This window comes from Emydura macquarii, unplaced genomic scaffold, assembly GCF_026122565.2.
Source record: "Emydura macquarii macquarii isolate MOO-44397 ecotype Brisbane River unplaced genomic scaffold, CSIRO-AGI_Emac_v2 contig_2205, whole genome shotgun sequence".
Lineage (NCBI taxonomy): Eukaryota > Metazoa > Chordata > Testudines > Chelidae > Emydura > Emydura macquarii.
Window position 1 is genome coordinate 19,259,869 of NW_027132342.1, and position 62,661 is coordinate 19,322,529.

At 46.8% G+C, this 62,661-nt stretch overlaps 2 protein-coding genes across 4 annotated transcripts; both read left to right on the forward strand.

Moving 5' to 3' along the window:
* Positions 1-12,482: 12,482 nt before the first annotated feature.
* Positions 12,483-19,869, forward strand: SMIM45 (small integral membrane protein 45). Of its 2 annotated transcripts, none has more exons than XM_067559045.1 (3): positions 12,483-12,748; positions 17,804-17,879; positions 18,423-19,869. In XM_067559045.1, the coding sequence occupies exon 3, from the start codon at positions 18,428-18,430 to the stop codon at positions 18,632-18,634; it is 207 nt and encodes a 68-aa protein (XP_067415146.1). In that variant the 5' UTR covers positions 12,483-12,748; positions 17,804-17,879; positions 18,423-18,427; the 3' UTR covers positions 18,635-19,869. The 2 variants fall into 2 exon arrangements, with proteins under 2 accessions (XP_067415146.1, XP_067415144.1); XM_067559043.1 differs by having other exon boundaries at positions 18,426-19,869.
* A 12,306-nt stretch (positions 19,870-32,175) lies between these two features.
* SEPTIN3 (septin 3) lies at positions 32,176-57,417 on the forward strand. Of its 2 annotated transcripts, none has more exons than XM_067559046.1 (10): positions 32,176-32,228; positions 46,075-46,266; positions 46,600-46,728; positions 47,184-47,265; positions 48,665-48,802; positions 49,315-49,432; positions 50,566-50,661; positions 54,664-54,763; positions 55,180-55,231; positions 57,048-57,417. In XM_067559046.1, exons 1-10 carry the CDS (start codon positions 32,219-32,221, stop codon positions 57,181-57,183), a joined length of 1,053 nt encoding a protein of 350 aa, XP_067415147.1. In that variant the 5' UTR covers positions 32,176-32,218; the 3' UTR covers positions 57,184-57,417. The 2 variants fall into 2 exon arrangements, with proteins under 2 accessions (XP_067415147.1, XP_067415148.1); XM_067559047.1 differs by having other exon boundaries at positions 54,667-54,763.
* Positions 57,418-62,661: the final 5,244 nt, after the last annotated feature.

The window sequence follows — 62,661 nt, forward strand, 5'->3', positions numbered from 1 at the left end:
CAGGTGTAAATGATGGCATGAGAGGCAATGCAATGGAGAATCAGTTCTGCTAGAAATACTGGCTCACTAAGAAGAGGAAAGCTGGTCAAGGAGAAGTATTGATTTGTGCAGAATAGTCCAGGTTTCTCTAATTAGTTTTCTTGTTTAAAACTAAGAGCTTCCAAAGGCAGATCACACCCCTTAACATTTGATTTCATAGAAACATAGAAGATGAGGGTTGGAAGGGACCTCAGGAGGTCATCTAGTCCAACCCCCTGCTCAAAGCAGGACCAACCCCAACTAAATCATCCCAGCTGGGGCTCTGTCAAGCCAGGCCTTAAAAACATCTAAGGATGGAGATTCCACCACCTCTCTAAGTAACCCATTCCAGTGCTTCACCACCCTCCTAGTGAAAAACTTTTTCCTAATATCCAACCTAGACCTCCCCCATTGCAACTTGAGACCATTGCTCTTTGTTCTGTCATCTACAACCACTGAAAACAGCCTAGCTCCATCCTCCCTGGAACCCCCTTTCAGGTAGTTAAAGGCTGCTATCAAAACCCCCCACATTCTTCTCTTCTGCAGACTAAACAAGCTCAGTTCCTTCAGCCTCTCCTCATAATCATGTGCTTCAGCCACCTAATCATTTTTGTTGCCCTCTGCTGGACTCTTTCCAATTTGTCCACATCCTTTCTCTAGTGCAGCACCCAAAACTGGACACAGTACTCCAAATGAGGCCTCACCAGTGCCAAATAGAGGGAAATAATCACCTCCCTCAATCTGCTGGCAATGCTCCTGCTAATGCAGCCCAATATGCCGTTAGCCTTCTTGGAAATAAGGGCACACTGTTGATTTGTATACAGCTTCTTCTCCACTGTAACCCCTAGCTCCTTTTCTGCAGAACTGCTGCCTAGCCAGTCAGTCCCCAGTCTGCAGCAGTGCATGGGATTCTTCCGTCTTAAGTGTAGGACTCTGCACTTGTCCTTGTTGAACCTCATCAGATTTCTTTTGGTCCAATCCTCTAATTTGTCTAGGTCACTCTGTATCCTATCCCTACCCTCCAGGGTATCTACCACTCCCCCCAGCTTAGTATCATCTGCAAACTTGCTGGGGGTGCAATCCACCCCATCCTCCAGGTCATTAATTAAGATGTTGAACAAAACTGGCCCCAGCACCAACCCCTGGGGCAGTCAGTTTGTTACTGGCTGCCAACTAGACATCGAACAATTGATCACTACCCATTGAGCCCAATGATCTAGCCAGCTTTCTATCCATCTTATAGTCCATTCATCCAACCCATACTTCTTTAACTTGCTGATAAGAATACTGTGGGAGACTGTATCAAAAGCTTTGCTAAAGTCAAGCTATTTGTGATAAGTTAATATACATCCAGAGGGTTAGCCAGTCCATGGGGAAATCAATTATGCTGATACTATGGGTATTTAAGGTCAAGTATTTTTGTGACTCCATCTTGGTTGTAAACTTGAGGCACATCTAATTTTGCAACCTTTCCCCCCTGCTAATTGTGCTAACAAATCCTGGGCTTGAGAAACTGGATATTCGTTCTTATGGCTTGTTACCTTATAAGCTCCACAAATGCAGACAGTATCATCCTGTTCTCTCTTCGAGAGTTGCTCATATGCATTCCAATATAGGTGAGTGCGCGCCCCGTGCACGAGCCTCCGGAAGCTTTTCTGCCCCTAGCAACCCCCTGCGGGTCGGCTCCTGCGCCCCCTGGAGTGCCACGCTCATGTCGCGGTATATAGGGACCCTGCCGACCCCGTGGCCCCCAGTTCCTTCTTTCCGCCTGTGACGGTCTTTTGGAACGCTGCCCCTTGCTCTTCGCAAGTAGCAATCTCCTTTACCTTACCTGTTTTCCTTCTTATAGTTAGTGGTTAGTTAGTTTTGTTGTTAAACGTTAATAGTTTAAAAAAAAAAAAAAAGTTGTTGTAGTTTAGCGTTGTTAGTTAGCCCTTACGGGCTCCGGGCGCCATGCCGGGCACCTCGGGATTCAAAGCCTGCGCCGAGTGCTCGAAGGCTTTCCCGGTCAGCGACCCGCATGATCGCTGTCTCCGCTGCCTGGGTGAACTTCATAGGAAGGACAAATGCCGCATTTGCAAGTCCTTCAAACCCAGGACTCAAAAGGAGCGCGATGCCCGCCTCAGGACCATCTTAATGGAGTCGGCGCTTCGCCCAGTCTCCGAGCCCTCGGGGTCACCGTCGGCACTGAGTATTTCATCGGCGCACAGCGCTCCCCCGGCACCGGCAGCGGCACCGGTGCACATGGTGCCGAAGAAAAGGAAGCTGCAGGAGGCCGTGTCTATGGACTCCCCCCTGCGACCGGTACAGCAGGGGGTACAGCAAGAGCTGACACCGGCATCTCCACGCAGGGAGCCTTCCCCGACCCCGGGGGGTGGGGGACCTCTCCTGCAAGGGCCGTCAACGCCGGAGGCGTTTGTAGCGGCACGGGCTCTCATGGCCATGCCCACGCCTCCATCCCCCCTCGGCCGAGGGAGTCAGGGTTGGCGTCTCGGGGTAGATCCGCGCTGGGTTACCCTGGTGGGCAGCGGAGACATGAACCATCGTCTCCCCCCAGACGGTCGAGGACGGGGGAAGCGGGAACTCCCCCTCCTCGCTCCGACCTTAGGTCGTCGAGCACCTCGGTACCGCAGCACCGGGAGCAGTCTAGAGGTTCCGAGAGTAGCCGCTCTACATTGGGCAACAGATCCTCGGTGTCCCGCCACGTCCGGACAGCCAGCCGGCACCGAGGGAGGCTGACTATCCTTGCACTTCGGTGCGCAGCTCTCGGCACCGGTCTGCCTCAAAGGACTCCCGGCACCACTCTCCTTCTCGGCACCGATCTGGCTCGCCTGCGGAGCCGAGACACTTGGAGCACGCATGCGAGCGCCGCTCTCGATCTTCGGTGCGCAGCTCCCGGCACCGAACACCGTCGCCTAGGGATGGCCGACACCGATCCCATTCTCGGCACCGATCCCAGTCAAAGCCCCGCCACCGGTCTAGATCCCCGGTCCGGGCCCGTGCAGATTCCCGGGACAGACATTGTTCCCGATCCGCGGGTAGCCGTCGGGGTCCAGCTGATTCAGAGCCTTACCATCACCGCTCACCGTCAGCAAGGACCTCCAAACACAGCCGGCGCGGCCCTCGGCACCGCAGGTTTCGGCACCGAGGGATTCTCCGGGGCATCGGAGAAGACATAGCCACGGGCGGGACCGCTCCAGGTCGCCGGCAGCTGACCGCCGCAGAGCCAGGGGGTCCCGGGGGAACTCATCCAGCCCCAGCTGTTCCCCCCCCCCCCCCGGCCGTCATCATAGACACCGCCGCAGCCGCTCCCGGTCCTCCCGGAGCAGATCATTGCCTGATCGTGACAAGGATAAAGGGAAGCGCCCTAAATCGCGCAGCCCGGCACCTTGCGGGCCTGCAACAGCTACGGCACCGGGACCGGTACCGACGTGGGTGCAGGGGCCCTGGCAATGGCCCTATTGGGGGCCATGGCCTCAACAACCCACCCAGGGCACAGCGTCGGCGCCCTCAGTGGCTGTCCAACCCCCGCCCCCACCTCCCAGTCAGGACAGACCGGACACCTCTGACGAGGAGTCTGACCCTCTGGAGGGTCCTTCCACGGGTCCCCTTCGCCAGTCCTCCTCCTCTTCCCCTCCGGACACTACATCTAGGGACCAAAGAACCCCCCTTCCTGATTTTAAGACCCATCAGGAACTACTAAAGAGGTTAGCTGATAACCTACAGCTCGATCTAAAAGAGCTTTCAGAGGAGGAGGATCCTCTTTTCGGGGTCTCAGGCTCAGCGGGCCCCTCCCGGGTCGCGCTGCCAGTCCATGACAGGGTGTTGAAGGTGGTCAAGCCCCTGTGGGAGACTCCGGCATCAGTGTCTGCCACCTCTAAAACGGCTGAGCGCAAGTATTACGTTCCCTCCCAAGGTTTTGAATACCCAGGGTCGCTGGTTGTAGATGCCGTTAATCAACGGGACAGACAAGGGGCCCAGTCGAGTACTCCCAAAAATAAAGAAAACAAAAAATTTGATTTGTTTGGGAGGAAGATTTATTCGACTGCAGCGTTACAACGACGGATCGCAAACCACCAAGCGCTCCTTGGCAGGTACAATTTAAACCTGTGGACTTCCCTCCAGAGGTTCCTCCGCGCACTACCATCAGACATGGCGGAGGACTATAATACCATCTTGCAGGAGGGAGTGACGGTCGCTGGAGCGGCTCTCCAATCCGCGAGCGATGCCACCGACGCGGCGGGGAGAGCCATGGCATCGGGAATCGTGATGCGCCGGTCGGCGTGGCTGCAATCCTCCGGCCTGTCGTTGGAAGTGCAGCAGGCCATCCAAGATCTGCCCTTTGATGGCGTAGGCCTGTTTTCGGACAGAACAGACACTAAGTTACACGCCCTCAAGGATTCTAGGGCTACCCTTAAATCGTTAGGCCTCTATGTGCCACAGGCCACAAGGCGCCAGGGCAGACAGCGACCCCAACGGCAGCAGCAACAACAGCCTGCCTCTAGACTGCCTCCTCGACCCCCTTCACCTAGGCGAGGTCGAGACCGTTTTAGGCAGTCGAACCGCCGAGACCGCCAAGGCCCTGCAGGGGGCTCCCAGCAAGGCCAGCAGAAGAACAATAAGCGGTCCTTTTGACGGGACGCTCGAGGGCAGCTCTCTGACATTCTCCATCCCACTGGATTCCACCCTACCCTTTACGGACAGACTGCATCCCTTCCTCCGAGAGTGGCAGGGGATAACCTCAGACCGCTGGGTGCTCAGCGTAGTGAAACGAGGCTATGCTCTTCAACTCTCGGCGTTCCCACCGGACTCTCCCCCTACCCCATCCCTCTTCAGGGACCCATCTCACGAGCTACTCCTCGTCCAAGAGGTTCACTCTCTTCTCCGCCTAGGGGCGGTAGAGGAAGTTCCTCCTTCGGAGAGGGGCAGGGGTTCTATTCCCAGTATTTCCTTATCCCCAAGGCAAGGGAGGCCTGCGGCCTATTCTAGACCTTCGCCGCCTGAACAGGTTTATCAGACGCCTCAAATTCCGTATGCTCTCCCTAGCCTCTATTATTCCCGCTCTGGATCCAGGGGATTGGTATGCTGCCCTCGATTTAAAGGACGCCTACTTCCATATTTCTATCCTCCCTGGGCACAGACGTTTTCTTCGTTTTATGGTAGCGGGTGCCCACTACCAGTTTTCGGCCCTACCTTTTGGCCTCTCCTCAGCACCCAGGGTTTTCACAAAATGCATGGCGGTGGTAGCTGCCCACCTCCGGCGCAAAGGCGTCCAGATCTTCCCCTACCTCGACGATTGGTTAATACGGGGAAGGTCCAGGGTTCATGTACAGAACAGTCTAGCCCTAGCCTGCGCAACTTGCACCAGACTGGGCCTGCTCATCAACGAGCAGAAGTCCACACTCACCCCGGTGCAGCGCATAGTCTTTATCGGGGCCATCCTAGATGCAGTCCAAGCCAGGGCCTTCCTCCCTCTGGCCCGATTCCAGACCATGACCGCCATCATTCGGGAGTTATTCAGGTTCCCCACGACGACAGCCAGGCGCTGCCTTCAGCTGTTGGGACACATGGCGGCATGTAGATATGTGGTGAGATTAGCTCGCCTCAAACTCAGGCCTCTCCAAGGTTGGCTGACTTCGGTGTACACCCCATCCAGACATTCACTCTCCAAGGTGGTCACCATCCCAGCCCAGGTCCTAACGTCCCTCAACTGGTGGACAGACCCGAGGGAGGTACTTCGGGGGTTCCCTTTGCAGAATTAAACCCCATCTGTGACGCTGATAACGGACGCTTCCGACGTGGGCTGGGGAGCCCACATGAGCCGAGACCTCAGCACGCAGGGTCTATGGTCGCCTCACGAGCTACACCTTCACATCAATGTCAGAGAGCTACAAGCAGTCCGTCTCGCCTGCAAGGTCTTCCTCAGGTTCCTAACGGGCAGAGTAGTGCATGTCCTCACGGACAATACAGCAGCCATGTTTTATATCAACAGGCGGGGGGGACACGCTCCTCCACTCTGTGCCAGGAAGCCATGCAGCTATGGGACCTTGCGGTGAGGCACGATTTTCACCTCTCTACCTCTCACCTCCCAGGGGTCAGGAACGACGAGGCAGACCGCCTCAGCAGGTCGTTCTTACCCCGCCACGATTAGTCACTCCACAAGGAGGTGGCGTCTTTTCTCTTCCACAAGTGGGGGACTCCCCAACTAGACCTGTTCGCCTCTGCGTGGAACAAGAAGTGCCCGAGGTTCTGCTCACTCTGGGGACGCGAGCAGGGCTCCCTCTCGGACGCCTTTCTAATAGACTGGACAGGGCCCCTAATGTATGCGTTTCCCCCCGTCCCATTACTCCCCAGAGTGCTCTTGAAAGTCAAGAGAGACAAAGCGAATGTTATTCTCATTACACCAGCCTGGCCCCGGCAACACTGGTTCAGTATGCTCCTGGACATGTCCATTGCCGAGCCAATACCGCTTCCGAGGCGTTACGACCTCCTCTCCCAGGACCGGGGCCGTCTTCTACACCCGGACCTGGACTCCCTCCACCTGACTGCATGGAGGCTATGTGGTTAACAGAGGGAGAGAGAGCCTGCTCAACACAAGTACAGCAGGTTCTACTAGGGAGCAGGAAGCCTTCCACTCAGGTGCTGTATAAGGCTAAATGGAAGCGCTTTACCTTTTGGGCGGAGTCCCGGGGGATCTTACCTAGCTCATCGCCCATACAGGCAATCCTAGAGTACCTCCTACACTTAAAGATGCAGGGCCTCGCACTAGCCTCCCTGAGGGTACACCTGGCGGCCATCTCGGCCTTCCACCGGCCGATGGAAGGGAGGTCTATCTTCTCTCATCCTATGTCCTGTAGGTTCCTGAAGGGGATAGAGAGATTATATCCGCAGGTTCGTGACCCGGTACCTCTCTGGGACCTGAACTTGGTTCTCTCCATGTTAACGGGACACCCATTTGAGCCCATGGCTACATGCCCTTTGCTAGTCCTGTCCTGGAAGGTGGCCTTCCTAGTAGCCATTACTTCGGCCAGACGGGTCTCCGAGTTGAGAGCTTTGACCTCGGAGCCCCCTTATACTGTCTTCTATAAAGACAAAGTGAGGCTGAGACCCCACCCAGCATTCTTACCTAAGGTGGTGTCTCAGTTTCACTGTAACCAAGACATTTTCCTCCCCATGTTCTTTCCCAAACCACACGGATCGGAGGCAGAGCAGAGATGGCACTCCCTAGACGTCAGGAGGGCCCTGGCCTTTTACATCGATCGTACAAGGCCATTCAGAAGGTCAACCCAACTGTTCGTCGCGGTTGCTGAGAGAATGAAAGGCTTACCTGTCTCTTCTCAACGCATCTCTGCATGGATTACCGCCTGTATACGTACCTGTTACGATCAGGCAAAGGTGCCGCTTCCCGGAACAGTGACGGCACACTCGACCAGAGCCCACGCCTCATCAGCGGCCTTCCTGGAGCGGGTGCCCCTGATGGACATTTGCAGGGCAGCGACCTGGTCGTCTGTCCATACCTTCTCATCTCATTACGCCATCGTACAACAGGCAAGAGAGGACGCGGTTGTAGGCAGAGCCATCCTAAGAAGGGCTACTCGACAGTGACTCCTACCCGCCTCCATGGTATGGCTACGTAATCACCTATATTGGAATGCATATGAGCAACTCTCGAAGAGAGAAAACAAGGTTACTTACCAGTAACTGTTGTTCTTCGAGATGTGTTGCTCATATCCATTCCAAACCCACCCTCCGTCCCCGCTGTCGGAGTCGGCAGAAAGAAGGGACTGGGGGCCACGGGGTCGGCAGGGTCCCTATATACCGCGACATGAGCGCGGCACTCCAGGGGGCGCAGGAGCCGACCCGCAGGGGGTTGCTAGGGGCAGAAAAGCTTCCGGAGGCTCGTGCACGGGGCGCGCACTCACCTATATTGGAATGGATATGAGCAACACATCTCGAAGAACAACAGTTACTGGTAAGTAACCTTGTTTTTCTGAAGTCACACTATAGATGCTACTCATTCTGAAAACTGCACAGGTTATAGGACATCTTTGTTAACCACATTCTCTTCATGTTTATCAACTTAGGACCTAGGTACCATTTTAGCATGGTTTTAGTTCTTTACTGACCCTGGCCTATGGGCAAACACGTCAGCATATTTTTCACATACCCCTCTTCAGGACACTGGCTGTTTTATTTACCTTAGAACAATTTGAGGCATAGGGGCTTTATCCAACTACATCCCAGTAATGACAGAACTGACTCCTTTGATAAAACCAGAAGTAAAAATTATAGGGCCAGATTCTTGGTGGCACAAAGGGATTGGAAACCGGCTTTGAATCCCCCAGTATGGCTCCAATGCCTCTGTCCCCAGAACCCACAGCATGATAAACTCCAGCAATCCTCAGTTGTCCCTTGAGAGTCCCTTGGGAACCATAGTCAGCTAGTGCAGGTTAGAGAAATTCCCAGTGTGAAGCCTGGCTCGGCAGAAAATCAGGAAGCTCTAACTAGTTCCCTGACAGCCCCACTTCTGCTGTGCTCAGCAGAGGTTGGATATAGTGGAGAATCTGACCTGTACGGTTTACCTTTATGAATGAGTAGCCTACTTTTACTTTGATGTAACCAACCCCAAACCTCATCTTTCTTTTCTGTGTTTTAAATGCACGCTGTGGCCTACTGTGTGACCTTGAGCTTTCACCTCTCTGAGCCTTGGATTCCCCATCGTAAATTTCTTGGTGGCACAAAGAGACTTCCTATGTTAATTGGTATTATAGTCCCGCCTGAGTTCCAAGGCACTATATTGAATGCCTTATTAATATACAGGGCCTGATTCACTGTGGCCTCACTCTGGTTTTACAGTGAAATCAAAGGACTTACATTCATGTAAAACTGGAGTTACACAATGGTGAATCAGGCCCATGGATTTTCTGGAATCAAAGAAACTGCAGCCCTAGTATCCTTTTTTGTTTCCTGGTCATTCATCAGTATTTTAGAATTTAATAATGAATTAAAGCATTTCTGTGCTATTGATGTCTAGAGCTGTCTTATCCATAGTAGTTCTCATAACAAGCTAGATGGTATTCTCTACAGACTCTCATCAATGTGTCCTCATGATCTGCAGTTCCAATAGTCTAGTCTTTTGAAGAAGCATACAGTATTTTTCTGCTTAAAAACAAAAAATCTTCTGGAAATGTTTTCATTTGTTTTCTATTATTATAGTTGGTTTGTTTAACAATAAATAGGTTTTGAACTGCTTCCTTCCAAAGAGATGTGCACTTTGTTTGGTCACATCAAAATTTATCCTGTCTCTACATCCAAGGTTAATGTGAAATCTTTTGTATGGGTTACTTGGAAAAAGCACTCTGTTAGTTTAGGGCCACCAAGAAATGATAAAATAACTGCCATGCAGTGCTTCACCTAGAAATAGCTCAAAGTAATACATTCCTGCCACTTTCTTTACATTTGTCAGGGACTCAGAGAAAGTTTCCCCTTCTAGCTGTTTTTTCACAAGTACCTTGTAATGCACTACATTAAAATTTGCTCTGGGAACATAATATGCCTTCAAAATATCAGTCCAATTTTTGTTTCATCTAGCTTTTGTGGTGCCCTTCAGTCAGTCCATACTCCATTTTTCTTCCTAATATGGTCAAAAATATGCCCTTTCAATTTATTTCTTCTATAATTCAATTAGTGAGGAAATAATGATCCAAATGATCAGCCTTGAGATTAAAGCTCCCCTCAATTATGTCAAAGTTAAGGACCTCAGCTGAATCAAATGCAGCTGTTCCAACAGTTTTTTTTTTTTTTTTTTTTTCTGGAAACATACTATATTCTCTTATGCAGATAATCTTCTTTGAACAAATAGGAAAGTCTTTAATCCTAACTGGATTTGGTCCTCATCATTGTCTGCTACACAACATGGAACAAACACCAACTTAGAATTTCTAAATTAATGTTAACTTTAACTTTTACTAAACATAGAAAAATTCAACAAGGTGTGAAAGAAATCAAACAGCATCCTAACAGCTCTCAGCACAACTCTGTCACCAGCTCAATTAGATACAGATGCAGGCTAAAATATTAGCTGCTACAGTGTACCTTTCATCATTCTTAGCTGTAGCAAACAGGAGCACAGCCACTCACATGGACTCTATTGCAGGTCATATATATGCATTCTGAACCTATTAACTCCTTAGTTGCTGAATTACAGTATTGTAGAAAGCTCATATCTAAACATTGCTCTCCTACTATTAGGGATCTGGAGCGTTCTTGGGCCAAATAAATTCAGCTTATTTGGAATGTGCCCGAGGGAGGCAGGGCAATCAAGAGAGGCAGAGACAATTTAGAGGCCAAATTATGTTTTATCTCAATCAGTTGGGGGTAAAGTAGAAATCAATTAGTGGGGACTAATCACAGGCAAATCAATGAGTTGTTTTAGCAGGAATTACTACTTAGGCTTACACCAGAAGTAAACTATTACTGTTATCTACTGTATATTAACTACTATCTTAAACTCATTTTATAGGTAATTTACATTTATGAAATAACAGAATTTTGAATGAGAATATACAGTGCCCTGGAACATAAACCCCACCTCTATATGGTCTCTTTTCAGTTTCTTGGTTTTCTCTGTAAGCCTGAGTTTGGAGGAAAAGTTTGTCTTGAACAATCCGCTTGTGCAATCTTTGCTCACTGTTTTGAGTTCTAACATAAATAAAGGCATGTATTCCTTGACGCAATGTTTTGGCTACTTGATTAAACAATTATCCCTTCACTCCTTTCTGGTCTACAGTCTTTTGGTCTCTGACAGTTTCTGTATTCCTGTCACTTCACCTTATATACCTTAAGGTGCTGTTTGGATGCCTTTTTTTTTTTTTTTTTTTTTAACAATTCTTTTTCTTATTTTCCATACAGCTCACTTCCTCTTTAGTCTTAAACAGTAATTAAAGAGAAAAACGTATTTTCTTCATTAACTTGCTTTACTTTTCTCACCGTTTTCTAATGTTTTTCTAATAATTTCTTATATGAGTTAGAGACTCTTCAGTTATTTTTCTTCTTGTTTAACTGTACTGTTCTTCCTTTAACTTTTCCTCTTAAACCACCATCTTTCCTCTTTGTAGGTGTAGTCCCCGTTATGGCTATCCCTACTGTTCCTACTATCTCTTGTCTTTTCTGTCCCTCCGGAACAGTCTCCCTTTCAGCTCTGTTCCTGGTGCCCCTTTGATGCTACAACTCAATCACTGACTCTCCACTTAACAGCATCCCTTCTTTTCTGGTGCCACTGGCTGCTGGCTTTTCTCTCTCCCAGTGCTGGGCAGCCTATTTCCAGACTCCACCAGATGTTCCCCCCACTGCTTCTTTGGCCTTTTTGCAGTAGTACTCTGGGAAGGAACCTGCTGTCTACTCTCCCCTACTGCTTAAGGCTCTTTTGTCCCAAAAGCCTCCAATACAGGTGGGGTATTACACATGCAATTCTACTGTCTTCATTGGAGTTGCAGCCATTTACACATTTGACTCCCAGACCTCACTGAGACCTAAGCCAAATAGGTTAAAGGTGGGGCCTCCCACAGTAGACCTTTATGGGTAGGTGGTATCAGTGAGTTTGTAGATCCTAAACTGGTTTGTTGGGTAGGCTGGGAAACTCCTGGGTTAGAACTGGTTGAAATTTTTTGGCAAAACATTTTTATGTAAAGTAGCTTCTTTTTGAGCAAAATAATTTTTTATGGAAATTTTTCATTTTAGCGTTTCCCCTCTTTTTTCCCCTGAAATATTGGAAACTAAAACACAGTTATGGACAAAGAAAAATCAGTTTGAGTGTTTTTGACAATAAATAAATAAATTAAAAAAAAAAAACCAGCATTTTTACAAAAACCGATTTTTTAAAACAAAAAGGTGCTTTTAAAAACCAGCATCACATTTTCAGTTTTCTGGTTAGGGTGGTTTTTATTTTTTTTATTTTTATTTTATTTATTTATTTTTTGCGTAAAATAAATAAACTCCATGGCAACTACTTGCGCTTCTCTACCTAGCCCTGCTTTGAATAGTGAAGGGGAAGGGGTGGAGTGGGGGCTACCCACCCAAACTCAGTCCCAGCTATCAAAAACCTCCCTAAATCCCCCTCCTCCCAGCCTAATCTTCGCAGCAGCTACGAACCCTCCTATGCCCCCTTCCAGCCCAGCAGCCAGACCTTCCCCCCACGTTCTTCGGCCCACCCGTGCAGCCCACACCCCAGGCTCGCACTCAGACACGTCACAAACAAGCCGATCGCCCCAGCCCAGAAGCAGCCCGAGCCCGTCGCCCTGGTCAGACGCTTCCCTCCTGGTCATCGGCCGCGAGACAGTCCCAGGCACCAGCTCATCCTGAGCTCGCTCTGTACCACGTGCGCTGAAGCGCTCCCAGCTTTGTTGCCACGGCAACAGCCGATAAAGGCCTGCTCTGCGTTTCGATTGGTCGGGGAAGGCCAGGCCCTGACCGCGCGTGCGAAGAAGGGGCGGGGGAGCCAGGGCCGTCAGGCAGCCGTCTCCCTGCAGGTTGATGGAGGAGGGGGAGCCGGGTGGGGGTTTGGCGCGCGTCGCTCACGCGCCCCGCTCTAGCCTCCTCCCGCCCCGCCCTCCCCAGGGCCCTGACACGCGCAGCAGCGTCACGCGCGGGGGACGCGCCGGGGCTCTCGAGGGCCAGACGATTGTCCGCGCGCTGCCCAAAGCCCCCGCGCGAGCCACGCACGTGGAGCCCGGTAGGTGGCGCGTCCCGGACCCTGGAGGGGGGCGGGCGAGCTGCGCCCCTCCGGCCCGGCCGCCCGAGTGCCAGGCTGGCTGGAGGCTGAAACCCCCCCCTGGGTCCGGCCGACCCTCGCAGTCCCAGCGGGGTGCGCTGCGGCGGGGAGGATTCGGGTTTCTGTCTGGGAGCCACAGCTCGGCATCTTCCCCTCCCGGTCCCACACCTAGCAGGGGAAGAATCCCGTGCCCCGGCTTCTGTTGCTCCCAGGGCCCCGGTGATCCAGCCCTCCCGCCTCTCGCTAGCCCTCCTGCGCTTGGCCAGTGGCGGGCGGAGGCTCACAGTCACTGGCAGGTGTCTAGGGTCCCGTGCGAGCTCCCGCCGCCTCTCTGCTCCCCGCCTCCTGCCCACCCAAGTGGATTTTGCCCGGTCACTTGGGACTGGTGCTCAAATTCCTGGAAGGCCCGATGTGCCATCGTAACTATTCCCACAACACCTCCCTCCAGCCTGGTGACCAGCACCAATGATCAGTTGGAAGAGGGGCTGCTGCCGGGGGTTAGGTGTGGTGTGCATCAGGGGTTTTTAAAAGGACGCGGGATCCCCTGGAACTTAGTTAACTGAAATCTTAGCTCAAACGTAGATGACTCTTTTCTTCACCTTTAAAAAGGGTGTGAGCCTAGCAGTGAAAAAAACCCACTAGAAATATTAGCACAGTGGGGGTTAAAGCATGCTTAGGGTTGGCAGATCCACAGTGTAAAAGTGACACCTTAGGGTACTTCCAGTCAAATCTGCTCTTTTCTCTGACAAAAACAAGAGCTGACTGCAGAGCCAGTGTATCGCTGTGGGAGTGGGAGCTGGATTCTAATTTGCCTCCTGTATCTGCAACAATATGTCCAGCCAAGAGATCTGACTGCAAAATCCTTCATTCCGGATGTCAAGGGCAGAGGGAGTAGAGGGACTGTCAAAGCTGAGGTGAAGTTTGAGTGGGAAGCAGGTAGAAAAATCATCTTTTGACTGGTGAGCTGAGGCTATATGGTATATGCAGGTCACATGGGGAGTATAAATAGGGAACCCATGATGTCATTTTTACTGTGTCACTTTTGGACTTATAACTTCACTTTCAGATTTTGAAAGTGGATGGCATGCGGGAGGGAAATTAATCATGCAATCACCCTTCCCACCCACCTTGGGAGCTTAACAATAGTTACCTGTTCATTTCCCCTTCCTCCCGCTTCATTCCCTCTGCCCATTTGTGTCACTTCTCAGGCATCCATTACATTAACCATGGTTTTATATCATTTCCTCTGACACCTTCGGAAGTTGATCCTGGCAGCTTTGGCCTCCATTCGGATAGAGCAGTAAGTGCTGAGGTGCAGAGTGCAGGGTCATTTGTTGTGCCTGGGTAATATGGGAATTTCACGTGACTGGCATAATCAGCCTTTGAAGAAGTAGGTGCTACTGGTAGAGAGTGGATAAACAGGCATCTAGATTAAAGGATCTTCTGCCATACATATTTAAAGTCCCAGCCTGATCTGTGTTTCCTGACATGGGGGACTGGTTCCTTCTCCCACCACTTATCTTTCCGTCACCCTTCCTTACTAGATTGGGAGTGAACAGCACTCCATTTTTAGATGTAAATTTCCTCCCTTCCCACACAGAACTATTGTTATCCTAATGTGGGATCTTTTAAGTTATTTATATAAGACATCCAGAAATGAAGCTGACGGTAGGACTGTAGAGACAGCCTGTTTAATTCCAGTGTATGAAGAGGAAGTCATGCCTCATGTCATTGAAAGGTTTCCCCTCTAGCTGATTAAAGGTGATGATGGGAGGTTCACAAGGGGCTTCTGTCCACTCATTCTCATAGTCAAGAAGATAGTGGACTTGGATTGTCAAGGATTTGACAAGGAGATGGGGATGCCAGCAAGGTTGCAGAAGAGTTTACTCAGAGGAACGTGACAGAAGAAGACACGCAGAACTGAAATCCACCAATACATCCTTCAGCATGTGGGATAAACCCACCTGATCCCTCCCCCTCAAGGCTCTAGAAAAAGGATAAACTTCCAAGATCCCTGCCAATTAAGATTGGGGAAGGGAGATTCCTTCCCAGCCTCAGATCTGTCAATTTGTTGTTTATCCCTGTGCATGTGAGTGAGACACACTGTGGGTTTCATATCTAGTCCTGTGACTCTGAAGTGATAGAAAATGTTATTAAGAGGGTTGAAATGAACATCATGTTCACTCTTACACTTCCTGCTGACTTGCTCTGCACTAGTGGGAGGGGAGGGGAATCTTGATAGCTGGCGGAAATCAGCTGACAGGTTGGGTAAGGGAAAAATAGTCCCACACACCCACTCTTAAGCAAATTTGATTTGGTTGATTGCTCCAGTATAATAAAATCAACAAGAACTATATGAAATCAGTCAGTATGGTACCAAATTAGCTAACACTTAACATGTCATAGAAATCAGAGATGGAAGCAATCTGTCAGCTCACATCCTGTCCAGTCCTTCTCTGTGGCTGATGCAGAATTGTTCAGTACAGCACATTTCCCAGAGCATTGTCCAGTCCAGTTTAGAATAATAACTGAGTGATAGAGTTTTCACCACCTCACTTGGGAAACGATGCCATAGTCAAATACCGCAGAGCTCCCTGTTACAAAAAGGTGTATTAATCTCCATCTTAAATTTCCCCTTTGCTCAGATACATCCTGTTGCTCGTGCCATATTCCTGGATCATCCCTAATAATTTCTCTTCCTTTTTACTGTTTACGCCCTTCATATTTCATTTTCATGCAGTCTCCCCATCCTTAAGAAGGCATTTGCTTTGTTTAGCTTTATGCTATATAATATTTTTAATTAGGTATATTCCTGGGTAACTGGAAATCAGATCCAGCTGAGCCAGCAATTTTGGGATATCCTTAAGGGATTTACAGAAACTCTTTGATGCGGATCCCAGTAGCAATGATACACCAACTGTTTTTAAATCTACTGAAAGATCACCGAATACATCTAGAGAGTGATTTAAAGGGAGATGGTGGAACAGCACAAGAGAAGGAGTGATTCCCACCCACTTATCAGCTAGGGAGGATGGTGGGAAGGTTTGGTTGCTAACTTCCTGGATTTGGTACACAGGGCAAGATAAGTGTATCATGTGACATCTATACAATCATGCTGTAACACATCTGTTTTGCCCTTGGGACAGACATATGAAGATAGAGATCACCCAGGAGGTAGGGGTGGGACAGAGATAGATGGGCAGCAGTAGCAGCAGAAGTTAATGTGACAAATCTCCCTCCTCCCTACCGTTGACCAACCCTGGAAAGGCTTGAGGAGGGGGGCAGAGATAAGCAGTTAATAGTGTAGTGGTTAAATCCATAGAATAATCAGACTCTCTGAAGGCTTTGATGTGTCTGTCACAGTTTCTGGGTAACTGCACCTGTATTCTCTCCTCTGTGATCTACTCCAGGAGTGCCCAATCAGGTGTTCAGCCATCAACTGTCTCTGGCAGGGATCCTATCTGACTGGGGGATTTAAGGCTGCGCAGCTTCCTGCCTGACACTGTGATATCCTCAGCAAGCCAGTCTGCCTGACAGCCAGCGTCTGTGCATTGCTCTCAGTCTCTGAGGGTTATGACCAGTGTGTAGCCAGCAGTTACAAGTTACCACTCAGTTACCTCTAAGCAAGCACAATTATTCTTAAAAGTATTACAGAGAAAACATAAGAAAACAATAAATGGATTTCAACACACACTAAACGTATCAGGAGTCACCCATCAGTCTTATGGGGCCCCAGTAGGCCAAAGTCTTTCCAACCCTTCTGCAAGGGCTGGGGGTCACTCTTGGACAGAAGGTCCTGTCTGTTTGCTGGATCAGAAAGAAGGCCCTGTGTCAGTTCAAGATCTTCCTCTTACAGCAAAAGCTTTTTGGCGGCTAGTTCCTGGAAAACCCAGTTTGAACCAGTATATGCAAACCACTCCAGGAAGAAGTATCCCTCTAGAGCTGTTTGGATTGAATGACTTGCCATAATAACCCTCTCCCTCCCACACACTGTTTTTAGCTCCAGGAGAAGCTATGGTAACCTCCCCCATGGAGTGGAACACAATCTTACATAAACCATTTGTAAATTTAATATAGTGGCCCCCAAAGATACTGCATGGGGTTGCAGTATCTGTCACAGTGTCATTTTCAAGTGCTTAGCATTGGCCAAACTCTGCTCCCATTGAAGTCAATGGTCATTTTACCATTGACATCAGTGGAAGAAGAGTTAGGGCAATGCTGAGTGCTTTTGAAAATCCCATCCTAAATAGGTCTCCATTGTGACTTCTGTCTAACTGCAGATGTTTTCTATGCTTGTCTGACTTTCCAAGCCTCTTCTCCTGTGCTTGAGGATTTGTGTTTCGGTCACCAAAACTTACGGTGATCAGAAATTAAAACTAAACCAAAATTCTCCTGCACAGCATTCAGAGCTGGAATGTAGGGGAGAAATTCCTGCTGGCTTCAGTAGAGATTGGACCTGCTAAGGAAAGGGCTGAATTTGGTCATCTTATTTTAGCCCTGCTTGTGGAACACTTAGGGCAGTGTCTTGGTAAGAGTGGGGGACTGGGAGTCAGCAAATCTGGTTCTGTCCCTGGCTTTGACACCGATGTCCCATGTGACCTTGAACAAATCACCTCTCTATAAGTTTGCTTTAAATAGAGATAATAATACTTTCTTGCCTTAGGGTTGGGGGGTGGCCCTGAGAATGGATTTATTACTGTTTGTAAAATGCTTTGTGTTGCGAATGGTGAAAGTTGCTGGAATGATAGTGCTGGAGAATGGGTCCCCTATTTATGTACAGATCAGACATAGTACAGGCAGTGGCCATGCAAAATTCTCCACCCTCTTTCCCCAAGTGCCTCATCTCTGATGTGAACATAGCAGCTCTGGGGTGGAGGGGAGATTTTGGTCTCCATAACCTATTCAGCTCTTAGCTCTCTGTTGAGACTAACAAGGCAGACAGTTAATGCTACTGGTGATGGGTTTTGTGTCTGGATGGGTAAGTTGAGTGATTGATGGTTGTTTTGCCTTTCTTAGAGCTATATTGGTTTGAAAAGGGAACATCACAAGTAACCCAAGAGTGAAGTCTGATAAGAAAAATCAGCTGATAAGGGTAAGTCACTTTTTAGGCCTACGTAAGCCAGTGGGCATTCTATGAACATGTCACATCAGTGTAGAAGCATTGCAGCCAGCAAATGATGTAAAGTCAGAGACCTGAGTCGAAAATGAAAAAAGGAATGAAAAGCAGAAGTTATAAACATGAATATGTTAATGAGAAGGGTTTAAAAAAAATCCAACCCCCCAATCGTTGCAGTCTGAATGCCTTTGTTGATACGCACTGAGAGACTAGAGAACTCTCCCAGTGCAGTCTGAGGGAGAAGATGGGGCTTAACCAGGGCAGAGTGGGGCATAATTGGTGCTGAACCTTACAAAGTAGAGTGCCAAATTGGAGCAAAGCAGGGTACTAAAGAGCAGAACTAGGCATTAAAATAGGCAAAGCTGTGTTCTAAACTGGATGCAGGAGGGTCTGTAAACAAGGATGGAGTGGACATAGCCTCTTTAGTTAGATAATCTCTGCCATATCTCCTGATGTCTGATCAGTTTCATGTTGGCTCTCACCTTAATCCATCTACATGTTTCCCTCCCCTTCTTCCAGCAGCCATGCCCCACTTCTTGGATTGGTTCGTGCCAGTGTATCTGATGATCTCCATTCTCATCTTGGTGGGCTTCGGAGCTTGCATATACTACTTTGAACCAGGCCTACAGGAGGCCCACAAGTGGCGGACACAAAGGCCGATCATGGAACGAGATCTTCGGAAAACATTGATGATACGGGATAACCTTGCCTTTGGGGTGCCTGAGGTCTAGTATTCTGCATGTGGGGTGTTTCTAGAAAAACAGCCAAACAGAGCCTTTTTTGGGTGGGGCCCCAGCTAAAAAGGCTTGACCTGGATGCACATTTCTCCTCACTCAGGAGAGAATTTTCTACAGTCTGGTGACTGAAGAAGGGTGGTTTCACTCTTTGCTGACACGGGTCTCTGTTAAACACCAGAGTTACCTCTTCTTCTTCTCCTACATTTCTAAGGCAAGGTTTGTGCGCCTCTATTAACTGAAGACTTTCAGGGTCTAGCCCCCTAGACAAGATGTTCATTACTCAGCAAAGGATCTCCTGCATCAGTCCGTGACCTGGATTTTTGGATCTGCCAAAGGTAAAGTCTCTGTTATTCATTATCCAGTGGAGGATACCTGCACCTATCCATGACCTTTAAAAAAAATTCTTGTGGGTACCAAATGATCACAGATAGACTTGATATGGGACATAGATCCTTTTACTGCTAGGTCACTGGTTTAAATCTGGCCGTTTGCTAGGATCTGAAAGGTGTTATCATCTGATGCATCTTTGGTGACTTATGTGAAATTAATTTGGTGGGTCGCAGCCCAGTTCTTCGTGGACAACCACATCACAGTAATCACCAATGCCACTGCCATCTGTTCTGGGAGTCTCATTAGAGAGGCCAAGGATTGGATGAGCCATGGAGAACTCCATTCTCATCCCTAGAGGTGATCTTCCCAGTTTAGGAATGAGCCACACAGGAGGCAATGGGAGTGAAGATTGCTTTACTGATGCCCATGTTATACCTGTTTTGGGGATAGAGGACTTCAGTCTCCAAGGCTGTCAATCTAGCACATTCATGAGCACTAAATTCACACACAATTTTCAGCTAAAGAGGTCTATGTGGATCCTACCAGGAAATCTCTTGCACCTCTCCTTGATCCAGGACTCTGGATTTATCGCATAGGCCTCAACAGATCCATTGGAACTTCTGCACCTGTCCATGACCCATGATTGAGGGTCCTTTATGGTGAATGGATTTGCACTTCTTCAGTCCTCTGTTCTACAGCATTTTTTTAAATGGATCTCTAGTGCATCGGTTCTGGTGCTGCTCCCTCTTGACTGTAATCCACGCTGAAAACTGTGAAATGCTCCTTGGAGAACCCTTCACTGTGAGTCTCTGGTAAGGGACACTGAGCCAGACAGGTGGAGATAGGGCACTACTAATGACTGTGCTTTCTGGATCCCTCCTGTTGTACTGTATGTCATATAATGTGTATATAGTCACTGTATTTGCACTTTCCTCCACTCTTCCCTATGGCTGATTTGCTAACAGAGTACTGTAAGAAAATGTGACTCCATGGGAGAGTGGAAATCCAGCACCTTTTCCTTCATTCCAAACAGTGTTCAAATCATAGCTGATAACAGTGACCCAATTCAGCCCATGACATGAGTTATTCCATAGCAGGTACTACAGTGCCACACCTTCCTAGAACTCCATTAAGACACTACCTCCATGGTGCTTTGTATCTCTGCTGATCCATCATGCTCCTGACTGTTTCTCACTTCCTTTGCTAATGTGCCCCTGCTATTCCATTGTCCTCACTGCTTTACATTATATAACTCCAGTCTTGACCCATCGTGCCCAGTTATCTATATTCCATAAAGTGCCACTGACATATGGCACTGCTGTTCCATTGTCAATGCATTCCGTACCAGTGCAGCACAGCCATGGCCACCTTTTGATACAGCCTTCTGCATATTTAATATCATTATTACACAGCCATTGTTGCTCTATCAGCCACCTTTCTGTACATTCTGCACCATTGTAACACAGCCCCGGCCGCCCTGTTGTGCACATATCTGTACATTCCATACCATCCTCACACACGAAGTGCTGCTGTTCTGTACACACTTCTGTACATTCCATGCCATCAGACTGCCCTTGGTGCTAGTTCAGTGCCACGCGCCCTGATGGCTCCATTATGCAGCAGGAGCCACTAGACTCGGGTGCAAACAGGCTCCCTCCCTCATCCTGGCTCCTGGATCAGTTCACAGCATATTGTCTTTAGGATGAGAGTTTTGCAGCCAGTGATAATTCTCACTTCAAGCTGTTGCCAGAGCTTTTTCATCCATTACTGAATGAAGGATGGAGAACATATTATGTCGATTTAAGTGGGTGACTTGTCGTCGGTGGTTGCTTGGGGGATAACATTTATGTTAGCAGTGATGGCGTTGGTACAAATGGAAACTGTCTTCGACACCTGGCAAATATCGTTGGCCTTTATTGGCCATTTCATCTACCCAGGTCAGATAAAGCATCATCACACACACCAAGGTTCCAGTTGGTGGGACCGTCCTAGGCCAATCAGGCACCTAACATATGGGACAGTTGAGTCCCTACATTCAGACTGGAACATGGTGATCTTGATGCAGTGTCATAACATGGGCCTTGATTCAGCAAGGTACTGAAGCGTGTGCCTAAATTTAAGCACACGAGTTGTCCCTAATGCTTCAATACCTTGCTGAATCAGGGCCATGAAGATGCGAATGTCACAGTCCAGCATCACCGTATCATCCTATGATTATTTTATTCCTCGGTATGAATATATATAAATGGCAATCACATTGACATTATCTATTGCCCATAAATCACTCTAATTTAATATAGCCATAGTCTCTGAGCGTCAGCTTAGAGACCTGCTTCTTAGGCCTTGACTGTTGTAACCTGGTGGCTAGGCCACAAATGCAAATGGACCTCAGGTTGAGCAAGGGAGTGGCAATAAAAACTTTTTTACTAGAGGTCAGGAGCTCAGAGATGTCAGGGATAGGTTAAAATATCCCCATAAGACCAAGGTTCCATGTTTTGAAAAGGCTCAAGATAAGGAAATCTCTCTTGCTCTCTGTTTTTGGTGTTCCCAGGTTCTCTCTTTATGAAAGGATCCCTATTATTGTGTGTGTTGCAGTCAACCACAGGCGCAGTCTGCCTTCCAAAAATGGCTGGGAGCCAGTCCAACCACCCATTTACAGTCGGGGGTCTAGCTCTTATGGAAAGGGTCAAGAAGAACCCAGCCATAGAGACTGAACTCTCCTCTTCCCCACCAGGGATGAACATTGTCAGGAAGTGAGAGGGAGGTGTAGAAGGGGAACCTGTACTGTGCTCCAACTGTCCGGGGAGGGAAAGGGGGGAATGGAGGACTTCAGTCTCCAGAAATGTCACCAGCATAAACTCCACAATCACTCTTCTATTTCACCAGCAGAAAACTCACCTTCATAAACTAAGTCAAAAGAAAAAATAAGGAAATGAGTGATTGAGTCTCGTGCCAATGCTCTGAGGGATGTGGCAGGCAGAATGACTGTCTGAAACTGCCCCCACCTTCAGTGTAGGGGGAAAGCCCTATCTGTGTGTGCCTAAACTGGCTCACAAAGGAATCCCCACAGACCCTACTCTCTAGGAAACAGAGTTGCAAAGTCATCCTGGAGTAGGGGCTTGACCAATTGGTCAGTCATTCTCTCTCTGGACCTTGTGGACCTCTTTCCTTTTCTATGGCATTCTCTGTGTATCGTCGCAAGTGTTTTAATCCATCCCCACCTCCTCCAAGGCCTGGATTAACTGGATGAAATTGAACAGAAAACATTTCCCAATAGGGGGATCCATTAGGTCTTGGAACAGTCTCCCCAGGGAAGTGGTGGAAGCCCTGTCACTTGGGACTTGTTAAAGCTAGAATGGACAAAGCCTTGGGGACTACACTATAGGGAATAATCCTTCATGGGCAGGGGGGATGGCCTAGAAGTGATCTGCCAAGTATCTGTCTTCTTTAACTTCTATGACACCTCTCCCTATTCATCTGTCTGATACCCCAGTACTGTGAATACCCCCATCTTTAGCCTAAGAACTAAAATAGATGTAAGCTCCAAAGCTCTGATAGGGGTTTTTTTGTGTGTGTTTTGCACTGACTGGTCCTGATGAAATTAGCATTAACAGTCAGATGTTTTCCACTGTTACTTTGTGCTTTATTCTCATTAGAGTAAAAAGTCTGTATAATAAGTGTATATAATAAAATATGCATAGTGACATGAGTGTTCTGGTTCTTTATTGTCCTTAGTGTTTATTTTTAACATTATATTTTGGGACATTTTTTATTCTCACTTGGATTAAATTGGTTACCAAATATGAAGGAATTGGGAGGGGGAACGTCATCCCACTTTCACCCTTAGGGGTCTGCTAGCAGGGATCTTGGTGATGTTTTTTACCTTCCTTCAGTACAAGGCCTATGCATCACTTAAGCCTCTATGCACTTTAAGAGGGAATTAGGTGGTGCATAGGCTCTGTACTGGCCCCTTGCACAAAGGGGACTTTCATCCATAGAGCTCAGAGCAGGGATCACTCAGAGTTAGGTGTTTTGAATCCCTCATGACCATTCTCTCATGTCTTCAGGTGTAGGAATTGGTAGAATTCAGTCTTTCATGCTCTATGCCGCTGTCAATGTTTGTACATCTCCCAATGATGCTAATGGTGAAGATACGTGCCTGAGGCAGGAGTAGAGACTCATATAATTAAGAATCGTATTAACTAAGCAGGTATGAGAGGCATAGGTGATATAAGGGGCTAAAGAATGGGACAGGGAATCAGGAGATTCCCAGCTCTGACTTCCTGTATGGCCTTGGACAAGTCACTTAACATCTCATTTTCTTCCTCTAGCCTCGTAGGAGTAGTTGATGACTGCCCTGTGTCTTTAGAAAGGTAATTTTCCCGGCTATGCATTTGCATTTCAGAGTTGACCCATGGCCTCGATGTCACAATATTGTGGCCATTCTTAATGTACTACTTCCTTGAAAAGATGTCTCCAGTAGTAATTGACAGTTGGCAGCAATATTTGAATAATATTCCTGAGGGAGAAAGAAAAAAGAGAAGGAAGTTGTAATTTCTTCTCTCACATCAGGCAGTCACAGCCAGCTCAAGATACCAGGTAAGGATGTTTGTAGTTTTATATATTTAATGCAGGTCAATTCTTTATCTCAATGGTTTCAGTAATGGATGGTCTGAGTATATCTTGGAGTAATTAAGCAGAAGGAAAATTGCGGACTGTCAGGAAATATTTCCTCACAGTGAGATAAGCCAACTGTGGATGGGGGAGTAGCCCCAGTGCTTATAACTAAACTGGAAAAAGCACTAGAGAAGAAACTATAGCATTGGGAATAATGCTGCCCTGGCCACAAGAAAGGGGAGGACTAGATTAATTTAGGTCTTTTTCCATCTCCAATTTCTATGATCCTATGAGGAAAAAAAAATATCAACATAATAAATGATTCATGTAAAAAACCCATGCATGCTAATATTTTATTTCTGCCCCTACCTCTGCAGGTGCTGATTACTGTAAATCCAGGCATTCAGTAACTAGCAATCCAATTGTCTCCATTACAGTTGGAAATTGGTTATATCACAAGGAGTAAATTTCTCTCCTTATTTTCTATGTGCTAAATCCTGGTCCATGGATCTAAAAGGTCTCTTGTGTTAGAGTGTTTGTCATGAAAACAGCCTGTAGGGAACTCAGAATTGCCATAGCTTTACATTGTTGGTCTATAGACTATATATTCAGAAGGGACCAGCTCACTGTATGCGAATGGATTGCCACGGCATACTTTTGCCTCCTCATTTTCTTTCCTGGCTTTTGTTTGTATTTTTCTATGTGTCTTGCTTTGATTTGTCTTCTGGCTTGATGTTATGGAACACAAAAGATGAGATAAAAAGACGGCATTTAAAAATAGTCCTGCGGTCGTACCAGTGCAAGCTCTAGTTGTACTAGTGAAGTAAGGCTGGGAGTGGTCAGTAACTAGGATGAGAGGGCACCAAGGAAAACACAGGTGGTGGTGATTCAACAGGTAGTACTGAACCAATGCTGCAGCAGGCTCCAGGGGCTGCTGTGCTGCTGGAAGTGTTGTATTTCCATGGAAACATGGAACCAAGCTCCAAGACACTTGGCACTTTTCATACTAGTTACTAGCTCAGATACTCTAGCCAAATTCCAGTGTGGGTAATTACATTCTGCCCACCTACAATAACCCCCAAGCAGTTTCAGACAGAAAAGTTATTCTTTGCTTCCCCTTCTAAAATTATATTAACCTATAATAACCTATTATAATGTTGTTGTTAAACAACTGTTAGGTTGCAGGAGGCAGGAGAGGGTGGAAGGGGAAAAAAGGGAAAAAACAAAAAATTTGAAATCTTAAACAAATCAAAACTTTTCATAAACATTATTATTAAATAAATAAATATCTACAAATATCTACAATAACTTTTGTTCTGTTTTGACCCTCGTGAAACAGAAACAACTGAAAACTTTCACAAAATTGTTTCTTTTATATAAATAATAAAAATTATAACAGTGTGTGATCTCAGTAATATATGAAGTATATAGGCTATTGTATAGATATATAGAAGTGCAGCATATTTTGAGAATTTCACCTGATTGAGGAATCGACACCTCTGGTTATGCCATGTGGATGGACTCAGCCCTGTCCAGGAATGACAGGGTTAGGGAGGCAAGAATGTGCTAGGGTCACAGGGCAGGAATGGATGTAATGTTAGGATTCCAAGCCTTCAGGCCCTCCACAAACAGCTCATTGTTCCCTCCCCTGCTGCTCTTGTGTCCTGTAAATGCTGGATGTGGGTAGGAGAGGGGATGATGATTACGGGGTTGATGTTTCTCCCAATTACTGTAAGTAGGTTAAGGGCTGGACTTGGTCCAGGTTGCTCCACTGAGGCTTTGAAGTTAAACCCAGGCAAGGCAGACTGCTTGAAGAGAGAAGTCAAGCCAAATGGATCCAGAAAAACCAGACAAGGGCAAAGCTGAACAGGAAGAGATTTATACACATTGATAGGGAATATATTTAAAAGCTGTCAGGGCACTTGTAACCCAACCAGCTGCACTCGCTGATGTTCCAGTTTAGGGATCCTAACACAGCTCAACCAATGCACACGAGTCCTGCAGCTCCCCTTCTTATCAATCCAGTGCCCAGCACTCACAGCTCTGGTGATGCATCTCTTTGTAAACACCCTCTGCCTAATCCAGTTCTGGCCCTTCTCATGGTGCTGCTTAATTCTGACCTGTTATACTCCTTGTTATTCCAGTTCTGGGGCCCCTCAATTCACACAGCTCTGCCAATGCACCTGAGTCCAGACCTACAGCGCCCCATCCTTTGCTAGTCCCTCACATAGCTTCTGACTTTGGGGGAAATTGTTGGGAGTTTTCAGGAATGCTGACAAATCATGTGGAAACAAAGGTATCAACACTCAATCCAGAAGAAGGATGGTAGGGAATGAACGAGAATCCAGACACTTGCACTTTCCCTGCCAAACATCTTTCTCTGATTCACACACTGTTACATTAATCTCCACAACAGGGTGAAGATTGAGAAATCCACAGCCAAAAAGGGCATTGGGAGATTCAGAACCAAGATTACAAGTCTCATTTTCCTTGCTAAAATTTGGCTTGAATCAGAGAAGATAACCATAGCACCTTGGCTTATGACTGTGTCATAGTTCATAGATTAAGCAGGGCTGGGGCTGGTCAGTGCTTGGTAAGAAAATCTCCAGGGAAAACCCAGGGGCTGCAGGAAATGGTGCTAGGAATTCTGCAGGTGACATAGTTCAGTTTTAGTTAGTATTTTTTGCAATGTTTTTTGTGTGTTGCTAGGAGATACCATGCTGAAGGAGGCACTGTTTTTCAGGTGAGAAATAAAACCCAGGCCCTGAACCACTCATTCTCTTTGAAGATCTTAGGGCAAAATTTGCCAGACTGAGATGTTAATCCTGATATCCCGGGTATATTCTAACTTCAATCAGTGCATTCTGCTAGTCTAAAATCTTCCTTTGGTGTCAGGTGAACAAGATTATCCTCAAGTTGTTGCGCAGTGCAACTGGCTCAGAATGGCTGCCACGTTCCTCCCTAGCAGAGTAAAGTAAGAGGGAGGATTGGGTAGGAAGGGATGTAGAGAGAAACACAGCTCCCTCTTCTCTCCCTGTCTTGGCGGAGCAGCATCCCCAAACTGCTCCCTCTCCTTTTTGGCTGGAGCGCTCTTTCCTGTTTCAATCTACTCTAACTGCTACTCACCAGAAAAGGCTGCATTGTAGCAGTTAGTAGGTGAATAAAACCTGTGTATCTAGTCTGTACAGTGCTTTGCAATTCTGCAAATGAAAGGTTCTATGTAGAAATGTCAGCCATGAATATTCCCATGTGTCTCAAGGCCCTTTGGATTCCCTTGTCCTTGTTTTTCAATTCCTAGCCTGGCATTTTATGAGTGCTCTCATTCACTCTCTGCCCACTCCCTCTTTCTGTTGGGGCCAGCTGCGTCCACTCCAAGCTCTCCAAGTCTCTCTCTCTCCCACTTACTTTTAACAAAGCTGGGAAAAACTTCCTCCAGTGAAGGGAGAGAAGGAGAGAGATCAAGAAGGATGGACGGCAGGAGGAAGCGGCCTTGTGCATTTACTGTGGCTGCTTCGGCCATGACAGAAGCCAGGAGATCTGAACATCTTGTGATCAATACTCCTGCTAAGTGCTGATGCAGTGAAAGACTCACAGCTGGATCCAACACAATCTGTGGGAGATTTGACCCCTTCTCAGAAATGTGGAATATTCCTTTCACCAGCTGAGGGGGCTGAGACATCAGCTGCTTGGTCCCAGCTGACAGTCTACCCTCAGTTGCTGCTCTCCATGAGCCAGGTAAGCTCTTAAATTTCCTCTTAATTATCATACTCTCCTCTGATAGTCAGATGAAGAGAACAAAGGGCTGGGCAAATCTGAGCCTTCCTTGAGCTGTTTTTGACTTGACACAAGAACTGCTGCACCTGATCAGGCCAGCTAGTTCGGTATCTAGGATGCAGAACACCGAGAGAGAGAGGCAAAGTAACACCTCCTCACCATAGTACAATCATGGAGGGTTTTGGGGAAACTCTTCCTGGCCCCAGCTGGGGATTAGTGTATGCCCAGAAGCACGTGGCTTTGACAGTCCTTGTATTTGCTATCTGCCAGGGCAGGGATGAGGAACACTGGCAGAGGACAGCACGTGGGGAAACCTGTAATGTCACTGCCCAAGCCCTTCTGCCAACACTAAGCCATGTAGGTGAAGACTGATGCTTCCTTTGAATTTGTTTCTGTAGGAAGCATAAAAGTACCAAGAGTTTAAGATGGACAAGGACTTCACTCCTTCCTCTCACAAGGTCCGCAGATGTATTTCAACCCTGGGAGCCTGCTCCAGCCCCAGCCGCATCCCAGGTTTATCACCCAGGCCCGTGGGAGGTGGGGGGCTGGCGCCTCTCAGCCCCACGCTGAGAAAGGAAACCCACCCCGACTCCTTCAGCCAGGACGCCACAAGGCAAATTCCATTTGCAAAGAGGAGAGTAAGCACTCGGCCTAACTCTAGGCTTGCGGGCCCAAGGGAGCTGAGCAGCACCGGGCTGCCCATCCCGTGCCCTCTTCCCCTGGCTTCAAGGTCACTTCCCTGGACTGCGGCCAATGGTTTGGCACCAAGGAAGCTGAGCTCCATCTCACTTACCCTCCGCCGGAGCGGCTGTGCACCTCCAGCTGACTGGCCACTGCTCCCACCAGCCTCTGCAAGGAGGGAGCTCCAGGCTGCCCTGGGGAAGGAAGCACCAGGAGGAGGAGAGCTGCCTTTGTCGAATCAGCAGCCGTTACCTGGAGTACAAGCCTTGCCCCCAAGAGTGCCCCTGGGCTGTGTGGAGGAGCGAACAGGCACCTGGCATGACGAGCAAATCAATAAAGCATATCCAGGGTCAGAGATGCCCACCAGATTGCTTCCCTCAGGTCCAGATTTCCAGAGCTGCTTGGCCCATGCTACCCTATTTCCTCCTCTGCCACATCCCCAAGTCAGGGAGAAACATCCCATGAACTCATCCATGACAGCAGCTGGTCAAGAGGACCACATGGCTACCAACAGATACAGTGACCCACATGGCATGGAAGTTCCCCAAGGGCCACTTGGATATGGGAATATGCCAGATCCCATTCCTGAGATGTGTGCTGAGGGGCAGCCTCTGCGGGGCCAACTCTCTGCTACGGATACCATGAAGTCTCTTGTGATGGACACAGCTTGGCCAACACGTAAGTCCAAAGAGGGCGGCTGGAGTGGGCTGAGTTTGGGGTCTTGTTTGTCCTGACATCTGCTAATGCATGGAGGTAGAAACAGGCACGAGGGTTTAGCCCTGAGGTTTCATCGTTCATGTGGTCACATTCTGCCACATTCTGCTGTTTCATGTGGTGAAGTTCCAGCTACCAAACAGTCCTGATGGAGCATTACATCAACCTGGGAAGGGGGTGGCAATTTCCCATCTTTGCATTTTCAGTCACACTTTGTAATCTGAAGTGTACATCATTTATAAATAGTATATAAAGGGTTAATAGATGATTAATAGATGTTGTAAGCATGTTGCAGACATCCCAACTAAGTGCTGGTTACGTGATGGTTACCAGTACATCAGAAGAAGTTATTTTAGATGGTTATCTAATCTATCTAGTTATCATAGGGAGAACTATTGGACTAGGTAATAATTGATTATCCGTTTATTAAAACATCTAGCAATTGTTTATAAGCAGCTTCTAAATGTTCTCTTCATAGAAAGTGGCATCTAATTTTCTTTTTTATTGTGGCATTTTAAAAAAAGAAGGTTTTAAAAAACCTCATAAAAAAACTAATCCTGCCAGCTCTGACTGGCATCTCCATGGGCCAACCTTGTGCTCCACCAGGATTGCCCAGCTTGGGAAGTCACAGCAGTGCAGGATCTAGCCATTGTGACTGTGTATGGGGAGCTGAAGTAAAAATCTAGTGGATTGTTTTTAGATGCAATGTGCTGAGTGCCCCCTTTAGCCAAACAGGAGAATTCTCTGTGGTCCTCAATGGGTTAGGCCCTGGCTATCTGAGAGGTTCCTGTTTCACCACATCATGGCAGCTGTGAGTCTGATGGAGACATTGTAGCCGAGGGAGTCCCCGCCCCAAACCTCTCAGGGGATGAGGTCTGGGCATTCTCACTGGAAGGCCCTCCCTCCGCTGTGGAATTCCATGTCACCAGAGATCAGGATGAGCCTTCATGGCCAGATTTCAAACTCATCTCTCAGAGCAGACTATCCTGCAGGCACAGTGATGGCAGAGCAACATGGCAGTGCTTCCCCTGCAGATAAACAGCATGATAATCCCCTTTAAGAAAGTGGCACAAATCATGGGAGGAATGGAGGGTACGGTCCTGCCCTCATGGACATTGGTTTCCTTAATCTTGTCCATGGTGCCTAGATACTGTTTTGCCAGGCACATCATAAATACACAGACAGGCATCTTGTGCCAAAAGTGGAATTTAGAGATTTTATTTGAGTTTACTTCTAAATTCACTCTGTTGGGCTGCTATTTGGCAGACACAATAGGCCTGATTCTTTAGCAGCTGTTTACTCCGTCCTGGACACACACAGCCTACAGTGCTGCCCTTCTGATCTGGTAGTGTGTTAAACCCACTTTGCACTCCCTGGCCTGGATCTCTGCTCCTCCATCCCTGTGCTGATCACAGGACCACATCGCAGAAGGAAGCCACCTTTGCATTTCCTAGATTCTGATACTGTCTGTGACAGGTGGCCTGCTCTTTTAAGGGACTAGAAGCCTGGGCCAGCCAGCCCTGTTCAAACACCCCCACCTATGCCTTAATTAGCTGCCTACCAGCCCAAGGGGGCCAGACTAATTGGGGTCAGGTGACTGCCTTAAACATCTGGGCCTCATAAAAGAGCTGAGAAAACACCCTTTAGTGAAGCTATAGAGGGCAAGTTATGCTCCTGTGTGAGGGCCTAAAGGCCTCCAAGGTAGTAGCCTGGCCTTGGAGTTAGTGTTGTGATACAGAACAGGGAAGAGAGAAAGGTAGTCCAGGGGCTGAGACTGTGAGGGAGATTCTGAGGAAGAAGCGTGGGAGTCAGGGCTTTATCTATCCCGGAGCCAGAAAGGCTTAAAGGTAACCTAGAAGGGACTGGGAGTTGAGCCTTGGGCTGAAGAACTTTTTATTTGTTTGGGTCTTTTGTTTGGATTTTTGTTTCTCCAGCAGGGGATTGAACTCTGAGAGTGACATAGCCAGAGGACTGAGCCATGTGAATCCCTGGGAGAGACAGAAAAATCTGGATTAGGGGAAAATGAGGCATGGGTGTGCCTACAGCACCATGCTTGCCAGTAGGGGGGGCTACTGTGCAGGCACGCCCTATGACATTCTCCAAGCACCTGTACAGCCCCCCCACCCAATGTAAAGTAGAGCAGCCTTGGGACTATTCTAACATATTTAGAGTGGCCATGGCCCTGCAGCTGTGAACAAGTGGAAAGCCCTATATTCTTAGGCTCCATCCCACTACATCTCTGCCCCTGGCACTTCTCTACAGCAGAAGCAGCAAGGAAGGGTGGCATAGAGTTGTTCACCAGCTCTATACCAAACAGCTGACCCTCCCTTTCTCCCCAGCGCCTGTCTGTTCTGGGCTACTGTATGGCCTTGTGTATCACTGCAGCAGCAGGCAGACCACAGCAGAGAGAAAATGAGACTGGTTTTTCACAGGGTTACAGTAGGAGGAAGACAGCATAGTTTCAGACCCAGCACCCCTCACAGAGATCCATGCCAGTCATATCCACACAGATACCCATCTTCAACCATGTGCATACTCACATTGACATGTGCACAAAGACCCTGACAGACACAGATGCCTATAGGCACCGGAGAGATGTACTGTGTGCGCATTGACACAAAGACACACATCTCCTTGCCCTGGCTGACACACAGGCATTTGCCTGCAGACACTACTTCTGTCTCCCCACCCACCCCACAGAGGATGGCCCACTCTCTGCCTCTGTCTCTGGCCAACAACCAGAAATCCTGAGGTTGTGTTACCAGGCAAAAAAGGCTTTTAAAGCCTTCAAGCTGGAGGCCTGATTGGCTTCAACAGAGTGATTTTCCCTGGTGGAGATGAGATGGGAATCAGGCTTTGGGTGTGAGACTCCCCAAATGCTTAGAATCTCCCCACTTTTTCTCAGTCCTCTTAGTGAAGCCCCTTCAGAAGCCTGATGAAGGGTTAAATCTCTCTGCATAAACAAGTGGCTGTGTCTAGAGATGCTCCACAGACCAAGCATATGAAAACCTCCTGGGAATAGGGAAGGAGGGAACGAGTGTGTGTATGGGGGAGGAGGGAGCATATTCAGGGCACATCTAATCCATTCATCACAGCACCTCCCATCCCCAGCAAGCACATCCTCTCTCATGCCCACCAATCCAGCCGGGGTCTTTCAGCAGCTGGGATGAAGCTTTGGCTTCTAGGAGGGGGAGAGAGGGAGGGAGAGTGTGGGGGAGATTTTGCAGGGATGTTTAATATTCAGGTCACATGACATGACCATGGCAGCAGCAGCAGCAGCAGCAGCATCATCCCTGCTTATCTGAAACATCTAGTGGAGGAGAGGAAAAAAAGAGAGAGAAGGAGAAAGAGAGAGAAAAGCAGAGCCTGTGAGGCAGCCAGACTGCACCGGTGTGAAGAGAGAAAAGTGAGGGGGGAGGGAAGCCACCCCGCGGGAGCATATTCAGAGACAAAGAAAGATTCATGTTCAAAGGTAGGTGGTCCGTGCCGATGCTTACACACTCGCATGGTTTTGTCAGGGCTGGGAGATGCTGGGGGGATCCCCTGATGTTGCTGGCACATCACTCCCCGCACATGCACACACGCAGAATGGTGACTTGCCAGTGCTGCTCCAAGGGCAGGGGGAGAGGAGGGAGAATATTTCCTTTATGCCTTTTACTCTCAATGGCAAAATTTGGGTGTCAAGGAGACAGCGGGGCGGTTGTGCTGATGACGGTGAGTAGCAGTCACCAAAGGCTGCTCCAAAGGAGGGAAATAACTCCAGCTGCTGCCAGGAGTGGGAGAAACTGCAAGCTGCTTTGTAGCTGGCTTAGCCCTTGTCGGTCACAGATGGTTGTGCTCTGGGGAATAGGAATGTCATGTTATAATCCCCAGGCACCAAGGTGGACTCAGTTGGCGGGGGGGAAACCCAGACGCCTATGCAGGCCCCTGGGATGATATGGGATTGTAAACCTGTGCTCCTGGGCCCCAGATCGGAGCACTTTTCCAGGATGTCTCATGGCACAACTGTGCAACAAACCGTTTGGGACATGAGAGTGGGAGACAGAGTGCAACCAAGAGCTTGGGCCTCTGGGGAGATGGGCAGCATGGGGAAGACAGGTGTGCTGGTGTGGAGACTGAGAGGCAGGCCTGGGAAGGCATAACTTCCTGCTGAAGACTGTATTGGGGGAGGGCACGCTCCAGGGAATGCACCAACAATAAGATCTTAGAGAGACAAGGTGGGTGAGGCAATACCTCTTTTTGGACCAACTTCAGTTGGTGCGAGAGACAAGCTTTTGACTTTACACAGAGCTCTTCTTCAGGTCAGACCTGTCAGAGCATGGAGCAGCTTTCCAAGGGAAGTGATGGGAACCCCATCGTCTGAGCCATTTCAACCTAGATTGCACTAGAGAGCCGAGAACCCGCCTACTGCAGCTGAGGTGGAAGGGGGGAGATGACCTAATAGTTCTCTCTCATTTCTAGTTTCTATATTTTCAGTGAGGCTTCAGCGTGCTAGATTTCGCTGCAGATTGGAGAGAGATGGCCACTGTCTAGCCCAGGTACATCAGGTGGTCATTAAAGGCATATTAAAGGATGGCTGGTTTTGGGGAGGAGGTAGCAGCACCAAAAGACTGAAATAATTCTCTCTGAGATACCCTTGGCTTTAGGCGAGGGGAATAAACTGACCTTGTGGCCTCTTAGTGTTGCTGTGTACTGATTTAGATTGGATGGCCCTGCACTATAAATTGTTTGTATTGTACGGATGTACACACTGGAATGAATGGCCCCATGGCAACCCTGGGACCTAGATAAAAATGAAGGGTGTCTCTGCTAAAGTTTAGCCAAGCGAGAAAAAAATACTAACTATGGCTTTTCTCTAGGTCTGAATTAACAAATGCTAATGTCTGCAAGCCATGGGGAGATTTTGCTTAAACAACAGCCGCTTGCTTCCCCACAGGCATGCACTAATGCGTAAAAGGCCAGGTTCTGATTTGCACACTGACCCCATTACTCCACCTTGGCCCCTAAAGTATAGGTGTGTGCAGGTGTAATTGCATTGTAAGGGGGCCATAGCGTAAAAGAGAATCTGGGTTATTGGGAACTTTGCTGTTGGCTTCAATGGGAGCAGGATCAGGCCCTTATTGAATGAAGGAGACATACAGGAAGGCTATAGATGTATTGCCTGAGAGTATTAAATAGCAGTTTGTTACTAGAGGCTGGATTCTTTGTGGTTGAATGTTTCCACCCTTCACTCCATGATGCCACTCAGACAAAGAACAGGAAGGCAGGGGGAGGGGATGAGGAGCCTTTCATATCTAGGTTACTGGTTCTAATCTGCCCCTGGGGCAGAGATGATTGAAAATCCTTACCATCAATCTCTGTTCAGTGGCCTATGTGTAATGAGTTTGTGGGGCTAAATCCAGTTTTGAGTGGCTGCTGTAAATATAACAGCAAAGGACACGTTAGATGAATGAATGTTAATGATGCTGAATAGTAGCAGTCATTATTATTCATTATTAGCAGCTTTACATCCAGAGCTTTCAATGTGCTTTAAGTGTCACGGTCACAGGGCTAGCTGCACCTCAATTCCCTTTATGGTCTTTCTGAGTACACCCCCTCTGGTGTTCGGTTTTGTGCCCTTACCTATCGTTGAGTGGCATCTCGCAGTTCTCCCACTCTTAGACTGGGATCTGGGTACAACACCCCATTTATGCAATCTGATGTCACCCTGCAGATCTGACTGGATACCTGCATCTCTTCCCTTGAGGAATCAGTGCTATAGTGACCAAGCCTTCTTATAACAACGATGTTTGTTAAGTGTCTCTCACCAACAGAAGTTGGTCCAATAAAAGATATTACCTCACCCACTTTGTCTCTCTATGTTTATTAGCACATAGAACAAAGCATTAGAGAAAAGGATGTAAAACAAAGAGTCCACGTGTATATTTAGTCTCAGCTAACCCTATGCTTCACTACCAATTAAATGAGAGAGGCTTCCTTCTTGATTTCCAGAAAAGAACAGACCCCACTTCCATTTTGTTGGGGAGCCAAGGAACTCTTGAAAGCCAGCCTGATCCCAGTTTGTGTCTCTGGGCTTGTCTACACAGGGATACTAGGAAAGCTAAGGTGAACCAACAAAAGATGTGAAGTTAAAATGCACTTAGCTCCCGTGTGGATGCTCTCATTCAGAAGGAAAGTAGCTGTAGTTCTCTGTTGCTTAATCCACAGTAAACTAAAGCTACTTTGCTACTCAAACTAGGACAATCCCAGTTAGCAGGGATGTCTAGTCCCCTACTGCAGTTCAGGAACAAGGTGCATTGGCCCATGCTGTGTGGGCTCTGAGACAGCAACAGGATATTGAGGAGTGTCTGGGTCAGGACTGAAGGGCATTGGCAGAGTTGCAGGGATGCCCATGACCGAGATATCAGGGGGAAGGGGTAGCAGGCTAAGCAAAGGGAGCAGGAGAGCTGGCTTGTTGAGCTCTTCATTTTTTGTCTCATAGCTAGACTTTCCTGGCTGGCAACAGCTTTGAGAAAACTGGAAAAAGACAACAGCAGCCTTGAGGGATGCTTCGTCAGCATAAAAATCCCAAACTAGTTGTGACGTGTGTAAGAATGACTTCTAGCTGAGAAAAACTCAGCTTAGCTGCTATTGCCTCAACCTGGGGACTGCTGCAGCCTCCCTTTCATATAGGGATATGAGATTTGCCAAGCTGCACCAAACCAATGGTCCATCCAGCCTCCTGTCCAACCTCCCCCCACCCCCAACCGCACTTATGTTGGATGCTCCAGAGGAAGGTGAAAATAACTTGTCATGCACCTCCTTAGTTTACAGAAGCAGGGAAGGGAGATTTCTTCCTGACAGCTCTTTCCCCTGCAGGCAGATTGGATGAAGGCTAAATGGAGCCTGGATCCACCAAAGTTTTGGGCTCCTCCCCCCCCACCAAAGTTGTAGATGGCTGTGTGGGCTGGAGCACATGACTAATCACCAGAAATCCATGAGTCCCGATCCTGCCTTTGCCACTGACTCACTGGGTGGCCTTGGGCAAGTCAAGTGCGAGGGAGTTTTCAAGGGGCTCCTATGAATGCTCTGGAGAAGATTTGAGCCCTCAGACAAAAGGGGTATTTTCAAAGCAGCATGTGGGCAGTGCTGGTTCTTTGAAAATCTGTTGGGTGATCAGGTTCAGCCAGGTCCTCAGCCACACCAGAGTTATCAAATCTTCCCTGCGATATGATGCTTGGCTATTCAGGCACTGCTATTATCTCTGCCTCGGAGTGTCATTGTCACCCCCTCGCCCTGTTCCTCCCCCATCCCAGCTCCAAGGTTCACTCAAGACATTTCTGTAATCCTGTCATGAGGTGCCCATGGCCTGCTGAGATTGTACAATGATCTCACCAATACTAGCCCATCAGGACCCCCACTAGGGGGTGCAGGCTGGGACTAGGAGCAGAGCTGGTCAAAACCTGGAATATCTAGATTGCAGGAAACGGTGACATTTTGAAATGTCTTTTTGTTCCCATTTGGAATCAAAACCAAATATTTCTGAAATTTCCTACAAACCAGCCTGCAAAATTCTGCAAAAATGTCAGTTCTGGGAAATTTGAATTTAGATATTTTTGAACGTTGTTTCCAAATTTCATTTTTATTTTATTTTAAGGTTTTTTTCATTTTTATATCTTTATTATTTTTACCTTCTGTCATGCCATGGCAGTGGTAATACGCATTGTTACTGGCATATTATAATATGACATAATAGCTGAAACATTCAAAGTGTCAAACTGTTTCATCGCAACATGAAGAGGAGCCGCTTTGCTTGAGAAGAGAATATGTTTCAATCAGTACTAAGTAGCAGCTGCCCTTAATAAGTTTAAAAATAAAATAAATATAAAAATAGAATATTTAAACTATTCTATTATTTCATATCATGACATGTGCCAGCAGACACCTCTTTCACCAGATGAGCCTCAGTGTTTCTCCCTCTGGCAGGGGAATGGGAGAGGAGAGCTGGAGTAAATCAATCCTACTCCAGAGATTTTTAATTCTTAACTTTGGTTTATTCACAGTATTTACTAGGTGGGCCTCAGGGCAGGCCTACACAACAAACCTCACAACACAAAAGAAATACATCTCCTTGCCTCCACCTGATCAATGATTTATTATGCTGGCTTCTGGTCACCAGCCATTCCCCAAACAGAAGTAAACTCAGTGTTTCCCCTACAGGGAGGAGAAAAGTCATCTGCCTAAGAAAAGCCTTTTCTCTCTGCTACTGCTTGTTCTCCCTCCTCCCCATCTCATCGGAAAAGGGTTTTTTAAAGGTCACTGGTGGCCCCTAATTGGACTCAGGTGTCTCTAACTAATCTGAAGTAGCCTTTTTTCAGTTCCTAGGGAAAAGGGCTTTCACCATTCTAGGAACTGATATATCTGCCTTCAAGATATGTCTGCTTTGCACTCCAGCTATGCCGTGGTAATGTAAATGTTAACATGCTGCAAAGTTACAAGGTATAAAAAAGATTGTAAATAAAATGTAGACCTTAGTCTGCTGCTTGGAAGGGCACCTGTAAATAAACACGAGGCTCAGCAGTAACATGTTGAAAGAGGGGCTTATAGCCTCTGGCCATCTATACCAATAATCTTTCTTCACAGGACATCTAACTTTTTTACTAAATCCCTGCTATTATGTGGTGAAATCTTGTAAATAGTACATAATGCAAAAAATTTAAATTGTATATTTCTTTTGTACATTATAAAAATGCAGCAATGTATACAATTGCAGTAAACTTAGTTTCACCATTCTTTGACAGCTGCCAGGACTGACTTTATCACACACATCCGCGGTAGTGCAAATTACAGTAGATTCTCAGAGTTACGAACACCTCGGGAATGGAGGTTGTTTGTAACTTTGAATAAAACGTTAGGGTGGTTCTTTCAAAAGTTTACAACTGAACATTGACTTAATACAGCTTTGAAACTTTATCATGCAGAAGAAAAATGCTGCTTTCCCTTTCTTTTAGTAGTTTACATTTGCAATTCTGTACTGTATTTGCTTTTTTTTTTTGGTCGCTGCTGCTTGATTGCATACGTCTGGTTCCAAACGAGGTGTGTGGTTGACTGGTTGGTCTGGAACTCTGGCATTCGTAACTCCGAGGTTCTACTGCATTATGTTATGCACAGCTCCCAGTGACATGTCATAAAATAATGTAAACATAAAAATAACATACAAATAAAAAAAGGGAAACAAAAGGTTAAGATGCAGAAACAAAAATTAAAAATTCCAAAATGAAAATAGGAAAAATTTTGTTTTGGAAAACCCGAAAGAAAATATTTTCACTTCAAAATATTTTTTTCTGCAAGAATTATCGTCGGAATCAACACTTTTTTTAAAAAAAAAGTTTTGATTTTGACAAAAACAGCGTTTTCTGTCAAAAAATGGCTTTGATGAAAATTTTCCAACCAACTTTGATTGGGAGCCCAGGGGGCTTTCAGAGAGGTGTTTGAATGCTCCCATGGCGCCTGAGCACCCAGGACCAGAGCTTCAAAGGTATTAAGGAGCCTAACTATTATTGGGAGTTAAGCTCCTAAATACCTTTGAAGACCTGGGCCACAGTGCCTGGCAGGATTTTCAGAGGTGACTGTGAATTTCCTGGGAGTTCAGAAATATCTACTAGGTTTATATTAGCATATGTAAATCACTAGTTTACATATTCTAGTGAAGCTGAAGCATCTAGATGTGAGCAGTGTAAAGCCAGGCTATTTTCAGATGCAATTGGAGAGAGACAAAACCCACAGGATCTGGGGCAGGTGGTGGGGGAGATGCCAGAGAGAAGGTGGCATGGGGAGGAGAGGAGGAAGCATACAGAAATCCAGAAAATGACACCATCGTCATTAATGATCTGGAGGATGAGGTGGATGCACCCTCAGCACATTTGCAGCTGACACTAAGATGTGGGGAGTGGTAGATAGTCCGGAGGGTAGGGATAGGATACAGAGTGGCCTAAACAAATTAGAGGATTGGGCCAAAAGAAATCTGATGAGGTTCAACAAGGACAAGTGCAGAGTCTTACACTTAAGACAGAAGAATCCCATGCACTGCTACAGACTGGGGACCGACTGGCTAGGGAGCAGTTCTACAGAAAAGGACCTGGGGGTTACAGTGGAAAAGAAGCTATATACGAGTCAACAGTGTGCCCTTATTGCCAAGAAGGCTAATGGCATATTGGGCTGCATTAGTAGGAACATTGCCAGCAGATCGAGGGAGGTGATTATTCCTCTCTATTCGGCAGTGGTGAGGCCTCATTTGGAGTATTGTGTCCAGTTTTGGACCCCTTACTACAGAAAGGATGTGGACAAATTAGAAAGAGTCCAGCGGAGGGCAACAAAAATGATTAGGGGACTGGAGCACAAGATTTATGAGGAAAGGCTGAAGGAACTAGGCTTGTTTAGACTGCAGAAGAGAAGAATGAGGGGGGGATTTGATAGCAGCTTTTAACTACCTGAAAGGGAGTTCCAGGGAGGATGGAGCTAGGCTGTTTTCAGTGGTAGTAGATGACAAAACTAGGAGCAATGGTTTCAAGTTGCAGTGGGGGAGGTCTAGGTTGAATATTAGGAAAAACTTTTTAACTAGGAGGGTGGTGAAGCACTGGAATGGGTTACCTAGGGAAGTGGTGGAATCTCCATCCTTAGAGGTTTTTAAGGTGTGGCTTGATAAAGCCCTGGCTGGGATGATTTAATTGGGGTTAGTCCTGCTTTGAGCAGGGGGTTGGACTAGCTGACCTCCTGAAGTCCCTTTCAACCCTAATCTTCTATGACTCTATGATTCTATAAGTACAGAAATGACTCCCCTCGAGGATGAGCTTCTGGGTGAATGCCCCTGAGCCCTCTCTGCCATGCCCCATCTCTGTGGGCTCAGGCTATAAATGAGGTAAGTGCTGTGGGGGACAATGGCAGGACACAGGGTGTGTGGCAGGGTGTGTGGGTATCTAGCCACCATGGCTATGAATACCTTCTTTGCATTACATACAGCTACCTACCACCTACCACCAAATTGGGAAGAGGAGGTGGATGAGGCATTTCTAGAATAACAGAAATACCCAAAACACATACCCTGGTAGTTATGGGGGACTTTAACTACCCAGACATCTGCTGAAATAAATTCTCGGAATGTACTGGGGACAATTCTTTGTTCCAGAAAGTAGAGAAAATAAACTGAGGGATAGCATTTTAGACTTGATTCTGACCAACGAAAAGGAATTGGTAGCGAATCTGAAGGTGGAAGGCAATTTAGATGAAAGTGATCATGAAATGATAGATTTCATGAGTGTAAGGAAAAGAATGAGTGAAAGCAGCAGAATAAAGACAATGGACTTCAAAAAAACAAACTTTAACAAACTCAGAGAACTGGTAGGTTCTTCCATGGGAAGAAAATCTAAGGGGAAAAGGAGTACAAGATAGCGGGCTGTTTCTCGAGGAGACAATATTAAAAGCAAAACTGCAAACTATCCCAATGCAAAAGAAAGATAGGAAGAATAATAAAAGGCCAATATGGCTCCATCAGTAACTCTTTAATTATCTGAAAATCAAAAAGGAATCCTACAAAAAGTGGAAACATGGACAAATTGCTAAGGAGAAGTACAAAATAATAGCACAAGCGTGTAGGGACAAAATCAGAACGGCTAAGGCACAAAATAGTTACACCCAGCAAAGGACAGAAAAGGCAGTAAGAAGAGATTCATTAAGAGCAAGACAAAGACAAAGGAAAGTGTAGCTCTACTTGGTGAAGGAGAGCTAATAACTGATAGCATCAAGAAAGCTGAAATGTTTTAGAAGATTAATGGTGACCTACTCACCACAATAAATATTAATAACAAGGAGGAAGGAATGCAAGCCCAATTAGGGAAAGAACCGGTTAAAGAATATTTTGATAAGTTAGATGTATTTGAGTCAGCAGGGCCTGATGAAATGCATCCTAGGGTCTTCAGGGAGCTAACTGAAGCAATCTCGGCATCAATGGAAATTATCTTTAACTCCTGGAAGATGGGTGAGGTCCCGGAAGACTGGAGAAGGGCAAACAGAATACCTATCTTTAAAAAGGGGAACAAAAAGGACCAGGGAATTATAGACCAGTCAGCCTAACTTCAATACCTGGCAGGATACTGGAACACATTATTGTACAATCACTTTGTAAGCACTTGGAGGATAATAGAGTTATAAGGAATAGCCATCATGGATTTGTCAAGAACAAATCATGCCACCAACCTCATTTCCTTCTTTGACAGGGTTACTGGCCTAGAGGATGGGCGGAAGCAGTAGATGTGATATACCTTGATTTTAGTAAGGCTTTTTCCACAGTCCTGCATGACATTCTCATAAGCAAACTAGAGAAATGCATCTAGATTAAATTACTATGAGGTGGGTGCACAACTGGTTGAAAGACCATACTCAGAGAGTAGTTATCAATGGTTCACTGTCAAACTGGGAGGGCATATCTAGTGGGGTCCTGCAGGAGTCAGTACTAGGTCTGGGTCAATATTTTCATTAATGACTTTGGTCACGGATGGAGAGTATGCTTTAAAAATTGCAGGTGATGCCAAGCTGGGCGGGATTTCAAGCACTTCAGGGGACAGTTAGAATTCAAAATAAAGTCGATAAATTGGAGAATCGCTCTTAATTCAGTAAGATGAAATTCAGTGAGGACGAGTGCAAAGTACGTCACTCAAGAAGGGAAAATCAAATGCACAACTAAAACTGAGGAATAACTGGATAGACAGTAGTAGTGCTGAAAAGGATCTGGGGTTTATAGTAGATCACAAATCGAATATGAGTCAGTAATGTGATACAGCTGTGAAAAAGGCTAATATTCTGGGATGTATTAACAGGAGTGTTATATGTAAGACTTGTCCCACTCTTCTCTGCACTGGTGAGGCCTCAGCTGGAGTACTGTGTCCAGTTCTGGGCACCACACTTCTGGAAAGAAGTGGACAAATTGGAGAGAGTCCAGTGGAGAGCAAAAAAATTGATAGAATGTTAGAATGTTTAAAAAACCTGACCTATGATGAAAGGTTAAAAAAACTGGGCATGTTTAGTTTTGAGAAAAGAAGACTATGGGGGGGATGTGTAAACAGTCTTCAAATATGTTATGGGCTGTTATAAAGAGGACAGTGATCAATTGTTCTCCATGTTCACAAGAAAAAATAGGCTTCATCTGCAGCAAGGGAGATTTAGGTTAGATATTAGGAAAATCTTTCTAACTATAAAGGTATTTAAGATCTGGAATAGGCTTCCAAGGGAGGTTCTGGAATCACCATCATTGGAGGTTTTATAAAACAGATTGCATAAACACCTGTCAGGGATGGTCTAGGTTTAGCTGGTCCTACCACAGTGCAGGGGGCTGGAATTGATGACTTCTTGCAGTCCCTTCCAGCCCTACATTTCTATGATGCTGTAAGAACATGCATGGCATAGGTATGATTTCTATCCTTAGAGGGAGCATTGTCTTCCCTGAGTGTAGACCCTCTGGAAACTACGTCCCTTTAAGGAGTCTCAGATAGGACACTCAAACATTGACACACACCCTAAATCACTGCCACTTTTGAACTTTTGGCCTTAGGGCTGGTCTATGCAGCAAAATTTACCAGCTTAGTGACACCATCACAGGTCCTAACCACATCAGCCACACTATCAGGAGCTCATTCACCTGCATATCTACTAATGTAATATATGCCATCATGTGCCAGCAATGCCCCTCTTCCATGTACATTGGCCAAACCGGACTGTCACTACGCAAAAGAATAAATGGACACAAATCAGACATAAAAAATGGTAACATCCATAAACCAGTCGGAGAGCACTTCAATCTCCCAGGACTCTCTGTAGCTGACTTGAAAGTTGCCATATTTCTACAAAAAAGCTTCAAAAACAGACTTTAAAGTGAAACTGCAGAGCTGGAACTCATATGTAAACTTGACACAATCAAACTGGGTCTGAATAGGGTTATCTCATTACAAGAAGTAATTGTCACTGTTCACACATTTTCACCCTCTAATCAACGGTTGTGAATAAGCCTCATCTACTCTAACTGAATTGACTTTGTTAGCTCTTGCCCTCCCCACTGTTATGTTTCTTACCCTTATACCTCCTATCTGTGATTTCCATTTCATGCATCTGACGAAGTGGGTTACAGCCCACAAAAGCTTATACCCGCAGAAATTTGTTAGTCTTTAACGTGCTACAGGACTCTCATTGTTTTTGCTGTATACAGACTAACATGGCTACCCCTCTGGAACTTTTCAGCTTAGCTGTAGTGGTTTAATTATATGGCTGTAGTTATAACTATACCAATATGTTTATACTGGTATGGTTTTGCCAGTAAATTTCCCTGTGTGGATAAGCCCTTAATTCTGTACAGTACTTTGAATGAAGAAATGCTAAACAGTTCCTCAGTCACCCAGACTGGCTCTTCCTCCCAGACCAACTCTGTCTTGAAACACTCCATAAAATTCCTTCTACCTGTAGCTCCTTCCTACCCTGTACACTTATTTATGCTGTAGCCCATGATGTTGGTCCTTGGTGCCTCTGGCCCCATGGCATAGTGTGTGGGCCCCATATGTCTCCTCCTTCAGAAGCAGCGGCTGCAACATGCCATGTGGTAGTCATGCCACAAAAGTGCTTACTACTGCTTTGGCTTGCCAACTTCCGGGGGTGTGGCTGGGGCTGGGGAGAGCAGAGGAAACAATTAAGAGTGGGGAGGGATTGGTTTAAGGGGATAATCTGTCGTTTAGATTGGAGTAGTGACCACAATGTGCTGGGTGTTTTGCAAAGTCCAGGCAAAGGAAGACACTGTCCCTGCCCTGAAAAGCTGGCAATCTAAAAACATACAAACAAAGTGAGCAGGGTGATGCTAGGACAAGATCTTACAAGGATCATGACTGTTGTTGTTTTTTAAAGTAAACCACCTAAATTCCCCGACTCCAGCTTCCCTTCCAAATTCAATCCTTATACATTCCTCCCATACCAATGCCCAGTGTTAGTTCCAGTGTGCGTACACCCCTCCCTCCCAACATTCAGTCCCCTTCCCTTCGTGTGTGTGCAGTTCACTAATGAGATAAATCAGTGATTTAGATAAGCAGATGATTTACTATCCCAAGCAGAGCTTTCTCTAACCCAAAAAGGAAAAGAACCAGAGACTTCATGAAACCCACTAGTGACTTCACTATTGTCACTCTGTTTTACATGGAAGATGGGGGAGGGAGAGATTTAGTCAGCTAGCTTCTTTCTTTGTAGGCATTGCAGAAGTAGTGGGTCTTCAGGAGTAATATAAATGAGAAGACAGTGGCCTTGGGGACCGGCTCAGAGAGGGTGTTCCTTGTGGAGGGGGAGGTGTGGAAGAAAGCACAGAGATGTATGTGAGAGGGGTAGACAGTGACTGTGGCTGTGTTTTGGTATGGGCCAGAAGGGTATAATGTGGGTGTCAGGTTGGCCAGGGAGAAGAAGGTTACAGTTACCCAGAAAGGAAATGATGAGGGCCTGGACAAGAGTTTTAGCTGGGTTGACAGAGAGAAAAGATCAGATCTTAGACATCTGTGGGACCCTGCCTGGATGTGTGGGATGAGAGGAAAGTGATGAATTAATAACAACACCCTGCCATCCATTTTCTTTTTCATCTAAGGCCCTCAAAGTGCTTAACAATCATTCCATCTCAGTGAAATAGGTACTATCAGCCCGATTTTTGACTGAACTTGCGAGGCCCTACGCTGAGTTTCTCTTTCTGTCTGTCTATAACATGATAATTTTGAATACTGCATCTGACCGATTCCCAAGTGTCAGTAATGTTCTAGAGAGACAAGGTGGGTGCAGTTATTGGACCAACTTCTCACCTTTTCTCGCTAACATCCTGGGACCAACCACACTGCCTACAACAGGGAACATTCTAGGTATCAATGGCCAGAACTCTATTGACTTTGCTGAAAATCAGAAAACCCAAGAGGGGACCATGTGGGGATGCACAGAGCCCTTGGCATCTGGTTAGCACAGCTACACCTTCAACCACCTCTATTAGCTGATGGCAGTCATTAACACCTTCCAGCATAACAACACTCCCCCTCTCAGCTCTGCCCATCACACCAATGCAGTGTAAAAATGTTGATATCCGGAAAGAGAAAGAAAGAAAGAAGAGAATAATGTCTACCCTACCACTTATATCAGTATAGTATGCCACTCAGGGATGTGAAAAAAACACCCCACTGAGTGACATAAATCACACCAACAGAACTGCCAGTGTGGACAGCGCTATGTCAGGAGAAGAGCTTCTCCCGCCGACATTGCTACCGCAGAGCTCTCTCCTGTTGGTATAGAGAGGCTACACGAGACAGCTTACAGCAGTGTAGTCACATCGGTATAGTTGCTGGCTGTAAGCGCTCTAGTGTAGACATGGATGGTAGGGAGAGTTCCTGAAATAGAGGGGGATTGGAGCATGGCACAGGGAGCCTGTGGGGGGAATGGAGGAATACAAGGAGCCACTGCATACAAGGGGTGCAGTGAGCTTGGCCTACACAAGCTACAAAGTGTGTGACCCTGAATAGATGGAAGAACAGGCACAGAGAGTTTAAGTGACTTGCCCAGAGTCATACAGTAAGTCTGTGGAGGAGCAAGGAATAGAAGCTGGATCTCCAAATTCCCCTGCCCCTGCTCTAAGAACTAGTCTGCACACTCCATCTCTCTTTAAAAGAACAAGAAATGTATTGGCTAAGTGGCAGCTAAGGAGGGCTATGGTGCCAGAAATATGGTGTTACATTGAGTAGGATTACATTTTCAAAAGTGTCCCCTGATTTTGGATGCCTTCATTGTCGGGTACCCAGAATTAGGGAACACTTGACGGTTTAGACCTACATATTGAAAACCATAAGATTAAACCCACAAGACCATCTAGCATTATGAAAGATACACAAAGCTAATGACATTGCTGAGAGCCAGTTTTCAATCTGATGTTGAAGGGGCTAATTCTGTGAACATTCCTAAGTCAAAGGGGAGGGCATCCCACAGCCCTTGGGCCACAGAAGCAATGACACAGGCATTTTCCCTCCTGTCCCCCCTGCACATCCCATGCTCTAAGGGCCCCACCCCCTTGGACCTCCCAGGATGCATGGGTATATAACACAGAGCCAGAACCTCAGAAAGTTAACTGTCCATTAGGGACCACAAAGCTCAGATCTGTCACCTAATTCATGCCCAGCAAGCAGCCAGTGAAACGAACATCCAAGACCCATTCACCAGCATCAGAGCGGGGCAGAGGGAAATGAATAGTGCTGCCACCTGAATAACAATTTTCCCCTTTTTCTCCTGGGCAGGGTCAGCAGACAACAAGACCGAGGCAGCTATGTCTGAGCTGGTGCCGGAGCCCCGGCAAAAACCAGCAGTGCCAATGAAACCTGTTGGCATTAACTCCAACCTGCTGGGCTACATTGGGATTGATACCATCATTGAGCAGATGCGCAAGAAGACCATGAAGACGGGTTTTGACTTCAACATCATGGTTGTAGGTAGGAGGGGTCATCAAGGCCTAGGGGGCTTTGGGGTCATGGAAAGAAGCTTTGCTGCACTTTAACTTCAACCTCACAGGCATAGGTACAAGAGGTTATAAGGGTACGAGGATCATTGGGATTATGGGTGAAGGACAGATTCTTTAATATCAGGCCAAGCCTAGTTCAAGTAGATTCCTAGCCCCTGTCCATGTGATTTCCCTTAAGGTACTTATATGGGACAAGAAGATCCCTCACACCCAACCTGACACCTTCCCTGGGTTTAAGTTCTTCAGTCTATTGTCAGAGCACAACTATGGTAAATGCTATGTTCTTCTTCTTTACGTTTATCAGGTCAAAGCGGGCTTGGGAAATCAACACTAGTGAACACCCTCTTCAAATCCCAAGTTAGCCGCAAGTCTTCAGGCTGGAACCGTGAGGAGAAGATCCCTAAGACAGTGGAGATCAAGGCCATTGGGCACGGTAAGAGCCAGGAAAAGTATTCTGAGGACCACCAGTACTGGCTGAAAGAGTGTATGGGGTGCTGGTGTCTTAGAATAGTTCTGCCAAGGACCTGTTACAAGGGCTGGCCGGAAAACCAGAATTCAAAGTTTTTTTCCACATCGAGATGAAATTGAGACATTTTGAAATTTTGGAGAGAGAGAGAGAGAGAGAGAGAGAGACCTACTCCAGACCAACCAGTAGCCTGGTAGCAAGGGCCCTCATCTGGGCCATGTGGGAGACCCAGGTTCAAAGTCTCTGCTCTGAAAGAGGCATGTACAGTCCTGGTGATGACCCAAGGCAGCCTCTCCCTTGTTTATGTGGCGGTGGAAAGGGCAGAACATCGTCATTCCCACAACAAGTATCACAGAAGCATACACAGAGGAGCCAATCTCGAGGGAGGGTGATCATCGGGTCCTTTCTGTCTTCTTCCCCAGTCATTGAAGAAGGTGGTGTCAAGATGAAACTGACGGTAATTGACACCCCAGGATTTGGAGACCAGATCAACAATGAGAATTGGTGAGTGTCTGTCCCCACCCCTCTCCCCAGCTATCCAGTGAAGCACTAGAATGGGTTTCTAGGGAGGTAGTGGAATCTCCATCTTTAGAGGTTTTTAAGGCCTGGCTTGACAAAGCCCTGGATGGGATGATTTAATTGGGGTTGGTCCTGCTTTGAGCAGGGGATTGGACTAGATGACCTCCTGAGGTCCCTTCCAGCCCTAATTGTCTATGATTCTCTATTGTTCTCTTGGGTAGCTGACATACCCATAGGGCTGAGGATACAGAAGACTCAGCCCCAGCATGTCCATGCTCTAAGATGGAACACAGTGAAGAGGTCAGGATGAGCTCAGCCACAGGCTATCCTGCTCCAGGCTGAGTCAGCGCTGCAGGATGTGATATGGGTGTTCTTTCCGATTCAGTTCTGAACCAACCCCCAGCAGGGTCCCTGGGGTCCTCAGTGGTTCACACAAGATACAAACTTGGTGGCTGTCTTTCATACAAGATATAAATCCACGTGGATTCATTTCAGATCCCCTGGTAAATCTGAGAAGAACAGAGGTGTTAGTAGCAGCATCCTGCCAAACTCCAGTCTGGATAATGGCATTGTGCCGCCCTAAAAGTCATCCTGGGGTTCCAAATGGATGTGATATTATTCTTCACTTCCTCGCTTAAGGCCTGATCCAAAGCCCATTGAAGTCCATGGAAAGATTCCTATTGCCTTCCGATGGGCTTTGGATCAGGCCCATGAACTGTTGTGAAGTGTTGCTGTGAAATGTTAAACAGCCAACACATTTTGCTCCAGAGGTGACTGCAGTTCGGTGGCAGGTGAAATGGTTTTTATATACACAGCTTATAAAGTGTTTGGGATCCTACTAGATGAAAGAGGTTCAAGAAATGTAAAATCTTTATCCTTATTCTTTTATTTACTTTATTTAGGCATATACACACTATAAAAGAGCTCTAGGACCCTTTGCATAACTGAAAAACTCAACAAAATCCCCCTTCCCCCCCAGCATAATTTAGATACAGGAGTGAAGTCAGTATAACCCACTACCAGCAAACCAGGCAACACATCTCTCAAATTCCCCTCCCAGTTCCTCTATGCTGGCAGTTCCCTGTCTCCCCCCCCGCCCTCCAAAATTCAGCAGATTCTGCCTATTTTGAACCAGAGCAGGATAAATTCTAGAGTCATGAGGGCCCTCACAGAGAACACCCTGCCAGCAGCCCCTTTCCATGTACGCCCCTGGGGCTTCAGCTTGAGCACCTCTGCTGATCAATAACACTGGCATGATCCGGGCAGGCTAACAGATGAAACCCTTCCACCCTGTAAACCCTCTTTGGTCCTGTTATTGTCAGCGGCACTGTATGTATGCAGCATGAGGAAGTAAAGTGCTTCTCTCGCTCTCTGACCCTCACAGCTGGGAGCCCATCGAGAAATACATCAATGAGCAGTATGAAAAATTCCTGAAAGAGGAAGTGAATATTGCAAGGAAGAAACGAATCCCAGATACGAGAGTCCACTGCTGCCTCTACTTCATCTCCCCCACGGGTCACTCGTTCGTATTCCGCTGCTGACTACTTCATCTTTCCCGTAGATCACTTCTACGTACCCTATCTCATCTACATCTTACTGTGCCTCTACTTTAGCTCCCCCTATGGATCAGTCATATGTATCTGACTATTCTCTCTCTCACATGTATCCCATTCATCACTTCTATAAATAATCCTTTCTATATATATCCCACTCTGCCTCTTTCATCTCTCCCATGGGTCATGCGTATGAATCCCACTGTTGTTTAACTTTTCTGTCCTGGGATGGACACTGGGAAGGCTATAAAGAAAAGTTTTAGAATTGGATAGACAGGCCAGCTCTCACCTCATTTTTTTTCTAGGCACTGAGTGGGGAGGAAGGAGGAGAAGAGATCTAATGGTAGCATCTCATGGGAGTTATGCAGGAGAGCTCTCCCTTAACCCTCTCTTCTGGAGTCTGGGTAGGGGAAGAGATGAGCCAGCATTAAGGGTGATGTGATAAAATGGCTCTCACTTATTCCTTTTTCCCGGGCTGCAGCTTGCGACCTTTGGACCTAGAATTTATGAAACATCTCAGCAAAGTAGTAAACATCATCCCTGTTATCGCCAAGGCAGACACCATGACCCTAGAAGAGAAGATTGAATTCAAACAAAGAGTGAGTACCACCATGTCTGTGTGAAGCAACTCTTTCACAGCCTCACCTGTCCTGGCAGGAAGGTGGCAGAGGTTGGTAATACCCTTCAGACTGGGATGATATTGGCTTGACCTCTCAGACTTCCTGGTGTTTCCCTTCATGTTTCACAACAGCACTCAGCTGCTGCCATGGGATACAATACTGGATTATTCTCCACTGACAGAGTCCAGCTATTGTGTAACCTTAAAACATGATCTGGCTTTGTATCTGTCACAACATGGGGCATGTGCGATGATCTGGGTGTGCTCATATGGCAGAAGATTGCCTAAATCATTCAGACTAATATGAGGATGGCCAATTTTTCCAGCTGGTAGGAAATCACAGCAATTCAGCTCTTCCCCAAGTCACTGTACATTCCTTACAATATGGCCTTATCCAAGAATGTGCTTGCCCTTTAAATGAACCTTTGCAAAACATGTGCCCACAGCAGGTCATAGCTGACGTTGACATGTGTCTGTGCTCATGAATCCCACCTCTGAGCTCAGACTAATCGATAGGAGAATGTACCTTCCCAGTGCAAATGGTCCTAAGGAAATTATCACCTCAGACCACAGAGAATAATGCTGAATAGTCTGGTAGGGGCATCACAATGGAGAACTAAAAATGGGTGGATCTTCTGGTGAGCAGAAATCTATGAGAGATCGCCTTGGGCAAAAACTAACTGACAGGCTGCAGATATCCTGAAAGAGCAGCTGTTTCTATGCTGAAGTCTCTCAAAGGGCATCTGTCATAGTCGTGTCAAGGATTTCACACCTGTGACCTGCCAAGACATCTTTCTACTGACCGCTGTCCTGTGACTGGGTCATTAATTCTTCATAACACTGACCTACATCAAGTAACTGGGGCCAGGGAATAAAGTTCAATCTCTTGCCAGCACTGCTGTGTGTCACAACTGGATTACGCACTCCTTCAGAAATATTCCCTGCAGGCACCTTCCCCTTTAGAATGTTGCAGTGGGAATATAATACCACTGCATTCCACCATCTGCCATAATTCAATGCTTGCCAAGATAAATGTGTTAGTCTTTAAGGTGCCACAGGACTCTTGCTGTAATGCTTGCACTGCTTTTCACTTTCCAATGTTTCCCTGCCCAGGTGCGCAAAGAACTGGAGGTGAATGGGATTGAGTTTTACCCCCAGAAAGAATTTGATGAGGATCTGGAGGATAAAACAGAGAATGACAAAATCAGGGTAAGACACACCATATCATGAGAGCGTACTGAGGAGTGGCTAGATTTCACTAAGTGCAGAATGGAGACAAATCACTCTAGTTTTCAAAGTGCTTGGAGATCCTTCGATGAAAGATGCTATAATGCAAAGTATTATTACTATAGATATCCAGTAGGGAGGATGGGTCCTTTTATCCTTTCTAATTTAATTTGCATTGTTGACAGTCACTAGTACCACAGAGTGCTGCATATAAGAGGGCTGTTTGCTTCACTTCATCTTGCTGGACGTTGGGTTTGGACTGGATTTAGCTTCCCATTTAAACTGTTGCTATTTAAGCCCCAGCTTGTTCTTAACTTGACCCCTCAAACTCTTATTTTTGGTAGTTTCCCAAGTAAAAATTCGATCATAATTTTCCCTTCTCCTCAAACATCATTGCATCCATCTCCTGTAGAAATGCTGGAGATAGCTGTAGACCTACCTCTAGGAATCTGGGGATATATGTAGAAGACATGAAGGGCTTTTCCTTTCGGGGGTTTATTTTTAGTAATTTTTGAGTTTTGTGTGGATGCCCAAAATCGGTGGGTTTTGGGGTTTTCTCTTTGTATATACTTAGGCTTTGCAGAATTCAATTTTTATTTTTTTATAATTTTGATGGCTAATATCAATGTTTATTTTTAAGCATTTTTTTTTCAATTGAAATTTTCACAGATGGTGAAATTATGGGGGGTGGAGGTGTCAGACAATGGGAAAGATCTGATAATAATTATTTAATGACAGTAGACGTTGAAATTCAAGAAGTTAAAACTTTATAATTGTTAAAACACAAACTGTCAACATCACACGTCAAAATATAAAAAGTAAATATCCTTAAATCAAACCCTAATAAGTTCTCAAGCAGCATTTTTCTTTCTTTGTCTATCTGTAAATTTCAATTATTGTCAATGGAAATATTTTTCCATCAGTTTGTGTCCCTTAAATTGATGTTCACCTACTTTTACCAATAAAAATCTAATCCTTCCAAGCCTATATATACTGTATATATGATACATATTACTCATTGCAGTAGCATATACTGTAGTGAGTAATCTCTTTGTAATGTTCCCTTTTGTACTTTAATGTAGTGCTGTTTCAAATAGCATTACTTTAAAGTGCACTAGGGAACATTTAGTGCACACCAGCAGGGTCTGCACAGACCAATTAATGTGCAACACATTAGTGTGCTTTAAAAATCATACCTCTGGAGTCCGCATTACTGCTCCGTGTAGACAAGCCCTTAGATACAAGTAACCATTTCCCATGCTTTTCCAGTGTTTATTGGATGAACACTGATTTCATTTTTTTTATTGGGGTGTTTTACCGGTGAAAATCAGAAGCCCTAAACATAAGGAACATTGTAGAGTTCTGCGAAAACCTATGGAAATATTGGGGCATCTGCAGACTGACCTATGGAAACAAGTGATTTCTACACAACATACGGAAGTGTTGTGTACCTCTGTGGACTATCACATTTATAAGGCTAGCTGCATATCTGCCCCCTTTCTGCTCTCTCTTGGTATTTCTTCACTGCAGAGTAAACTTGGAGGATCCGCACCTGGGTTAGCTTAGTCCAGGTGTGAGCGGCCACAGCCAAGTTACTATAGCCTCACTGGCGCTGCACTCCTCTGTGCATGTGTGTTGCTAGGACTTCTGGGGAGGGGGGAGGGGCATATCCCATGGTTCTTTGTGCTGCAATGAGAGGAGCCACTCTATGATTCTTTCCCAATGAATTGTGGGAGAACTTGTCTGTCTTTCTGGGCAGATGGGAGGAATTATGGGAAGCCATTGGAGGACAATCAGCACTGGAATGATTTAGTTTGTGTCCTCACTGCAAAGTGAGTGGGTTACCAGCTTCACTCAGCCTGTAGTCTGTAGCCCAGGACAGACCAGTTAGCTGGGGTTGAAAGCACCACTAAACTTGGGTGACAAAGTTTTGTGTCTGTAACTTTAGCGCCCTTGTGGCCAAGATGGAGTCTGCTCTGTAGGCAGCTCTGGCCAGGAAAAGGCGTTTGCACGAACGCAGCAGGGAAAGTTCCTTCCACCCCAGGGGTACCTGTTCCAACCCGTGTCGCCCCCCTCCCCCCCGCCCGGCGCGAGTGATCACACACACACCGGGATAGTACGGTGACTATAGGAAAGGGAAATATTTATTTACAGGGGGATGAATGGAGAAAAACAACAGGGGGAAAGATAGGGGGAGTGGTAAAACAGGGCTACATTCAACACAAGGCCCCATAGCCCAGTGGCACCACAGACTGAAAGGGCAGACCCCGAGCAATGCATCTGCACCCAGAGTTCAGGAGTCCTAGGAAAAGTTCCAGGCTGGTGGTGAGTCTTGGGTGCTCCTGTTCGTCTTCAGCACCAGAGAACTTTCCCCAGCAAACGCCTCCGGTGCCCTCTTCTTCTGCTTGCTGCAAAACCACATAGAGCGACACACTCACCACTTAGCTAGCTACAGCCTCCCTCCTTATTCCCAGTGCAAAGTCACAGGCCCCAGTACTCCTGCCCCATGCAGCTCTGGGCAGCAATGATACTGAGTCCAGCTTCGGTTTGTCCTTCTCGGGCAATTCCTCCCTGGCACAATGCTCCTCCTGGCTCCTGTCCTGGGCGTCCCTGGTCAGCCACTCTGTCCCTCCCAGGCTTCGGGCAGGTTCTCGGATGCTCCACTTTTGTGAGGGCCTGCTTGGCTCGCTGCAGCCCTTCTTTCTGGAGCTCCAGACCAGACACACCCTGTCACTCTCCCCTCTCTCTCCTCAGCCCTCTCCCAAATAGCACTTCCTCCTTCTGGAACAAGCAGCATTTCCCCCCACAGGGCAAAGATTTAAAAGCACCATGCTCTCTAAAACCCCAAAGGGGTTACAGCCTCACTCAGCCTGTAGTCTATACCCCAGGACAGGCCAGTTAGCTGGGATTGAAAGCACCACTAAACTTGAGTGACAGAGTTTTGTGTGTGGAAGGGAGGAGGTTTAGGGGCAACACATGAGTGAGAGGCCAAGTTAACTCTGCAGTGAATAAAGGCATGCGCCCTAAGTGCCCCCCTCAGGAGATAAGTGCAGGCAAAAGGCCTATCTCCCAGTGTTATAGTGACCTGCAGCTTTCTTAAAACAACGTATACTTATTAGCTCATGGAATAGAGCACTAGAGAAAATAATTGGATTTTAGAACAACAGCCTGCCTGCATGTCTGTCCTACCTAGTGTCCTACCATCCCATAATGGTAGGGCTAAAACCTAGGTAGGCCAAGTTTCCTCAGACATCCCCCTGGGTTCCTGTGCCTGAGTCTTTTCAATCTGGTGCACCTTCTTGCTGCTCCAAGGCAGTGTCGTTGGTAACCCCATCCCCAACGAGTTCTTCATCTTGCAAAAGGCTTGGTCACGTATTGATGGCTTTTGCCCTCCGGGTCAGACAGTTTCATATGCTGGTGGGAGGCAGAGCGAATAGTTCTGGCATTGTCCCTTTAGGACTCATTGGTGCCCATCTTGAGCCATCTCTTTTTTTGTTCTGGGAACCACTCCAGAGAGACCCCTGGGGAGCAATACTTACACCAAAATATGAGTGCAGCAAACAGCAGGCCAAAGTCAGGTATTACAGTATTAACAAATGATTACAGAGAGCTCCATATTTATCACTCCTATGATTAAAAAAGTGCTGGTAATGTCTGCAGACCTACCTAGAAAAATACTGCACACATTTGCAGAACCCATAGAATCACTGGGCTTCTCCACAGACTGAGCTATGGCAACAGTAGGAACAGCTGTAAACAACTATCGAAATGCTAGGGGTATTGTCGTATTTTTCAGTAGATGGTCATTGGATTGTTAAAGGCAGTGAGTGCCTCTTGCCCTGCAGAAGCCTTTATGCTGGAGGGAGGAGGCTAGTAGGGGGGAAAAGGGTTGAAAGAGAGCAGTAGTACCAGTGCCCATGTCTCATTTTTGTCTAATATGCAGAGGAGCAGATTGACTAGGCCTGTCTACTTGTCTATCTCCAGCAGGAGAGCATGCCGTTTGCAGTGGTGGGCAGCGACAAGGAATACCAAGTAAATGGCAAAAGAATCCTGGGCAGGAAGACTCCTTGGGGTGTCATTGAAGGTAAACTGGTCCATCCTTTTGAGATGGATGTATCTACCTAAGCTCAGACACTCAAAGCTCCAGGTATACCTCAGACCATTACTCCTAGTACCTATAGTTATTTAATATTTTCAAACAACTCTGCTGGTGGGAATTGGAGCTACCCCTGTGGCATCGCCGACTGGCAGTTTTCCTGCCACTCTAGAGTGTGGAAGATGCCAAGTTGAGCCCCATGAGTTCACCTCACTTTTCAAGTGAACACTTCCTCATGATTTTTAATAACTGACAAGCCCGCATGCGATGCATATATATCACTATATGCCCTGTTTGAAATATAAAATCTGTGCCTATCTGCCCACTGTGTGGACAACCATCCCATGCACTGTTCTGATGAAGGGTTTTTTAACACCCCACTCCCCAATTTTCTCTGTTTACAGTGGAAAACCTCAATCATTGCGAATTTGCCCTACTTCGAGACTTTGTCATCAGGTGAGGCCAGCCGTCATACAACAGTTTATTCCTACTTAGAAGTGCTACTTACTGAACGGACTATCAGATAGAATTTCCTAGTGACAAGAGCAATGATAATGGAATAGTCCCCAAAGGAAGGGATGAAAGTCATAGTTCTTGGGACAATTAAAGCTGGGCTGAATACTATAGGGAACGATCTTAGTTTAACTAATAGATAGGGAAATCTAGCTGATCTTTAATATTTATGATTGGTATGCCAACAAGGGGGCTAGTTGTGATGGTACTTGTGTCATATGGATGGCCTGTATGACAAGGAACTAGAGTGACACCTTCCTCCATATCCTGTTATATGAACATACAATAGATGGGAACACCTTTAAATTGCTCCTGACCTAGGGCTGGGTTGGAATCACTGACAAAGAGAGGAAAGACTCTTCAGCTCATTCCCAATCCCCAGACCGTATAGTCCTCCTGATTTGGGGATGGATTAGAACTGGTGACCAAGAGATAAAAAGCTCCATATCCCCAGTCTCCAGTCTTCTCCCAAGTTCATGTATGGATTGAAGCCCTGGCAGGAGAACTGACATCTGTCCTAAATTCTGTGGGCAAGTCCCAAAGTTTGAAGGTAATCTCTGTGGCCTATAAGACCACAGGGTACATGTTTTAAAAAGCCCAATGTAAATATATATCAAAGTAAAAAACCAAACCCCTGGGTGCTTCTTGTTACCATGGTGTTTTGGCATCTGGGTGTGATGAAACATCAACTTGTAATTAAACAATGATGGACAAAGCCCATGCAGTTTTTTGGAGGTTAGTGACTGGTTGGGAGGAGTTGTGGCTGTGGGGAATCTTCAAGGGTGGCAGGTGTCGCTAGCACAGCTACTGTGGGCTACACTGCACAACTGACCAGATGCATTGTGTGGAAGTTTTCCCTTCTTTGAAGCATCATGTATTGGCTGCTGCTAGAAGACTTGATGAACTAGATGTCTTAACTGGCAAAGAAGGATGCAGAATAGCTGACTCAATGGACCATTGGTCTGACTTGGTGTAGCAGGAGATAGCATACTGGACTGGCGAGGCCAATGATCTGAGCCAGTCATAGGTGTGTACACAGGGTGTGCCCAGGCACACCCTAATGCAGGGGAGTCAAACCTTTGTTATCCGGCCCGCGAACCTTTTTGATGTGGGCCGGTAGGGCCGTCACCAAAAGAGTAGCTGGCGTGTGCAATTTCTTGGTGGATGGCAATAGAAAGCAAGCTGCCACTGAAAATGAAGTAGACGCGTGATGTTGCCGCGGACAGGAGTATGCCATGATCTGCCACCGAAATCCCGTTCATCGTGAGATTTCTCAGTGGAGACTAGGACGTGGTGGGAAATTCAAATGTGGCCCGCCGGTGGAATTGAGTTTGACACGCCTGCCCCTGATAAAGATCCTGGGTGCACACCCTAATGAAAATACCCTGGGTGCACACCCTAATGAAAATATCCTGGGTGCACCCCCTCATGAAAATATCCTGGGTGCACCCCCTCATGAAAATTCCCTGGGTGCACATCCTAATGAAATGTGCTGTGCACGCCTATGGAGCCAGTGACATATCCTGTGTGCCTATTTTATTTTGCTGATGGACAGAGTTTCAACTGGTTAACGTGTTATGGCATCCCTAGAAAATGTATGCCCTATTCATTAGCCAGCCTGGCCAGCCAGACTGGAAAACCCGTCCCATTCATCTCAGGAAATAAAATAGACCCAGAAAGAATAACATTGACCAAGCTGCTGCTAGAGTTTTTTCTTATTCTCCTTCTGTCTCCCGCCTTCCTCCTTTGCCTCCTGCAGGACCCACCTCCAAGACTTAAAAGAAGTGACACACAACATCCATTATGAGACCTACAGGGCCAAGCGGCTGAATGACAACGGGGGGCTCCCCCCGGTGACTGCTGAGACAGAGGAAAACCATGAAAGTAATCTGTGAATTACTCCTCCCACTGTCTGGATATTACAACCCGTCCCTGCTACCCTTAACTTTACTGTAGGCCTGTCTTCAAAGCATGTGGAACATCCTCTGTGTGTGTGTGTCTGGGAGAAGGAGCAGGGGCATTTCCTTTCTCCTTCCTAGAATGTTGTCATTCTTGTTTTTTGCACAGCAGGCTGTTCGTTGTCTTCCCCTCTCTTGTGTTCTGCGGTTCAGTTGTGCATCTTGGTTGTGGGAAGTAGTGGAGGGAACTCTGGGAGATTTGATTTCTGGGGCTTGGGGCTTTTGTGGGGGACGACTTGGTTCTGTGCTGGCATATTTGAAAAGCACAGAAAGACTCCAAGTACAGACAGAGAGATCAATGAGCACAATGTCTTCAGAATGGTGGTGGTATCGGAGAACCTCCTCCTGAGGATGAGTAGAGTTCCATGGTGTGGATGGGGAAGGTAGGCGGTTGATTTAGGGGGAGTGATAGGTGACAATGGCATATCCCCATTTCTCACTGGGGCCAGTTAAAAAAGGGGAGAAGGGATGGAATTAGTGGAAAATTGTGGCTGGGAGGTGGGCATATTATCATATTTTCCAGTCCATGTACTAACTGGGAACATGGGTGGAGGTAGGAAGTGAGCGCAAATTAGATCTTGGAATTTAGGATTTAATTTGAGAAAGATAAAAGGACTTTGGGAAAGAGAAATATTTTCCAAAGAGAGAAATCCTGCAAACCATGATGTAAAGAATGCATTTCTAAAATAAGGAGTCCAATTCTGCATTCCTGTGCCAGGCTCAAAAGCCACCTGTAAATGTGCCATGTTCTTGGTCCTGCCTGGCATCTGGCATAGGGAGAGCTGTCTTTGGGCTACTCTAACTCGGTTGCAACAATCCCCTTTGTCCTGCTGCAGCAGCTGAGAATAGCTGGAGAGCAGCATGCTCTGGTCATGTCCCTCCCTCCCTTATATAGGGGGGCTGGTAGGGGAGAAGAGGGGGTGGCTCTGTGCCAAACAGGGAACTCTCCCGTTCCCCTTTGCTGGGAGTATTTCCCAGGGACTGGTCCCAACCACTATACAGCCTTTGCACTGTTAAAGTAGCATAAAGGGGGGGGCAGAGGAATGGAGCACTGGGCCAGGGGGTTTCCTCCTTGATTTCCATTCGGGGTTGGAACCCAGGAGCTACTTTCTGTTTTCTAAAGGTTCCCTGCTTTCTACTCTGGAGGCCATACTTCCTCTTCCACTCTCTCCATCTTTATCGTCCCTTTCCCAGCTTTCTCCCCTTCCTCTGTGTGTCTCTCCTCCTTTAGCTCTCCTCCCTTTCTTTTCCCTCACTCCCTTTCTTCTCTGTCTGTCCCTCACTTTCGCGCAGTATTTTAATTTTTCTCTTTCTTCCCTTTCACATGATCTTACTTTCTCTCTCTCTTTTTCTCCTCCTTCCATCATTGGTATCTTCCCGAAAGGCCCTGTATTTATTACTGGTGTGCTTTCATTGTGTAAGATCTGGAAACTGTTGTTTTACCCTTCATCACAGGTGTCTGGGAGGGGAGAGATGATGAAAATCTAGGAACATTAATTGACGGACAAATCCTGAGGTCTTCTCTCAGGGCCAAATGGTGGCATTTAGCCACTGCCCAGGGGTTGGCATGGTGTCTCCCTGCCCCAGTAGGCAAGGGGTCTGGGTAGCCTGCCCCATCTTCTAGGATACTTCAGCTTGCTGCCCCCCAATGTGCTTCGCCGACTTTGCAAGCCAATGCAAAAGGTGAGGAGAACAGGCCAGGATATAGCTCTCTCTCTTCCCTTCCTCCTCTGGGTCAACATACACCTGCTGGGACCCAGCCTAGGGGCAGGCCCTGCACTCCCCTGTAATTGCAAATGCCCTTGCACATGACGCACAAGTAGGGAAGGCTCCTTGCATAATCACTCATGCAAGGGCCACCCATAACCTGGCCCTCAGGAGCTTACTCGGGCAGAACTCCCAGTGAAGCCAAGGGACAAGCCCTAAGTCCTCCCTTGCTTTTTACCCAGTGTTTACTTGGACAAAGTCGTCCTTGCAGCCATGGGAGATGTGCCTAAGTAAAAAAATGAATCAGGGCCTCGGGATATGGCCTAGAGTTAATCGCTTGAAACCATGCCAATACCAGTAAGTTTCAATTGCATGTACCAGTGTGAACTTGAGCCACCCCTTCTTCTTTCCTTAGCACAAAGAGCTGGCTTCCCTGGAAGTAGCTCCTGGACACACTGGGCAGAATTTTGGCTGGCCTATTGGTCTTGTGTCAGGTGCTCCCCATCACCCCTACCAGTCCTCAGCACACTCTCACTGGTTAGTTACTGAGGATGTCTGAGGATGTATAGAGGGGGAGAAATATGTGTGAAGGGAGGGTGAATGAGAAGGGAAAAGTGACTTCAGCAGCAGAGGACTGGACTGGAGTGAGTTTCATCACAGGAAAAGCTCCTAATTCTGTTGGGAAGCCCCATGGGTACCTTTATCCACTGTAAAGGATTCTGCATTTAGGGAAGGAGGAGAGAAAAATATACATGACCCTTGCCCCTCTGGCCAGGACCACCCACTTTTGAGAGACCAAGTGAGCAAGTGAAACCTGTGGATACCTTGTGACTTTCCAGGCAGTTTTCCACACTGGGAACCTTTTCACTGGCTTACCGTAGGGCCAATGTGGGCATTATAGAGATGTAAAGTTATTATCTTATTTAATTGCTTTATGAAGAAATGCTTTTTAATCCTTTGATCCCTGGCTTTCTTGCATGAGGGATCCCTTTCTGCTTCCCCATCACAGCTATATCATTCTCCAGCGGCCAAACAAATGCACAATCAGTCTCTGCATAGCTTCCACATGTGAATAGTGACTGCTTTATCAATTTACCCCTCTGATCTTCCAGGAGATGGCCTGGTATTTGATAAAGGGACTTGTCTCTCTCTCAGCACTGAGCCTGAGCCCTGAATTAGGGGGTAGATGTAGTCACTGAATGGGTTATATCAGTTTTCTTAACACTAAGGCCTCTACTTTATATTTTACCTGTGGAGAAACAGTGTTCCTCTATCTAGCTCAGCTGTTTAGAATGCAGCAAGCCTGACAGGGGTGGTGCTGGAGTCAGTCCAACCTGACTTAAGTCACAATTGCAATGCATTTGGTGATCTTTGTCTGATCCCAAGAGGAGGCACCTCACATGATTTGTGGCCATCCAGTAGTACTAGAAGAGCAGTAGGTCACATCTGAGATGCGTTTGCAGAGTTGTGTGAGTCGTCCAGTACTGTAACTAGCAGAAGGGGTTGCAGGTCAGGACTGAGGTGTTCTGGAAGAGCTGTCTATATGGATCCCAACTTTGTAGCAGCAGGGAATGTTGCAGCTGAGACTGAGGTATGCTGGCAGAACTGCATGGAGCCCAAGACTGGAAAAGCCGGAAGTGCTGTAGAAGTGACCTGCATTAGCAGAGCTGTGTCGGAGAAGCCCACGCTGGGTCAGTGGTGTTAGCTAGTGTTGTCACTCCAGGGCAAAGGACTCTTCAGCATTGCTCTTATCTGGCCATACAAATCGGCCATTCTGAACATCACTAAGGCCCCAGCAGCCTTGCTCTGTGCATCCATCCATATCAACTATGCTGGCTTCACTGCACAGAGAAGGCCTGTCATTGATGCTCCTGTCCTTCCATCTGTACCAGGCATTCTCAGACCTAATGTAGGGCAAAAGCCTCTTCAGTGCCTCATCCATCCATATCAGCTGTTCCCAGCCCTAACGGAGGGTGAAAACATCTTCTGTAACGCTTCTGTCCAGCCAGCCAGCCAGCCATTCCAGCCATTCACAGACTAATGCAGGGCGGAAGCCTCCTCAGAACTACTCCTGTCTGTCCATCTAGCTCAGCTGTTTTAAACCCCACTGAAGGGGCAAAAGCATCTTCAATGCCGCTGTTCTCCATCCACTCATGTCAGCCAGGGCCCAGCCCACCAGGGCCCAAAAGCCTTTTCTCCCGTGCAGCCAAACATATCCCATCCTCAGCCCCGCTGCAGAGTGAAAGTCTCTTCAGTGCTGCTGCTGCCCATAAGCCTTCATCTCAGCTGTTCTCAGCCAGCCACTGGGGAGGGGAGGGGTCTCTTCAAAGCTGCCCCAGTCCATATAGCATATAGCCCCCCTCCATCAGTGCTTCTCCCAGTCATCAGGCTGAAGGATGGAGCTGAAACCCTGCCAAGCTGGGAAGACTAAGACTATGTCTACACTGCAGTTTTACAGCCCTGCAGCCTGCGCCCCGCGAGCCTGTCAGCTGACTAGAGCTCTGAGACTTGCTGTCGCAGGTTTTTTATTGCTGTGTAGACGGGCCCTAAGACACATTCGCTGAAGCTGACTTCCCCACTGACCACACCCGTTCATGCTGAGTATGGCGGAGTGTTGTCAACCCCAGTGAAACTGGAGTTTCTTTGTGTAGTGGAAAGGTCATGTGTCTGACTGGCTCGAAGAATGGTCATTGCAGAGTGCTGATACCTCCCTGTCTAATCAAGGGATGGCCAACTCCAGGCCACATGTACAAAAGTGGCAGATTTCCCTTTGCTTGTCACTTGGATTATAAGGCTCTGTGTCAGTGTGGTTTGGATGTGTGAAAGGAGGGTAGTGGATATGATCTTCTGTGGAGAAATTTGGGTCTGGTAGCCCAACTGGGGATTCCAGTTCTCTTGTGCCCTGTGTGATTCTCTGTGTGACCCTGAGCAAGTGAGATGACCTTCCTTAGAAATTATTTTATTAGCACTCACACAATGTGCTAAAAATTTTCCAACCATATAGGGATAGATTGTTCAACCTTTTCTCAAGGAGGTGAATGTTCACTCACGCAAGCAGCTCTGTTGACTTCAAAGTCTCTCTGACTCCTTGGTTAGCAGGTATTCACCAAGATGAGTGTGGGTTGCACAACCTAGCCTATATGGGAAAGGATAGTCCAGTGATTAGGGCATTGACTTGGGATGTGGGAGATCTACTTTAAATCCCTTGCTCTGCCCAGACATCCTGTGTGATCTTGGGCAAGTCATTCAGTCTCTCTGTGCCTCAGTTTTCTATTTCTATAATGGGGATAATAATGCATCCTACCACACAAGACTGTTGTGAGGATAAACACATTACAGATTGCAAAGCGCTTTGAGATCTACTGATGAAAAGGGCTATATCAGAAATAGGTATTCTTATTGTTAGTATACTGGGAAAAAAGTGTCATGTTAGCTAGCATATTAACTAATGTGTCTTTACTAACATGATGTAAACATGGTTTTGACCTTAGTATGGACAAGGACAGTTGCATTTAAAAATGTATTAGCTCATCACAGTTAATCCTACAGGGAACTAACCTTGACCGGCTAATATTTTTTAAACATACCATGTTCACATTAAGAATAAATCTATATGTAACACAATGAGGTCCTATATCATGCCTAAGGTAGGTACATAGGTGCTATGGTAATACAAGTAATAATAATCATAATAATAACCATAATAAT

Excerpts from the sequence above, each read along its gene's own strand:
- SMIM45 (XM_067559045.1), top strand. The coding sequence starts at position 18,428 with ATGCCCCACTTCTTGGATTGGTTCGTGCCAGTGTATCTGATGATCTCC.
- SEPTIN3 (XM_067559046.1), top strand. Across the intron at positions 46,729-47,183 it reads GATCAAGGCCATTGGGCACG|TCATTGAAGAAGGTGGTGTC; the intron begins GTAAGAGCCAGG and ends CTTCTTCCCCAG. Across the intron at positions 47,266-48,664 it reads CAGATCAACAATGAGAATTG|CTGGGAGCCCATCGAGAAAT; the intron begins GTGAGTGTCTGT and ends TGACCCTCACAG.